Source organism: Helianthus annuus, chromosome 9, assembly GCF_002127325.2.
Source record: "Helianthus annuus cultivar XRQ/B chromosome 9, HanXRQr2.0-SUNRISE, whole genome shotgun sequence".
NCBI classification, from domain to species: domain Eukaryota; kingdom Viridiplantae; phylum Streptophyta; class Magnoliopsida; order Asterales; family Asteraceae; genus Helianthus; species Helianthus annuus.
The window spans coordinates 181,489,292-181,557,827 of NC_035441.2; the positions used below are offsets into that span (position 1 = coordinate 181,489,292).

Consider the following 68,536-nt stretch of genomic DNA (forward strand, 5'->3'; position numbering starts at 1 on the left):
GGGTTGGTTCTCGGGACGCTTTGCAGCGCGGAGGTATGTGTTACGGGGGTGAGTGGGAGGAACATAGTGGCGTCCTCCCGGTCTGCTGCTGGTAGCATGAGATTCCCCGCAATATGTATGGTCGTCCGGGTCGGTACGACCATAACCTTCGTGATGGGACTGCGGTCCCAGCCGGCTTTGAATGCCGGAGCCGCGGTGGGCTGTGTATTGCCGCCTGTTATCGCCTTGAGGGCCCAGGCGGCTTTGTATTGGGCCTCTGGCACGAGACCCATATGAGGAATCGTCCTCATCGATTGTGCGGACCTCACAGTAAGAGGATTCGCGGTCTTCACGCCTGCTTCGGGAGGCTGGGCGTGAAGGAGCCCTGCCGTCGTATTGAAAAATACGACCCGCAGGGGTATGTGGTGCCGGGGTAGGGCCGGCCGGTACCTGCGCATCTGCGCAGGCTCTGTTGTATGCTGCGACCAGCAGAGCTGTTTGCTGATCGTACCAGGCATGAAGACTCATGTCTGGAGGAATCACAGGTGCGTACTGTGATAGGTCATGTCCAAACGTAAGGGATGCGCCCCCTTGCGTTGACGTGCCAATGTGGCCAGGATTTAGGGCTGGGGGAGCAGTCCCCGTGGGCCCTGGGTTTGTAGGATTTAGGTTATCCCCGGTGGTATTGTTTAGACAATCAGACATGATCTTTTGAGAGGGAGAGGGATGGTTAGGAAAGTGCTAAGAGTAGCGGTGGGCGCCAATGATGAAACAATGGTTAACCGGGTTGGGTTAACACACTGGTCTCGTCAAGAAAGGTTAATCCCTTCCTCTCGAGGATCGCTGGCTGGATCGTCCGCCGGTTGATCTCCTGCACAAGGAAACAAGCCGTGACTCGTAACAAGGAGGATGGGGTGGGGGGTGCTCCTTGTTATCACTCTCCGGCGTGAGAATCAGTAATTTGCTTGGGAAGCAAAGTGTGATAGTAGTAGTAGTGAGAGAGTTGTGAAGAGATACCTCAAACCTGGTTTGGGGTTGGTATTTATAGCCGAGGAGTGAAGGAGGAGCTCAAGGGACGGACTAACGACGTGCTGCCCCTCTGCAGATGTGTCAGGCTTGTCGGTTGTGGAGGTGAAGCCACGTCCTACTGCAGTGTCAGTCTGCTGCCTACGTATGGCCTGCCAGGCGGCTGCCAGTGGTGCCACTTGCTCTGTGTTTGTCAGTCCCACTTGCCTTGTGGGTAGGATGCGGTGCGGACCGCATCGCTGCCTGCGGTAACCTTTGATGTTCTCGCGCTCCATGCCTTGACAAAGACATATGCGGGATGCGGTGCCAAGCCGCATCGCCGTCTGTGGTGACTGTTGTTGTTGCCCAGATCCCTTGTCGTGACGAAAATGTCCATATGATGCGGTGCCAGCCGCATCGCTATGCACGTCCGCTTTCATACACAAGGTAAGGCTTCTTCTTATCCTTTGACCGATTGGATTCGAAGGACGCGTCCGCACAGACGCAGTTCTTTGCTGGTGGGGGTTTTTTGATAAAGGTAATGGTCACTCGCGGTCAGGTGGCGCGAGATTTAGAACCATACCCGTTCAGATATATGTAAACATCAAAATATCATTTGTGTCAATTGCATATGTAATATTGCTTTATCTATTTGTCATTAAATTATTTGATTTAGTTAAATATAAGACGACTATATGGTGGTTGTCATGATCATGCTTAACTACTATTTATATAATGTTGTAGAAGATTGACGATGATTCACATACTTTTACAAACTAGTCAAATAATATTAAAATTATGCTTATTGTCAATAAACACACAACTTAATCAATATATTCATAATTGTGACACAATTATTAATTATGAAAGCAAGAGAAATCAAGTTTTCATTAAATATGTTTTTACCCCAAACCTGTACTTGATCCCCTAGTTTAGTTTACTTTCACACAATCAAACTCCTTGATTTAGTTCAATCTTTTTTAAATATACCAACAACCAAAACATGTATTTAACCCTTAGTTACTTGAAAACTTCTTTTGACATGTTACCCGCCGGCACTATTTCTCATTCTGTAGGATGCACATGATTCTTCTCCTAAATGGCTTGCAAGATCTCTTCAAGGACAGAAATAGAAATCTTTCTCTAACATTCCGACATAATTTTTTTTGTATTCAAAGTTAAGTATTTTTTTAGTATCGTAAACGACTTTGGCATGTGCATTGATACCTGTACTTGTTTTTTTTTTTTTTTTTTTTTTTTTTTTTTTTTGAACGGCAAATTTGGATCACTGACGGACCACTGGAGTATCATCGTGCCACCAGAGGAACCACCCGATCATATCCATCTCCACTAGGCATAATGCCACACCAATTCAGGAGGAAACCCAATAAACATGGGAAAACCCCCCTTGTGGGAATCAAACCCAGGACCTATTGGTCCCAAAGCCTTATCCCACCACCAAGATGCCACTAAGCTATAAAGCCATGGGCTGTACTTGTATTATTTTAAGGCTTTCGATTTAGATACGAGTGTGGTTTCAGTATTTCGGTATTTTTGCACTACATGTACCAACGCCGAATGTCACCGATACATATCAACATAAACATGTACCAACACCAATACATATCAACACTGATGCATTTGTTGTAAATACACTTTTTTTTTTTATTTTGTAATGTACCATGTTTTTCATCACATTGGGGGTTTTTGGTTTAGATGACAACCCACAAAACAACTATCTACAGTTCAACAATTTCTTTTGCAAAAATCACTTTTTAGTTTATTAGAATCTAAAAGAAATCCAACCATACTCTGTACAAAAAAAGAATTACACGTTGCATTCAAGAAACACGTATCAAATATCTAATGCAAAAATATCAACTTAATCTCCATTTATTTCCTTCTTTTTTTTATCATTTATCTACCTTCGATTGCGCAAAACCGCTTCTTTACTTTTGAATCTCAAATCCATATTTAGACTAATGGAAGTCGGAAAAAAGGCCCGTATGAACTTACGAGTTGACGCCGTTTGTGATCGTTCCCTTTTATGATTCCTCTTAGACGGGCCACCAATGCTCCCAACTTCACCGACTGATTTTGAAGCTTTTGCATCAACCACAGATGAGCTAAACGATATGTCATCACCCGCACCGAAAGAAACCTGCCCGCCATTATGTGACGGATCAAGCGGATGCCCCACAGCTGCATCCCGATGAGGAGGAGGGAATTTCTCGCTCTTGCTTTTCGCGTTCGATTGATTTATAACTCTCCATCTCTGAAGGATAAAAAATATTAATCATTCTTTTAAGAAATAATTAGAAATTAAGTAGAAGTTAACATACGTCTAAGTTGGATTGGATCTCTGCATTCGCCTCTGGGGCTGGAACTGCCTGACCCACACGATCACGGGTTCTTGGTTTTTTATTTCCGTCAACGGCATGAGATTTTCCGGTCAAACCTCTTCGTCTATGGGAAATTAGAATTAACAATGCAATTTGTATAAATATATAGGTAAAAAGATTAAAAAAGAAGAAGATAAAAACCTTCTGGCTTCTTCATCCCTCAATTTGACATCTAGTTCTTTGCTGGGAGGGTATTTTGGTAATTCTGAGGGCTCACAAGCATAAGGTTCAGTGGTGAAGAACTGTAAAGGCAGGGAATCCAATATTTAGAAGCTTGTCCTTTTGCCCCACTAAAATTAGAGTAGATTCGTTCTACGCAAATTGGTCGGGTTGAATAACCGGTCAACTAGTTCAAAAGGTACTTTTTATGTAAAAGGGCCATATCGTCCAGGTCGGGCTTTTTGCGGTTTTCTAAAACTTTAAATTTGATAAATACACTAGCTAATTTTCTATAATTGATCCGCAAATTAGAGTAAATTCGTTCAGCTAATTTTGAACTAGCGTCTTTTCTATAATTGACCTGCTTAATGATTTAATAATCAAACAGTTAACAAGTAATTCTGTATTAAAAGCAATCGAAACTCACATCACTGTTAAGGGATGCAACAGCAGAGCTGCGCTCATCAGGATCAATTGCAAGAAGACTCTCTAATAAAGGAAGAGAAGAAGATGGAAACTCTTTAAACACTTCTGCTGTACAACGCTTGTATGGCTGACGTGGCTTAAATAAAGTCGCATTTGGCAAACGATGCCTCTTCCAATATTCCTCTGATGGTGAGCCACATAATTTAAATATCTTGTGTAACTGTTCAACCTAAAGTCAAAAAAACAACCAAATATTAATATATAATATATCATACTAGACCAATTATAATCGATAGCATCTAAAACTGGTTTCTACTTTCTACGGTTCTACCTCTGTGCGACCCGGCATTATTGGTTTGCCAGCAAGGAGTTCAGCCAAAATGCAACCAGCACTCCACATATCAACTCCAACACCATAATTTGTGGCCCCGAGAAGCAGCTCGGGGGGTCGGTACCAGAGAGTAACAACACGGCTAGTCATGGGCTGCTTGTTTTGCGGATCATAAAAAGACGCTAATCCAAAATCCGCTATTTTAAGAACACCATCATCGTCAATCAGCAAATTAGATCCCTTGATATCTCGGTGTAACACACCGTTCTTATGGCAATGTTCAAGCCCAGAAAGTAACTGTTTGATGAAACACTTGATCTACAAAAGATTCATTTAAGCACTAAACTTAGACCTCATTAAAGTAAAGATAAAAATGTCATTGGATACCCATGGTATGGAGTCAATAGCATTAAAACACTAACAAACAATATGAATGATAGTATGATACAACTCATTAATGACATATGTACTGACAAAACTGAATTTTATATACCCACCAACTATGAACAGAACAGTACAACAAACAATCTGGATCTTAAAACAAACATACCTGAGGCTCTGTGAATTTGAGACCTTGAACAGCAGCAAGACCAGAAAGATCATGCTCCATGTATTCAAACACAAGGTAAAGACTGGAAGACATTCTAGATGTAACCAATCCTTCAAGCTTTATAATATTCGGATGATTAAGCTTCTTCAGTATCAAAATCTCTCTCGCCATAAACTTAACATTCTCAGGCTCTAATGTATCAACCCTAACTTTCTTCAAAGCAACTATTTTACCAGTTATCAAATCCCTAGCCTTATACACATTGCTATACGTCCCTTGCCCTATCTGATCACCAATCCACAACAAATTCAATCAAATTGTTCATATAAACTTACACACACACACACATATATATATATATATATATATGTATATGTATATACAGTTATTTTAATTAAATTGACCTTATCGAGTTTCTCGAAGGTATTAGCACGACGAGGAGTCCAATCCTGAATGGCGTCACCGGCGACGGCGGAGAGCCACTCCGGCCACGACGGAGCGGTGTGGAGGCTATACTCGAGCTTCAGTTTCCCGCGGTTAGACGGACGAACATCGCCGGAGATTTGTCTGATCCTCTTCTCAACGTTATCCGACGGAGCATCCGGTTGCGTATGAGAAGCGGTGGTGGATTCTTCGGCACTCCGGTGGCGGACGTTTGAGTTTGACCGGCGATCTGAAGCTCCGAGCACACAGCCCATGGCTTAACCTAAGCTCATCATCAACGGTTAAACCAGTGAGCTAGGGTTAGAAAACCGCTAACGGCGTTCGTCCGTCGTGCATTAAGTTTTGAGAAATTGTAACGGTGTGATAACCGTGAAGATTCCGGTGAGTTGTACAGTACAAGTTGCAACGAAACTCTGTTGTAAATATGTTGCAGAGAGAGAGAGAGAGAGAGAGAGAGAGAGAGAGAGAGTTAAAAGGAAGTCAGTTTTTAGGAATCTTTTTATAGATTTAGATTTCGATTGGAGTTGTTTTTATCAGCAACTTTTAACCCATGGTAATTACTGTGGGGTGTAGATACAATATCATAAGTCAGTAAATTAACATTCCCTTTCTGTTTATTTTTCTAAGAGTTAAATCCCTTTTTAGTCCTGTGGTTTGGACCATTTTACCAGTTTAATTCAAAAGTTTCATTTTTAACCTGTGGGTCTAAAAAGGTTTCACAGTTGCCATTTTAGTTCACTGGGTTAACTTTATCAATTTTTTCTGTTAACGAGAAGGCCAATTCGGTCATTTTATTTGGCTGAATTGCCCTTTTAGTTGACAGAATTACATACAAAATGATCAAATTGGCCTTCTCGTTAACAGAAAAAATAGATGAAGTTAACTCAGTGAACTAAAATGGCATCTGTGAAATTTTTTTGGACCCACATGTTAAAAATAAAACTTTTGGACTAAACTAGCAAAATGGCCTAAACCACAGAGACTAAAATGTAATTTAACTCTTATTCTAACTAACTTCAACTTTATGCTTTATGATTTTTGATATTATTATATATGATGTTTGATTTAAAAGGTAAAAAGTAGCTCATGATTGTTAGTTTGTTACGTAGATTTTTTTGTAGTTTAATAATTGATGTATATAATAATGCGAATTAAAACCTATGAGTATGTTATACAAACAGATAATTGTCACCATTGAAGGTTGAATGAAGCAACGGTCATGTGGAATTCATCCACAAGGATTCAAGCATGTTTTAAGAAAAGAAAATTTTTGTTTTTTTTGGTAAAGTTATTATACAAAAGCTCATATAAATAAGATTTGTACAAAGATAAAATAGATCATAAAATATAACACGAGCAAAATATAACACAATGTCAAAAAAAAAAAATTGAGTCACAAAAAAGACAATGACACAAATATAGAAAAGAAACAATTATAAATAAAAAGACAAAATGTTGTAAACAAAAAAAGTGTAAATTCTACAAGCTAAACATCTAAAATAAAAACCTAAAAATTCCAATATTATTTGAATGAGGTGAATCGGAGTTTGTTTGATACCTTTCTTATGACTTCCTATTTTTAGGAGACTTTATTTTTTATCTCAACCTCTCGTGTTGTTACTTAACCAAAGTTTATTAAATTGATTGAGTATGAATAGAAAATTTTATAAAGCATCTACTTATTTATTTATTTATTTTGGGTTGTTTTCATAGCTAATTTTTTGTTTTTGTTTTTTTTTTTTTTTTTGAATTAGTGATCATATTTTGTTAATAAGTTATTAATTATGAATAACAATTATAGATTAGATGACATCTAATATTATAGCTAATCACACTAAATAGTGTTATATTTTATACATGTGACATGTTTTGAATTGTTGGGTTTTGTTTTGTTTTAATTTTAACCATAAACACATACCCATTTCGAATCAAAGTATAATTCCATAATTTAACCTATGACATTAACACTAACATAAATTTACTTTACAATTTTCAACATTACTTGGTTTCCCTAATAGTTAGCTATTGGATTCATGCGACCCATGCACGTGATATACTAACAAGTGTGGAATGAACTAGTTTCTCTAATAGTTAGCTATTGGATTTACACAATCCATGCACGCGATATACTCACAAATGTGGAATGAATTGGTTTACCTAACAGTTAGCTATTGGATTCACACGACCCATGCACGCGATATACTAACAAGTGTGGAATGAAAATGTTCCATAGCAATAAGTTACTCATATAATCTCAATTATGCATACAAGAAAATTAATATATGCGCATTTCTTATTTGGTATATATATTAACTTAACATCGTACACCTTTCTACTTGGATTTAGATCCAACCACGCTATCAGATATCCTAATATTTATAGTATTACGCATGTATTTCAAATCTACATAGAATATATTTAGGCTCATGAAGTCAGCTATAAGTTTAATTACTGTCAACTAGCCTGTTTATCATAAAATATTTAGAAATCATAATTTGTCCTCATGAATGATATTATAGATGTGTCAAGTCAAAACACTATGTATTCACTTGGAATTTGCTAAATGAATTCCCTTTTGTCTTGGATCTCAGTAGGTTTCCGCGATCCAGTAGCCTAATATCTACCAAATATTACTATTTTGTTGTTTAGCGCATTATACGCTTGTTGATACTTTTTATTGTTATCATTAGAAATCCACAACCAATCTTCATAATAAAGTGGTAAGTAAACGAACAACAACTCATAACCCCTTTTAAAATTACTATTTCTAATAATTATAGTCTAAGATAGTGGGCATCTCCCTAAACATATATATATATATATATATATATATATATATATATACTAGGCTATCACCCGGGAACATCCCGGGTTAGGAAAATTTAGTTTTAAATAATAAAAGATACATAAACAACATTTTAAAACTCATTAATATCTTCTTTCCCTCCCAACAATAATTTATTTGTTCCGTTTCATCAGTATCCTAACTTTGTCTCCATGTATATTCATAGTTTTCGTGTAAAGCTAATAACCTTTTAATTCTTAATGAGATCTCAGTTAAAAAATGTTTCGTAAATCCATACAAAATGTTGTATTGTTTGTTTTTAAATTATATTATATTACTCTTTTAGTTTAATTTTCAACTAACAAAATTAAAAAACATATTATAAACAACGTTTTTAGAAAATTTTATATATTTTGTTTTTTTTTTTCTTTTATTAAGACTCATAGATTAATGTCAAAATTAGTACTTTGATCATTGTGATGAAATCATTACACGACAAATGACAAGTTAATTTAATTGGATTTAAATCATAACCCAATGCTTTTCCCATTTTTATGTAAAAGTAGGAGTGAATTTCAAGTTTTGTCCTTTATCTTTAGGCCACTTTGCAAGTTTTGTCCTTTATGTTTAAAAATCAAGCACTTTTTGTTCTTAAAAATCAAGCATAAAGGACAAAACGTGCTTGATTTTTAAATATAAAGGACAAAACTCGTCAAATTTAAACATAAAGGACAAAACTTGCAAAGTGGCCTAAAGATAAAGGACAAAACTTGAAATTCACTCTAAAAGTAGTTATCTCTTACCTAAAAAAAATGTTTATATTTACATATGAATGTTAAGGTTTGAGACAATTTCAAAACATAAATAGTTGGGAGAAACGAAAATTTAAGGAAAAAAACTAAAGTACATAAACAACACTTTGAACCTCTAAAGTATCATCTTTCCCTTCTCACCACAAATTTTTAGCTCAGTTTCATAAGTATCACAAAAACAACACTTTGAATATACTTGGTATTTTGTGTTCCCTTCTCCACGCAAGGGCCACCGGTGCTTCTAAACAAAAAAAACTTCATGGGCCCCATCAACACCCACCTGAGACCAGCTAAAGCATAAGGTTAAGACCAGTGGTTACCGCTCCTTGAAGATTAAACTAAATTCAACTTGCAAGTTATTGAGATGGTAATGAAAGAATACCTCTCCGTAACTTCTTGGGATCATTGTAGCCCGTTCTATTTTCTTCTCAGTTTGATCCAAGATCCCCGTTTTGTCCTCATAAGCACTTATGAACATGCCCGAACTGGTTTATTTAAAAAACCAAAAATAAGAAAGATGAACTTACATCACATATTCACATCTAAAATAAAAATACCATCTCTGATTACTTTTTAATTTAGCTTTTCTCATATACTGTAACGTTGTGGCAAATCCGGGAAAGTATAGCGCTCTAGGCGTCCAACTTAATACCTAATAACCATATTCATCACACAATAACACAACCACTTTCCAAAAAACCTATTGATCACAAAACATCATATAACTAATTTTTCACAACTATAGAAGTAATATTTTCAGGAAACAGTTTTGCATATGTGGCAACTCGTGTGGTATTAACTCATGCCGCATCAGCAATTTATAGGTAAAATCATCTCTATTATGTGCAGCTTCCCCTTAATAATAACCAACTTTGTAACTGTTTTGAACAGAAATATGTAAGTTGAGTAGAAGCATGACCACGAAGAGATGTAATAGTGCAAACATTTAAAGCTTTCTTATGAATATCACCATATTCAATTAAAAGCCCATCCAGAGATCTTGCAACAATTTGTTGGATTAAATGAATGTCATGAAGTGGGCAATCATTTATCACTATGGGTCAAATAAAAAATAGATTAAAAGATAAAGAGGTCAAATGGGTCGATATTCACCTAAGGGTAAATCTAATGCGTGAAACCGTATAAATCATTTTATTGAAACAATATTTAGATGACAAAAATTTGGTATCACCCCACGCCCCACGAGGTGAGGGGCAGTCAAAATGTGAAGCTTGGAGCAAAACTGCAGAAAATGATCAGGTTGAAGACCTTTGGTGAGAACATTGGATGTTTCGGGTCAATGCATCCTGGATCCGGTCAGAACCAATAACTACTCGTTTGACCCATTTCTCAAACTTAGCTTTCAATTTACCTCATATATATTTTGAGCTTTCGTCTTTACCCTCAATCTCATGATCAAGAACTTTAAATATAGGGCAAAGATCAATACGGCGATTTACGTGAGTCGAGTCTTAAAACTATTCACGTGACAATAAGTCAATTTACTACGAATATTATCATTTTCTACGAGTTTTATAACCATTTAAAAATTGTGAATTTCGTCAGATAGTCTTTCAAAAACTAAGGTAGTCTTTCAAAAATTAAGGATAAGCACGGTACTCGTTCGGTTCCGAACCAGAACCAGTACGGTAACAAAAAAGAAAAAAATGGGTATATACCGGTGTTTTACCTGTAAATACCGGTACATGTACCGAAAAAACAGGAAAAGTGGGTACCGGTATCGGTACCGAATATACATGGTACGGTACCGGTACCCGATACCAAATACTCATCTCTATTAAAAATTGTTGTACATAGTATAAAATTTAAACAAAAATATAAAAGTTAATAAGAAGTGATGGAAGCTTACTGATAAAACTCGCCGGGGTTATGATAGATATCACCGGACAAAACGTCACCGTTTTGCAAAAGCTAAGAAAGGTTACGAACAGTAGCCGCTCGCTGAATCGATCGTCTAGCTCTAGCAAGTTCCAACTCTGCAAACTTCGTCCCTTTGTTCAACAGATCGCAATGTTAATCTACAAATTAAACACACTAACATGCATAATAAAAATTTTAAATTAACACAAGTGATTATCATTTTAAACTTGAATTGGTCTAGTTATTCTATCAACAGTTCCGATTTCGAAACAAATTATTCCATAAACACACAGTTAATTTTCAAAAGTAAACACAATTACATGCATAATCAAAGCTTAATTTCATGATTAACACAAATCATTGTCATTCAAACTTGAATCGATATCAACAGTTTCAATTTCAAAAATTGATATTATAATTTTGATATTATTTTAATTTAATTTTTCTATAACGAATTATGTTATAAAGATTGAAAAGGCGAACATCATTATGCTAATTCTTGAAATACATAATATACCATCTTCGCTTATTGTGACATTTCCAAGATCCCCAGTATAGTGAATCTCATTATCATAATGTGAATTATATCTTTGCCCAATATCATACCTTAGAACATTGAATGCCAGAAAAATAACGACATTCTTACATAAACATGTAGTAGATGAGTCATACGAGTAATCTACATATCGGGATGTAAACAAAAACAGAAAGATAATCCTAACGTCCTGAACGGAAACCCCTTTTTTTGTAAATACAAAGATTAACCCTACCTTTTTTTGTTACCATGAGAACCCGCAAGGGCCATTGGTGCTTCTAAACAAAAAACTTCTTGGGCCCCACCAACACCCACATGATGGTACGAGGTAAAGCATAAGGTGGAAACCAGTGGTTACCGCTATGCCACCTCCTTGAATATTAAACTAAATTCAACTTGCAAGTTATTGAGATGGTAATGAAAGAATACCTCTCCGTGACTTCTTGGGATAACTGTAGCCCGTTCTATTTTCTTCTCAATTTGATCCAAGATCCCCGTTTTGTCCTCAGATGCACTTATGAACATGTCCAAACTGGTTTATTTAAAAAACAAAAAATAAGAAAGACGAACGTACATCACATCTAAAATAAAAATACCATCTCTGATTACCTTTTAATTTAGCTTTCCTCATACAGGTAACGCTATATCAATACCTTGTTCTAATCCCCTTGGTATTTTCAGCCGTTTCTCCCTTTCGTAAAGCCAAATTTGAAGGCGCAAGTTTTACTTTCGCCATCTTGATTATACTTTCACACTGTTCCGCTGTGGCAAATCCGGGAAAGTATAGCGCTCTAGGCGTCCAGCTTAATACCTAATAACCATATTCATCACACAATAACACCACTTTCCAAAAAAACTATTGATCACAAAACATCCTATAACTATTTTTTCACAACTATAGAGGTAATATTTTTAGGAAACCGTTTTGCATATGTGGCAGTGGCAACTCATGTGGTATTAACTCATGCCACATCAGCTATTTATAGGTGAAATCATCTCTATTATGTGCAGCTTGCCCTTAATAATAACCAAGTTTGTAACTGTTTTGAACATAAATATGTAAGTTGAGTAGAAGCATGACCATGAAGTTTGATTACATAGCATTTATAGTCTGTAATCAGAAATGAGTCATGAAATAAATCAATGACTCTTAGTCAGGATTTGGCATGAATATGTATTCACAGATGGATATGAAACTATAACAATGGGTCAAAATGGAAAACATCCTGTTACAAGGGTCTTGCTATATTCAAATAAAAATCACATTTGAGGAACAATTATCACAAACTCTTCTGTCATAAATGAGCTGATTTCTGGTCAATTTAACAAATTTGTTGTGACGGTACTTTGAAAATATGGAACAAAATACGTAACTAAAAGGACAAGTTAATGTCGTTAAGAAAGATGCAACATGAAAACAAAGGTGTGAGGTATGCGACTTCATTGGTGACTGTTTTTCCGTTGGTAAAAGCATAGCTTATGACATGTTTTAGAGCATAGAGGATGATAACACATATTAAGGATATCATGAAGGAGCTAAGATTAACTATTACGACAACAAAAAACTGCTGATTTTGGGTGTCCCGCACCTAGTTCGTTGCTAACTCTAAAATTCTCATACATACATCATTTTTGTTACTAAGACGTAAATTAATCATAGATTTTTTAAAAGGTCTATTTACATAAAGCTTAAATGGGTCTTTTTTTTTCATTTCTAAGTTAGTAGTTATATAAGATAAACACTACTATGTCTTGAAAGTTCCGAAAATAGAATACGATTTGGCATCTTGTTGAAGTCGCTACCTAAGACGACTTCAACTGCTACAAAGCAAGATTCTTGAATACTGGTTAGAAATCTAAGACACATAACTAAAAAAGTGACCTTTTTTGGTCAAGCCTTTTGAAAAAAGATAAGCATTTAAAAAAAACTTCAGTAATTATCAAACTCAAATGTATTTTGATAGAAACATACCTTGTGGCAGCATTAAACCCGATTGATATCATCAACACACCTCTAAGTATTGCCCAACAAACAGCCAATGAGTCTAACGCTATTTCAAGATTTTCGAACAAACCCACGATCAAGAAAAGTATTTGAAAGTACCTATACATATAATAAGTAACTAACCAACGTAAGATCTTATGTATTTGATAAATACGAATAAATATTAATAATGTAACATAAAGTTTGTAAGCAATATATGACTTAATTATCTATAGAACATTTCTCCTGCTGAAAATCTTCACTAATCTGGCGCTTGCAAGTCTCTGGATCCGTGCAACTTTATAACACAAAAAATTAAACACAATCAGTTCTCATGACATAAAAAGGTTTAACCATGCAAAGACGTGGTTACGGGTCAAACTGACTCATTTACCTTGAAAAGATGAAGGTCCGGGATACCAAGGTCGTTTCAAACGAAGAGGAAACAACAATGGATACATATGAATCTTGTTAGCAACTCAAAAATTCACAAAAACAGAAATTGTCGAAAATAAATAAATAACCTTCGCGACTTCCCCAATGATATCATATCAAGCAAACTGGCTTATCAGCAAATGAGCTGGCTTCTTGTCGAAAATAAATAAATAGCCTTTCGTAAACACAGGGAGTTAATATGGAGCATAGGCCTGCATTGATACCATGACAATCCTTATGTTAGCAACTAAAAAATTCACAGAACACAAACTCTAATAGCTACCTGTAACATCTTTAAAACCAAAGAATTCAGAATGATGAAATTATAATCCTAAATTTGAGCCTCTTAAAATCTAACCCTAATTAATTGACAAATAAAGAGTACCTCTTCGGAAACATTACATAGTTTTTCGTCAGTCATCCCATGTTCGACGAAATTCCTAGCCGCACTTCAACTTCCAACTATCAAAAACTTGAAATCGGCTCGAAAGAGTTTAGGTAAATCTCAAACAATCAAAATCAAAATTTGTCATAAAAAATAACTCTCTCGATTCTCATTAGCAAAAGAGGTTGAATCAGAATAACCAAATCACACCAATAAAAAGAATAATGATGCAGATTTTTCGTATGCTTTGTTTCAAGATCCTGACAAGCAAATGAGTCACTCAGATACTAAACAACTCTTCATCTCTTCTGCCATCTCATGGTTACTAAACTGATATGTGTTTCAAGCAATTTCATCAGATACATATTTCATGTATATGTGGATAGGTTGAGTAATGGGTTCAAACATGTAGGTTAACTTTTTTTTTCATCTTTTCCAAAAAAAATTAATGAATAATTGATGCAATAAATGTGATTACAGAAACACATTTACAATAACAATCAAAATCTCTCATTTAGCAATTTGAAAGCTTGTATGAAACAAAGATATATTTTAGTAGACTTTAACCCATTTGACCAGTTTTAGATTAAAAATAACCTAAGCGGCCCTAGCCTTGTAAAAATTGGGTCAAATTACAACCTCTACTAATTTAGTTTATAAAAATCGAGACTAATGACCGGTGTCACTATATTTTTAATGAAATGATGGAACACCATCCCGTGACCCACCGTAGAAACATATTGCGAACAATTGAAAAGAAAGAAAATATATTATTACAAGTCACGACCCCAATCGAATCGTATTAGAATGTGCATACAGATATATACTTGATCAAGGAAAGCAACAGTATTATAACGGAATGAATTGTTTCTGATATCTAAATCGACTACGATCAAAAAGAAAAATTGTGATGAGATCAAATGTGCAAAAGAAATAGAGAAAGAGACCTGCGCCGCCTCCAAGAGCTTCACGAACAGAAATCCGATCATAATCTCCCATGGCAAGTAGGCTTTCTGACTAACAGTTGAAAACGAATATATCAAAATCAAATGTCAAGAACTTCGAATCGGATACATAAACTTACCATGAATACAATCTTTAGAGGCAACTTTTGGGTGGCGACGATCGAAGAAGAGTAGATTACGATTGGGATTCAAGATCTGAAGAGTTTTCTAGGGTTTTGCAAAGTAGCGGTGGTGAAACGTATGAGGAATTAGAATGATTAGGGTTTTTTAGTTTCTTATATACCCGGGTCAATCCATGCGGGTTTGGATACAATAAACGGATCCCGTGTACAAATTAGACATTTCTCTTATTTTCCCGCCAAAAATCTAGTGTGGCTGCACCACAACCCGACACGTGTCCCAAACCTTATTCATTTATTATATATATATATATATATATATATATATATATATATATATATATATAATAAATCACGCACGTTGTCGTACGTAGAGTACGTTAAGTCGTAATATACGATATACTTTTTCTATATATATATATATATATATATATAAAAGAAACAGGTGGGTGACACGTGTCACTCCCTGGTTTCACCTTAATTGTGTTTTCCCTCCATTTTCATAAACCCTTTTACTCTCCTTCATTTATTTCCGGATTACCCTATGGAGCCATCAAATAACCCGACCCGATTAATTAAAACTTTCCTAATATGTGTTTTTGTGCAATAACATATTCAACCTTTTTCATTAAAGATTCAAAAATTGTTTACTTAAACTTGTCTTCATTTAACTTGCAGGCATTGATAATCCTACATCAAAAGGTTCGAACCCTAACCTTGAATTTCTTTTTTTTTTTTTTCATTCTAATGATTTGATACTACAAAGGATTCTTGCATTGCAATTCTTTTGTTAGTTATGGGTTGGACTCAGTTTCATAATCTTTTGTGTTTTTTTATTAGATTACCTGTTTATTTTTTCTATGTTTAGCTTATGAAATCACCACATTAAGTTTCATTGTTTTTGTTTAACATCAGTAATACGTTGTACAATCGATTTCATATCAAGTTATGAGGACAAATTATATACTGGTAGAGTAAATGTGTAACCATTTTATCTAACTACCTATATTTCCCAATACTCAAAACTAATACGTATTTTTTTTTGTTTGCAGATGGTGGTACATTGAAATGATCTAAGAATTTGTTTTTATATAAAACTAGTTTAAGTACCCGTGAATTTCACGGGATGCAAAAAGGAAATATCTTTAATATCACCGTTAACATAAATATTATAATTTGATACACGTTAAAACACGAACAAATATATAATGTTTGAACCACATATTGAAACACATGAATAACCAACAATCACAAATCGTTGAAAATCTGTCTATACACGATATTAGTTGTTTTATATCATATGTTGTGTATGGATTACGAATAAATGAATTGATTGATATAAAATTTAATAGGAAGAGTGTTTAAATATAAATACATGAATATGCAACAATCAGAAATCATCAAACGTTAGTCATTAATTAGAAGCAACGCAATACATTTATCAATTATAATTCGTTGAAAATCTCTTTATAAACAACATTACTTGTTTTATCTGTCGGTTTTCCATTGTTGTCAAGTATGAGTAGTTTGACCCCATCTCTTGTTTTCACCCTTGATAAAGCAACATACAATTGACCATGAGAGAAGACGGGTTGTTTCAGGTACAAACCAACTCTTGAAAGCGACTGGCCTTGACTTTTGTTTATTGTCATCGCAAAACATACGGAAAGTGGAAATTGCCTCCTTTGAAAAGCAAAAGGAATCTTTTTATCAGAAGGGATCAAATTAATTCGAGGTATATATGTAGAAGTACCAATATTTGCACCAGATATTATCTCGGCTTCTATTACACGGTTGTACAACTTTTTTACTTGTAGCCTTGTACCGTTGCACAAACCATTCCGTTGGTCAATATTTCGTAATAACATTACTGGAACACCAACTTTTAGCACCAACCTATGATTTGGTAAGCCAGATATTTTAAGTCCATTGAGCACATCCGGAGAGTATATTCTTTGTTGTGTAGCATTTACATCTTCAGTCGGTCAAAGACTGTCAGAGCTAAGATACTCTCTTTCTTCACCAGGAAACATTGAGAGTAACCTGTCATTAATCTCATGCACAACATCATTCTTCGGTGCAAGTATAGCGCGCTCACTAAAATAATTATGGTTGTTGATGTTTTGCAAGATTGATGGATAAACAAAATCAATTAAACTTGCAATTGGGTCAGATTCATCAGTAATCAGAAGATCTTGTGGTATTTGAATAGTTGCTTCCCCATCATTTGGACCACCAACATTACCCTCACCCAAATCCAAAAGCCATTTGGCAAAACTGTTTATTTCTTCAATATCTGTCGTCGACCGTCCAACGGTTAACCTCATGTTTCTTGTTAATCTTAGCAATTTACATTTACTCCACAAGTAAGACGAACATAATGAGGCATTAACAATCTCTTGTCTTCCACCGTTTGGAACAACAGGTAATATTTGTCTGAAATCGCCACCAAAAACAATTACCTTACCTCCAAACCAGATGTCTGAATTGAGAGATGGGTCGATGTTGAAAACGTCATTCATTGTTCTATCCAGCGCTTCGAATGCATGTTTGTGTACCATAGGTGCTTCATCCCAAATTATTAATTTCGTCTCATGCAATAATTTAGACACGTCACTTTCTGGTTTTATATTACATACAGAGTCTTCAGTAAGATTCAAAGGTATGTGAAACCTCGAATGTGCAGTCCTGCCACCATCTAACAACAACGATGCAATTCCACTTGAAGCCACATTTAAGACGATTTGACCTTTTGATCTAATTGCAGCGGACAATGTCTTCCATAGAAAAGTTTTACCTGTTCCACCATAGCCGTAAAGGAAAAAAATCCCACCGTTATCACCATTCACTGCTGCCATAATTTCTTCAAAGACAGAGCGTTGTTCATCAGTTAACATTGTCAACTGACTATCGTAGAGATTTCCAAGATGTGTTATATCATAGGCCCGCTCCTCGAATATCAAACGACTATCTGAACTGCCTGAAGACGACATATCTGGAAATGGCATTGTTTGAAATCTTCGCAAGGATGAATTATTTCGCAGTAAAAACTTCTCAATCTCGCACAAAGCATAGTTTTTCAGTTGGTGCTCCGGAATTGATAACGCTGTGCAATACGAAAAATATATCAAACTCCTCATAATAACAAAACCGAAATTAAATAATATCTAAAACATTAAATAATGTATTTGATAATATAAATACTAACATTTATTGTACACAAAACTTACCTGTAACTCGATGGTATTTCTGAAGTCTATATAAAAAATCGTCTGTCATGTATTTCCATGAACTTTCCCAAACAACCTCAGGTCTAGAAAGACTACTGGATAACAGCATGGTACAAAATAAATTACGAATATATGAAGCGCTTCCTGATAAACTTGCTTCCTTTATTGCCTCCACATACTCGGAGTCATCATCCAAAAGACCGAGCGCGTAGCAAGCATCTCTATATGTATCGTAAACATGACCATTAACTGTTTTAATGTCATCAAACGATGTTGGTCCTCTGACCTTGTTAAGCAGAATTCTCAAAAAATAAGCTTCACCAAGTGACGGAGGTACGGAATGAATCCTGCCAATAGCTGTTTTCCTTTGTCTAGGTTCCCATACTCGCTTATCAAGCTTCCAAACATAAAAACTGGGAAACTGAACATATGTAAGTGTACGGGCCAACGTGTCATTTGGGTCTTTATTACGTTCCATCCATGAGAGAAACATTGAAGATTTAACAGATGGTTTGTTTAGAACATAGTTAATATCCTCATCAGGTCCGAAAACAACAGGTTGTTGGCCAGGTAGATGGAACGGAAGTCTCATAACAGAAGGTCGTCTATAATGCACTTCATTGGCAAATATCCTCCAAGATGCTTCGCAAGCTGATATATATCGACAATCGTAATACTCTTTTATCTCGTCTTGTACTTGTTCGTCAGATTGATTATCGCTTTGAACAACAGCTATAGTCGCTCGGTCAGGTCCTTTATTAATGTATTTAAACAGATACTTTATCGAAGCGGCCTGATTGCACCATTCAACATTTATATGAGCTTGATACCTTTTCAATAATTTTTTGTTGTACGGTACCACACTTCTGTTATCAAGGTCAATTTTATTTTCACAACAAAAGCGCCATTGTTTCTCCTTCTGTATAAAGGAAACCCGTTTGAATATAGTGTAGTATGATCTTGAAAGTCTTTGGGAAAGCCTTTTGAACACTTCCTATCAACCATACATGGAGAACTCAACCTAGCATTACCACATGGACCGTGTATCATATATTCTTTCACAAGCATGAATAATTCTGGATCTTGATTTCTGTCAGGTATTTCTGCGCATATAAATCCATCAACATGGTCCACCGTAGGTAATTTCGATTCAGGCTCCATGAATAAGCATAAATGGGCATGAGGCAAACCACGTTTTTGAAACTCGATTGTGTAAACAACTACAAAAAGTACACAAATTTTTACACTTTACGGCATAAATATTAATTTGATTTGTATTTTAAAAAATGTACCTGCTGAAGCTTTGCCAAATAGATGATTCTTTTTTAAATCTTTGCAAATTGAATCAAGCTTAATTTTGAACAATCTGGAAAGGATATCAGGCCTATCTTCCGGACTGAGATTGGTGTCTTTGAGAAAGCGTTGAACCTCTGGCCATTTGGGATTGCATGTTATGGTTATAAAAAAAATCCGGATAACCAAAGCATTTACACAGAGCCATAGCGTCTAAATAGTTTTGCATCATATATCGTGCTCCACCAGTAAAGGAAGATGACAAGAAGATACGTTTTCCAGCCTTAGATATATCATCTTGACCATGTGTTTTTAATTTACGGAGGCTTTCATATGTGTCAGACCTAAGATCCTTTCTGTTGATATCGTATATAGCTAAGTCTCTCACTCTCTATCATAGTATAAGCATCAACCAAGAACTGCTGGAATAACCTCCTAGAATTCAAGATTAACGAAAACTGATTTATCCGATCCTGCATACGATAAGCAAAGAACTCTCTCATAGTACAATTTGGACGTTTCTTATTAACAACATCAATGACACCTCTGTGAGGGATATCAATTCTGTAGCCATCATCTCCGTACGGAAACAAAATCGGATACTGTAGTGCGAGATATGACGGGTGCAACTCACTAATTCTCTTCAGTGTACCAGTTTGAGTCTCAACAACAATATCTCTATTGTCAATTACATTTTCTATATCTCCAACAATGAGATCGGCAATCTCACCCGCCGTTGGTAAGTTATACCTCCGACCATCTTTTTCTCTTGTTCCGATTAGGCGAAGCTTCAAATTTACATGAGGGCTGTCTTGAAGAAAATCCCTAGCTCTTCTGTAAGTTTTGACCAACTCATTGTCGTTATCTAAAACATCTTTTATATGTTCTATTAACTTACGATCAAGAGTAGCAGAATAAGAAGACGATGAATCCTCTGAACGACTGTTAACAAAAGTTATCAAATATTATTAAGATTGACATATAATACAAAATGAATAATGTAAATAAGTATGCGAATGTTAATAATAACCAACGGAAGTTACCTAAATATCGCTTGCCTGTTTGTAAGTTCGTTCTCGGTATCATATATGTATAGTTGGCAAAATTTTGGTTGCGCTCCGTTGTTGGGCATAAGACTTCCAATTGAATGGTAATTTTCTCTACTAATTCTAAAGCAAAAAGGAGCATTGCCTCTATTAACCGTTGAATCAACCTTACCACCCATTGAAGTAAATGCGAACATGGAATTGTAACGGCGAATATTCTTCAAAAAATGCTTGCTTTCATTATTTTTTTTACTAAATAGGATACGATAACTTCCTCTGGCATCTTTGTAATCTGGAAGCTCTACTATGCCGTAAGAACAACATAAGAAATAACACATTTTCCCATCCTTTCTTCTTCCTCTTCCTTTTTCTGCATCCCATAACTTTGCATTACATACTTCACAGGTAACGCATTGGTCACCATGATCCAAATAATTTGTATTGAAATTTAATAAAAACCAAATAAAATAGTGATTTAATAAGAAAAATACTATCTAATTGTAACATTTAATACCTTAAAGAGGTTATACTACAAATAATTAGACATGTACCTTTTGAGAGACCCTTGAACGGATCTTGATCTACGATTTCCTCTGTATTGAAATCCATAATTGGTATTGGAGATGTAATTCGTGGTGTGCTAATTAACTTTCGTTTTCCGGATGACAACCTTTCCAAAGATGAATTTTGAAGCATAGTGGAGGTGCCGGTGAATGATGTCAGGTTAAAAGAAATATGACGCGAAGTACAGTTTGTTGGTTGAGTGACATTGTTAGTAATAAAACTAACATTACCTAGTAAGATATACAAAAAAAGTTTATAAAAAAACCTAAATATATTAATTTAGATAAAGCACATTAAAATATACGAAGGTTAATAAGTCCTTACTTGTTGGCATCAATGGTGTGGTTTCTGTAACATTAGAGATGACATTTGGAATTGACTCGGTTGGAGAAGAAGGCAGTAAATTTATATTGGTGTATGATATGATGTGTCTCGTATCAGATCTTTTGCTATCCAAAATATCTTCCCTTAATCGGCTGTTTTCTATGTATTAAAATAAAATCGAATGTGGGAAATAAAGAAAGCATGAAAAAAAAAAAAACAATTCAGTAATCAAATAAATATAGATACCGATAAGTATTTTGTATCAACGCGCGTACCATGAGTTGTTATCGAATCATTTGTTGTGGCATTATTAGTGACATCTTCTGATAATTGTCCATGTAATTTACACCTCTTGTTATCCAATAATAATTTCCTTATTTTACGACTTTGTTTTGCCTCATCTTGACTAACAATGGGAATAACAGCTACAACACAACAAATATAGATCACAATTAATAATTTAACAAACAATGCATAACAGTTAAATGTATCAAGGTTAATAAGTGCTTACTTCGTGGCGTGAATGGTCGGGTTGTCGTAACATTAGCAATGACCTTTGAAGTTGAATTGGATGGATAAGAAGTCGGTAAATTTATATTGGTGTCTGATATGATGGGTCTCGTATGAGATCTTTTATTATCCAAAATTAATTCCCTTAATCGGCTGTTATCTATGTATTCAAATACAACAGAAGGTGGGAGATAAAGAAAGCATGAAAATAAAACATAACATTCAGTTAAAATAAATATATTTATAAATATTGAAAAAATGCAAGAGTATTATTATATGTTATTATATAACAGCTATTAAAAAGATGCATTATTATTGATAGAACCTGATGAACATCCAGCTAAATTAGATTTCTTCTTATCCAACAATAATTTCCTTATTTTCCGACTCTGTTTTGCCTGATCTTGAGTAACAACGGGGATAACAGCTTCAACACCATCAACAGAGATCACAATTAATAATTCAACACACATAAGATTAACAATAATGTTTTTAAAAAAAATTGTACCTAAATTGCAACATATTATTTTAACAGAAATATGAAATTAAAGTTAAAAACACAACAAAGTAAAAAATATTGTTAAGTGGTACCGTTTGTAATGTTCGATAGTGGTCTTCTTCCTCGACGAACTGCACGGCAATAAAAGGATGTTAACTTTAGAAAAAACGCACTAACTCTTAAGACATTGCTAATATTCATATTAGCAATCGTAGTATAATATATTAAATTTACTTTATTTCCTTTGGCCAATGGCAAACCTAATTTATGTATTAAGTTATAATACCTATAATTAAAAGATAACTTATATTATTGCGAAGTTAGAATCGTACCGGATGTAGTATTGGAGGATGGATTAGTAGGTACAAAAGATGTATCATCTGTAATAAAAATGATTATATAAAAGTTAAACATGTTCATAAACATATATTATAAAAAGCTGAATGAAGTGCTAAATTCATGACATTACCGTTTGAAATGTTTTCCTTTCCGGTGTTATTAGATAAAGATGAAGAGTTGAAATATTTTCTTTTAGACATTCCTGAAATTCTGCTAAGATGTAAGCATACAACATTCCAAATGTAAGTCCATTTAAATTGAAACTAAGGATCAGAATGTCGAAATTAAAGTTAAGATACTAATTCATACGTACGTTGTGTTATCTTAAATCCTAAAATACCATTATACAATGATAGAATAGTAGCATGACAAAAGTTTGAGATAATATCATTCGATAAGAACAAACTGAATTATAAGCTAGAAATACATTTATTATGCATACGGAAAAAACCCCAAAAAATAAAAAGTTATTTTATCATTAGACATAAAAAATAAAATAAAATCAGATACTTGAAACAAATAATAAAGTTCTAGAGCCAAAAGACAAAAAAAGTATAAAATCCAATCATAATTTATGTCTCGAATGGAGAAACAATGGTCTCAATAAATAACGCCCCTTTCGGACCGTTGTAGTTGTCAACATGTTGGAGGTAGTTGAAAGCTTCATTGCACAAGTCAACTTCAACAAAATCACCCCAAATACTTGTTATCAACCACTTTTTGTCTTGAATTATATTTGTCCTTTGCATCCTTGCATGATAATCAAGTATGTGAGGGTTATCGAAAGAAAAAACCTTGACCCAATCATCATGTTCTAACTTGTACAAATCAGCCTTTAGTTCATCAGCACGTCCAACGACAATCACATGAAGCTTGTTCGAAATGCTTAGAAAATGTCCTTGACAGGGATTGACTTCCATACGCTCGGGAAAAGAAAGTACGCTGAAAGATTCAGAAATAACATCAAAAGTAACTATGTTCCTCTCCCCAGGAGGAAACCAATAATTTGAAACCATGAAATATATGGTTTTGCCGGAATAAGTTGCAGGAGACCATGAATAAGACGATGAAGCCAGTTTAGAACCGTTGAGGAAATCTATTTTTCTCCAAGAGTCAAGACGTCGTGAGTAAACACGGGCAGTACCAACGTTACGGCAACACTTTATGTGAAGCACTTTGAGATCGTCAAACTGGTCAAAGTACATTCCACCGGTATCAGAGTTACGATCAAAACGATGATTAAAGTAGTCGTCGGATATCAACTTAAAGCGGCCCGTTGTTGGGTTCCAAAGCATGAGCTCACATAAAATCCTTTCATTGCAAACTAACAACAGACCGTTAAAAGACGATATAATACGTAAGTAAGAAGGGTGGATATTGTATGGGAAAGTTATTGTTTTGCTCGTATCGAGTTCCAAATTCCCACCTACTACATCGTCGACGACTATCGACTCATATTTCAAGGACAGTAGTTTCTTTTTTAGTGAATTTCCAGCCCGGCGAGAATACTTCAACTCAAAATTATGAGTCGATAGTTCCTTACGAAAATATTTGGAAAGAATTTTGAATCGATCTACAGCTTTTGCAGGGAGCCTTGAGAAAATTTCGTCGACAACCATTTCCATGCCAATCTTTTCCATTTTACGATCTACTGTGTTAGAATATAAAACATAACAAATGAAATACAGTTGATGTATATAGTTGTCTAGAAAAAAAAATAAGTATTACTATAACTATATAAGAATATATTGGAAAACAAAAATACAGTTGGAATATTTAAAAAAATAAGATCACATAAGCATGATAGCATACACATTCAGAGAAATTAACAATTGTAGTCAGATTAAAATCATTTAATATTACACAATTACTTAACATTTAAAGGATACATATATTTAAATCTTAAGTTCATATTGAAATTAACAACTTATTGATTTAAATAGCAAAAACAATTATATTATTGTATAACAATGTAATAACTAACATGTAAAAGCTAACAACGTATAACGTATTTGAGTATAATGGATGAAAATAAAGCTACAAAATACATATATATTTTTTTATATATAAAAGATGTTAGTGTTCGTATAGTAAATTTAGAATAGGTGACTAAGAGAATTCATCATATCTACATCAACATATTGAAACAAAAGTAAGTGATGTTGAAATATATTTATTTCATACAAACCGATTACAACACTATCAGTTAATTTAAAATCATATTAACATTAAATAAGATTAACATATACACAGATGAAAATGCAAGTATGAAACAGAAAAGAATACAACTATGAACATTCAAAGTATAATATCAGTATAAAGACTTTTGTTATTACTACAACATAATGCGATAACAATGATGAAGAATTTTTTTTTTATTAATTAGAAACCACTTCTAATGCTTCGTTATAATAACATACGTAGAAAAACCATACATCTGTGTGTGTGTCGATGAAAGAAGGTAAGAAGGTTGGATGTGTATGAATTAAAATAGTAGCAGGTTATTTAGTTTAGGATTTTATATAAAAAGTCTAAAACTCCTTTATTACCACCTATACAAAAATCATCTCATGGTGCACTGCTCAAAGTGAAGATTTTTTTTTATTTTATTATTATTAGTTAAGGGTGTACGGGGCGCAATCGGGGAGGGGCTCGGTGAATGATTTCCCCGACCGGGAACACCGCCACCATCCCCGCAGGGTCCCGAATCGGGGTTCATTTTGGGTGTGGGCTTGCCGAATGAATTTGCACGCTGAACGAGATATGACCGTTTACCAACGGTCGACTTTAATAAAAAAAAAAATCAATTTTTTTTAAAACAATATATATACTAACCAATCTTATTCTTTTTTTTACCACATTCACAACAAACCAACACCAAAATTCTCAAATTTATATCTTTCAAACACAAAATGGATTCCAAGTTCCCGTTTCTTTCTACCATACCCGACTTTCCCGACGATGGAGATGCGTCGTCAAGCGATAGTAGCTTAGTTTTCTTCCAAAATCTCATCCAGCAAGCGGAGCTACTAGACACGGCATCGTCTAGTAAAAAAAAATATGTCCGTCGGGATCGTGTGGGGGGCCACGAGACACTCATGGCCGATTATTTTGATGAAAATCCAAAATTTAGTGAAGATACTTTTCGTCACAGGTTTCGTATGTCCAAGTCTTTGTTCCTAAAAATTGTTAGTGACGTGGAAGCGTATGACGAGTGGTTTCAAGAAGGCTTAGACGGGAGAATGAAGAAAAGCTTTACACCGTTGCAAAAGGTTACTTCGGCAATTAAACAACTTGCAACCGGTAACCCACCAGACGAGGGGGACGAGTATTTAAATATGTCTGAAAGGACCTCTCGTGAGTGCCTTGAATATTTCTGCGAGACGGTATGTAAAAGGTATGGCGGTGAATGTATTTTTTTTTCTAGTTCGAATGTTTTTTTTTAATTTAATGAAATGTCTTTTATTTAATTTTTATTTTTAAAAGGTATGGCGGTGAATTCCTACGTAGACCAACGAGCCACGACATCGCGCTATTGTATCAGGCTCATGAGGATAGGCATCACCTACCTGGTATGTTAGGGAGTCTGGATTGTACACACTTCGTCTGGAGAATGTGCCCCACAGAATTGCGTGGACAATACATGAGAGGCGATCATCAATACCCGACGGTTATGTTAGAAGCGGTAGCGTCTCAAGATTTGTGGATTTGGCATGCTTTTTGTGGGCCAGCGGGTTCACAAAACGATATCAACGTGCTGCAACAATCTCCGTTATTTCTTGCTCAACGAAATGGAACGGCGCCAAATTGTCCATTTCAAGTGAACAACCATTTATACAAACGCGGGTATTATCTTACTGATGGGATCTACCCTACCTGGTCCGTGTTCGTGAAGTCTTTTCCATATCCACACGACCCGAACGAAAAAAAATTCAAGAGGCAACACGAGGCCGCAAGAAAAGATGTGGAACGGGCGTTTGGTGTGTTAAAGTCGAAGTGGGGAATACTAAATCGTCCAATGCGTTCGAAAACGGTGAAAAAAATAAGGTCCATCGTGTATACGTGCCTTATTTTACACAACATGATTATAAAAGACGACGGAAGGGCGATAGCACCGGTTCATATTCAAGATCCTCCAGCCGAACCCGTCTTCGATGATACAGCCTATACGGAGCTCATTGACGAAGACACGCATTGGAGGCTAAAACACGATCTCGTTGAGCATCTCGGAAGTTTAGATTTGCCTCACCTTGAAGTTGATTCGGACGAGGAGTAGTTTGTTTTTATATTTTTTTAGGTTGAATGTATCTTTTTTTCTAGTTCGAATGTTTTTTTTTTAATTTAATGAAATGTCTTTTATTTAATTTTTATTTTTACTAATCTTTTTTTAATTTATAAAACATGCATTATTTTAGAATAAAAAAAAAAACAACAACTCCCCTATTAGGTGAGTGCCGCCATCAAAACAAAGTATTAGGGGAGTGTATTAGGGGAGTTGACGTGGCTTGATCTGATTGGCTGTGTGTAAGATGGGGGACTCACCTATTAGGTGAGCACCCCTTACACCCTTATAAGATGATGGATTTCAACTGACAAGAATGCTTTAGTCATCTCACCATTAATGAATCGGGCAAAGCATGTTCATCCTATGCCGTTTTTTGATACTTCTTCATCGATTTCTTCTAAGTATTTGGTCAAAATAGAAATCCAATAATATCAAATGGTTTGATCTGTCGATAATAGGGTAACATAAACATCTTACTATTTAAGTTTGTGTTTGCTTTACATGTGGTCTTCTTTATTTTAACTTTTTTTTTTTTCTTTTAATACTGGTTTGGAAAAAAAATACAACTCAATATATTTTTCTCTAAACTTACTAATATATATTTTCTTAAACAATGATTGAAGGTAATTATACATTGAAAACTTAACATTCAGAAAAAAAAAAATGATAATCGACAAATTTAAAATTAGATGTGTGAAATTTCAGTTTTAGGCCTTTGTCTTCTTACTGAAGCGGCTTTATAAAGTCAATAATAGCTAATGAATAAAACTGTCCGCAATACGGCCTGTATTTACTACATGCATCCTAGTCATCACTGTCACATCAGTTTTTAACCCATTCTTCCTACATGCATTCTCTCTCCTCTTTTTAACTACAACTCATCCTTCCCAAATGTATCATCTCTCTTCCACGTCACAATTTCTTTTTTTATCTTAAAAACATTTAAAGGGCTCATCTTCACCTTCTCTCTCCTGCATGTAGGTGCACTTCCCTACATGCAACTCCCTTAAATGCCACCTACCCCAATGCTTCCTTTACAAATGCATCCTCCACATCATCAAGTGCAACCCCCCAACAAGAAGCGTTGGGGGCAGTCTAAGAGCATTCACATCCAAGTAATCAAATTGTGTGTGTGGTGTTTTTAAAATATAAAGAGTAAATGTTATTGTTCATCTGTATATTTGGGGGGACACTGTTCACCCCCTATAAAAAGTGGTTGTGAGTGGAGGAGAGAGAAAATGTTATTGTTCATCTGTATATTTGGGGGGACACTGTTCACCCCCTATAATTTTTTAATATATTTTGAAAGTGGTTGTGAGTGAATGAGAGAGAAAAGGTAATGATAAAGGTATAAAAAATATTATTTAATTGAAAATGAGAGAGAAAATGTAGTGTTTTTTAGTGTAATTTAGGGTAAAAATATGATGGGCTGGATGTGAATGCTCTAAGGCATGTTTATTAGATGATTAGTTTTAAGTATATAAACATAAACATTTCTAACATCTGTTTGTCTATGTACAAGAGACTTATATAATTGGGGTTAGGTTAACGTACAACAGCTCTTATCGTACAATATGTACGCGCTCATCTCAGCCGTCTGAGCAGATGCGAATTCAATTTTGAACATGCGATTTATGCTGAAAAACCGACATGCGAAATTGGTTTATATGCAAACATGCGATTTCATCATATTTACCAACATGCGAAATTGCTACAAAAAAAAACAATATGCGATTTCATCAAAAAAAACCAACATGCAATTTCCAACATGTTTTTTTATAACATACGATTTCACTATATCATACGTATTATACGTTAAGGAATATTGTATTTTACACTTTCACTATATAATTAAATAAACCCTACACATTTTGCAAATCTTATGGTACACATAGTGATTCTATAATAATCCTTAGTTTGTCACCATTAACTCTAAGAGTTGGGGTGGTTATCACGAGGGGGATAATATATTGTCACATGGTAGTTTTTTTAAATAAGTTACTTTATATAAAGGCAAACATTTTTAGGTAATATTTCTTGTTTGAACATATAATAATAGTTTTATATTGAAGAATTTGTTATGATATTCAGAAACAACGTAAAAACTATTACATGTTTTAAACATACGAATTACTATTATTAAAAAATAGGGAATATGTCACAGAATAGTAACCAAGTTTCAAAAGTGTTCTAATTAGGTCTCTCGCATTGTTTTTTTCACAATTAAATAACTTAACATTCAAATCGAGTCATGTCCTTTTTTTCTATGTGTCAAGAAAAAAATAAAGAATAAGATGTTGGGATCGGATTATTCTAATATAGTAAATTATATTTATTAAAAATAAAAACACTTTAATTACATTAAAAATTAAAAAAACAAGTTACAATTCACGTCATCACTCAAAGTTAGCATCAAATAAAAGGGAAAAAAGAAACAAAAATCCACATCACCATGGTTACTTATGAAATGGATGAAAAGACCCTTAATTTTAATGAAAAATGAATGTTGAGTGACCTGATTGGAACACTTTTGAAAACTTGAGTGACTTAATTGAAACACTTTTAAAACTTGATTACTATTCTACAAAGTTACCCCTAAAAAATAATGTTTAAAAGTACAAAATAACAATTATAATTAACATGAATTTCCATTTTATCTAAATTATATCATAGCATACTTTGCTTTTCGTATATTTATAATAAATCTTTGTCTATTTTTATTAATAAAACACAATAGCATAGATTAACACATTATATGTAACATTTGACCTTTCATAACAAGTAATATTGTTTACTTTACACACTACGAGCTAACAACTAGGCAAAATATGTTAAGAGGTCATCAATTTTCGGGATTATTCTCACCCGAGCATGTTTAACTGTTAAGTTTTTTTCTCATCCACATTCAGTGTGTCTATCACATGTTGATGATATTTGAGGACGGGTATTACTTATGAGCAATAAGTCCTCTCATATCTATAACCGATGTTAGAATTATCTAAGGTATTAAATTGTAGATAAATAGAAATTGGCATATATAACTACTTAAAAATGAATGTGATTTTTCAAAGATGAAAAACAATATGTGCTACGTTATTATCATGTATGCTTAACCAAAAAGAACAAGAGTCAAAGTAAATATTCAACTTTGAAAAAAAGTAATAGAGTAACGAGTCCACCCACGAGCCATGAATGAACGTTTGGTCACAATAAAATGAAGACAATTGTCAATCTAATCAATGACATATGCACCTCTTATTTTTCCATACACGTTTTTGAAAAAACAATGCCACGTTAGTAATTTATATTATATTTTTTTGCTTCCAACTTTGTTCTATTGATTATTAAAAGGTTTTATTATGTATTTACGTTATTCGCCATACACAAGTAAATTTAAAAGAGTAACGATGTATTTATCTTTATTGGTTCGGTATGAATGTATGATAATGGTTTCTTGTCCAAATTGTAATCAAACAACGTAAGTAAGATCATCTTTTCTTGTACCATATTGCATTGGATACTTTTCCCCTTTATGTGTTACTTATGCACCATGTCACATATTTTCTAAATCAAAATCATACTATTCATCACCATGCATATTATTTAGTCGCTAAACATTGCTTCTATCACTGACAGTGAATTGTAAAAATATGATTATAATCTAACAATGAAGTATCAATATATGATTATACCCTGAAAATGAACTATCAAAATATGATTATACTCGAGTAATTTTCTATTTAAATATTACTGTATAAATTAGCAATTTATCTTTGCAGATAGGTGTTGTATTTAATGTTTGGAGAGTTTTTTCAAAAAAAAAAAAAAAAAATTACTTTTCACCTAAAAGTATTTTATAAATTATATTTTATCGAAAACTATTTGAATTTTTTACTTTTAACCCAAAACTTTTCATCTTTTGCAATTTAACTCACAACTTTTTTACTTTCGACTTTGGTACCCTATACTTTTCATATTTTGCAAATTTTTCGTTTTACGCTTCGTTCTGAATTTTGCGAGTTAACACGACGTAACGTGCGTGTGTGGTTCAACGTTTTTACGTTTCATTTTACGCTTCGTTCTAAATTTTGTGAGTTAACACAACGCAACGTGCGTGTGTGGTCCAACGTTTTTACGTCATCTATTTTTTCCCATTTGATAGGTTTGTCATAACGTGTGGGTCCTAGATCGACTTACTTATTATTTTCTATGTTTTACCTTTCGGTCTAATTTATTTGCATTAACACGCATTGTTTTACGCCCCTACCGCAACACAAGGGTGCTGAATACTAGTTTAAGTATAAAATACCACCACTGAATTATTTAAGTCATTGATCAAATAATCTAATGACCAGATTGGTTTTCATGGTTCTTTAAAAAAAAATTGTATCTAGCTAGCTAGTGTATATATGGCCATATGCATGTCGAGTTAGGTCCGAGGCTAGCAAAATTACATTCCGTAATTTACGAATAAAAGAAGTATGAAAAGTGAAAACCACTTTTTTAACAAACTTATACTTAACTAACTAAGAAACAAATTAGTAAACCAAATAAAAGTAAACTTTTCTTTTGAGTACGATGGCTGTTTGAACAATTCAATGGTTTTATTTTGATAGGAAACGTCAAGTTAATCTAATGTCCATCATTGACCAGACTTGTAAACAGAAACAGAAACATGAATATAAATATTGTTTTAAGGAATAAAAGCTTGAGATAGTCATCTTTGACCGTTGTACGTTCACTCTATGTATCTAATTAGCTATACATGTTTATGTCAATGATGTACATACTCGTCGAAAATGCGTTTTAAATGATTAAATCGTCAAATTTGATCTAAGAAAAAAGAAAGCAAACATCATAATCAAGTAAAATAGATTACATGACTTGCACACGTATCGTCAAATTTGATATAAAAGAAAGCAAACATCATAATCAATGACTTGCATACCAATCTCAGGGGTATTTGACCCGTTTTAGGATTTACAAGTTTTGGTCTAACCATTAATTATGTTGCATTTAGAAAACATTTTAGCACTACAAGTGATAATACATAATAATAATAATTTTTAATTATTATAATTATTGAACTTATAATTTAGGTTTTAGTTAGAGCAACCACACCCGGGATTGCTACAAACTTCCACTTCATCATGCCACATCATTTTCCCAACCCTTCACAAACATCCACCTCACAATTAGGGGTGTGTCAACCCGACCCGAAACCGAAGTCATCTGAACCAGAACTAGAGGAAACCCGAACAACCCATAACCGAATAACCTTATACCCGAATCCGAATTTAAATTGATTGGTTTTCGGGTTGGAATTGTTTATTTTGGTAACTTGAATAACCCAAAAACTTATTAATGGTCTCCACGAGGCACACTAGCAGCGATGATTACAACTCCACAGGTTCAATTCGTTTAATCTTTTATTCCAAATCCAATCGACTTTTATAATCAGATTAGTATTGACTTTTATACGTTGGGTCCGCTCATTATACCATGCCACAACTCACGTCTCCACGAAGCACACTATTAGCGATGATTACAACTCCACGAGTTCAATTCGTTTAATTTGTTCTTCCAATTCCAATTGACTTTTATAATCAGAATAGTATTGTGAATGGTTAGTTAAACAAACTAAACAAATTGAATGAATGAAATGAATAATCTGATACAACAAACTAAAACTTTTCTAATAAAGAATATGTGTTGCTATGGCAAAGGAGAAAACTGTGAATAGACTAAGGGGGGAGTTTGGTTCACATGAATTCAATGGAATTTAGGGGAATTGGAATCTGAATTCCATCTCCTAAGGTAGCGTTCGTTTCATGGAATGGAATGGAATGGAATTAGGAAGTTTTTCTTTGTAAAATTGATCTTGGTTGGGGGAGAGAGGAATTTGAAATCCCATGAATTTCTTTAATCAATGAAATTTGTGACTATTTCAACATTCCTTAGAAATCCTTCACTCAAATGAAGGAATGGAATGGAATGTTGAAATAGTCACAAATTTCATTGATTAAAGAAATTCATGGGATTTCAAATTCATCCCTCCCCCAACCAAGATCAATTTTACAAAGAAAAACTTCCTAATTCCATTCCATTCCATTCCATGAAACGAACGCTACCTAAGATGCTTGGTTTACATAATTTATGGAATTGGAATCTCAATTCCAATCTTCATGTATTTGGTTGACAATGTAATTGGAATTGGAATTAGGCATGAATTCCTTCAAATTCCTTTAACTAAAGGAATTCAAAATCCTTCCTACATGTGAAGGAATTAAAGTAAATTCATTGGAATCTTTGACCGTTTCGACCTATACTGGTTTCGATCCGAACAGTTTCGACCCGTACCATTTCGACGCGAACCGTTTAGACCCATACCGTTTCGACGCGAACGGTTTTGACCCGTAACGTTTCGACGTGAACCGTTTCGACTTGAGATTCCGATTCCAACAATTTCCAATTCCAATTGGAATGTTTAAATTCCAAATCCAATTCCTTTAAATTCTAATTCCTATACAAATTCCAATTCCAATTCCAAAACATTCCACGAACCAAACGCCCCCTAAGCTTTTTTAATGCAACATCAGCCTATACATGTTCTCATAATTAGAACAGACTATGGCAATGAAGGTTTGTATATCATACAACAGACTAAGTTTGAGCTATAGCAACGAAGGTTGGATAATATGACAAATTAAGTTTGACTTCAAAATTCAAACAAGAGAAACCTCCATTGTTCTCTTATACATCCTCATAATTACGGGTTCAATTAGATTGTGCTTAAATTCAAATTTTACTAATAGTTGCTATGGTAATGGAGAAATTGAACACTTAAGCCCAACCCGATAACCGATTAAAGCCGACCCGATTAACCTAAACCCAATTAAGTCAAAATCGATTAACCCAAGCTTTGTTTAGATCGGGTTTCGGATAAATACTTCCCGTCCAAAGACCCAAAAAACCTGACCCAATAAACCCGCGACCCAAAAAATAACCCAAAGAACACCCCCTACTCACAACCCACTTTTTATATAAACAATATACAATTAATATTGTCTCTGTGTGGAGCCCACCCATGAAGTTCGCAGGGGCTTGAAGTTTCAGGCGTTCCATCGGACTATAGGGATCGGACAAGGGCCACATCGCTTGAACTTGGGTTGAGGCCCGGTCCTTAAATTCAAACGCTTCCACGCGGGAAGTGTTGGCGAATGCTCTTAGGGTCGAGGTAAATACCCAGAACTGATCATTTATTGGGTTTCATGCGAAACATATCAGAATCACTAATCAAGTGGCCCATTTTTATTATATGATCGAGTTTAGGCCCGTATTTACGTATTACACTTGTAATCTGTTACGAGCCCAAGTCCACATTGAAGCCCAACTGACAGGCTGCAGAATGATGGAAGGCCCATGCACGTGGGTTTATTTTGATTGTTTACTGAGTCTTGTTTTGTTATTATGTTTAGTATTTCAATTCCAAGTGGGTGAGAGAATAAGGGAAATCGTGGTCCATGACTGGGTTTCCATGTGCATGCTTTTCCAGTTTATTAGGAGTAGTAGGAAAGTGTTTTGAGTCCACTCTACCCTTTATAAGAGAGTTCTTTGTTTTTTATGAAAATCATCCAGAAAATTGTCCCAGTTACTCCCTCTTATTTTCTTCTCGATTCCCTCTTTTTTCTTGAACTGAAGGTACCACAATAGTGGTATCAGAGCAGTGGTGATCTCCATGGACACTCGGAAGAAAACTACCGAGCAATTCCAGCAAGAAACTCAAGAAACCCTCGCTAAATTCAATGCTATGTTCGAAAAACTCATGGGGTGATATCCAAACCCTTCAAGCAACGGTCGACACCAAGCAAGATAAGGCCGCCCCTGGTCCGTCCGGTTTTGGTGGTGGTGTCGTTGTGCATTCGGGTGCCGAAAACAAACCGTACCTCAAACTTCACTTTCCCCGTTTCAGTGGCGATGACCCGACAGCTTGGCTCTATCAAGCCGAGCAGTATTTTGATTTTCAGAAAGTTCCGGAAGCCGATCAAGCCCACCTCGCAGCGCTCCATCTTGACGGCATCGCTCTCCAATGGCACAAGTGGTATACGAAGCCTCGCGGACCACTTACTTGGGCTGAATTTACTACGGCCCTCCTTCACCGTTTTAGCCCTACTAATTTTGAAGATCCGTCTGAAGCACTTTCTCGTCTTAAACAGACGACCACCGTCGCCGCTTATCAAGAGGCCTTCGAGAGGATCTCACACCGGGTAGATGGGTTGCCTGATGTGTTTCTTCTGGGCAGTTTTATCGGAGGTTTAAAAGATGATGTTCGGTTGGAGGTGAAGATCAAAAAGCCTCGCAACTTATCGGAAGCCATTAGTATTGCTCGTCTAGTTGAAGATAAAATAGCCTTGCAACGTAAGCCTTTTCCATACCCAAAAACCCTAGCGCCTACCCCTTCCGCTAAACCTTCTTCCTCTGCTGGGCTTTTGGGCCCCGGACCCACCACAAAATTATCCTTTCCAGCCCCCACCCCTATTCGTAGAATCTCTAATAACGAGGCCCGTGAACGTCGAGAAAAAGGGCTTTGCTACTACTGTGATGAGAAATATTCACCCGGGCATAAGTGTAGCAAACCTCAGTTTTTTATGATTGAAGATGTCACTGATGTAGAGGAGGAGCATTCCGAAATACCGACAAAAGATTCTCCTGCAGAAATCTCTTTCCATGCAATCACTGGTGCCCTCACTCCACAAACGTTGCGCCTGCCAGGTCAGATTCAAAACAAAAGTGTGGTTGTGTTAGTCGACGGGGGAAGTACCCATAACTTTATCGATCAGGCTTTGGTGGATCGTTTCGGTCTCCTGGTGGAACAGGATACACCCTTCAAAGTTGTCGTGGCAAATCGCGAGCATGTATCGTGTGCGGGTCGTGTACGAGGCTTATCTATCAACGTACAAGGGTATATTATATTTACCGATTTTTTTGTCTTACCAGTGGCGGCATGTCCAGTGGTTCTAGGGGTTCAATGGCTTAAAACCTTAGGGCCGGTAGAGATTGATTATGACAAGCTCACTATTGGGTTCCATCTAGCGGGTTCAACACACAAGTTACAGGGGCTTAAGGGCTCCGAATTGGCTGCTTTAAAATCTCATGAAGCAATGGGTATTCTTGGTCCAGCAGTCCTCCTTCAAATCAGCCTGCTAACGGCTGAATCCAAGCCTACTTCGTACCCTTGCTCAGCGATTCAGCAGGTTATGAACCGTTTTTGCAGGGTGTTTCATGAGCCAACCTCGTTACCTCCAAGACGTTTCCAGGATCATAGCATTCCACTCATACCGGGTGCTCGACCCGTTATTGCCCGTCCTTACCAACAACCGTATTTACAAAAGACAGAGATTGAGCGACAAGTCCGTGAGCTGCTGCAACAAGGGTTGATTCGACCTAGTCACAGCCCCTTTTCATCGCCGGTATTACTTGTTAAAAAATCTGATGGCTCGTGGCGTTTCTGCATTGATTATCGGTCCCTTAATGACATTACCGTCAAAGATAAGTATCCTATTCCAATGATCGATGAACTGTTGGACGAGTTACATGCTTCACGGATTTATTCGAAGCTCGATTTACGTTCCGGGTACCACCAGATTCGTGTCCGGGATGAAGATATTCACAAGACAGCTTTTCGCACTCATGAGGGCCACTACGAGTTCGTTGTCATGCCGTTTGGGCTTACCAACGCCCCGGCTACCTTCCAATGTTTAATGAACGATTTATTCCGGCCATTTTTACGTAAGTTTATCTTGGTTTTCTTTGATGATATACTAGTATACTCTAAAAACCTCGATGAGCATTTGGAACATTTAACTATTGTGCTGGGAATTTTAGAAACCAATCATCTTTATGCAAAGCGGTCGAAGTGTTGTTTTGGGGTGTCACAAGTTCATTATTTGGGTCACCTTATTTCCGCTGATGGTGTCGAGGTCGAACCGGACAAGGTTCAATCTGTTTTAGCGTGGCCCACTCCTACGAATGCTAAAGGTGTTCGGGGATTCTTAGGGTTGGCCGGCTATTACCGCAAGTTCATACAGGGGTTTGGAAGTATCGTGGCTCCTTTACACAAGCTGGTGGGTAAAGGGCCTTTTGTTTGGGATGAAGTCGCTAATAAAGCATTCAAAGCCTTAAAGAAGGCATTAACCACTACTCCTACTTTAGGTCTTCCGGATTGGTCGAAACCTTTTACCGTCGAGTGTGACGCAAGCGGGGTGGGTATTGGGGCCGTTCTTACACAACATGGCAGGCCTCTTACATTTTTTAGTGCCCCGTTGAAGGGATCGATGCTTGCGTGGTCCACTTATGAAAAAGAAATGCTGGCAGTAGTTAAGGCGGTCCGGAAGTGGCGACATTACTTACTTGGGCGACCCTTTGTGGTTAAGACCGATCACATGAGCCTTAAATATTTACTAGAGCAACGCCTCACGACACCGGCACAAGCTCGTTGGTTACCTAAGTTGTTGGGCTTTGACTATACAATTGAATATAAAAAAAGGCATTTGCAACAAAGGGGCGGATGCACTCTCACGTCTCCCAGAATATATGGCTATTTCACATCCGTGCTCCACTATTTGGCACGACATTCAACGTGAGGTACAACTTGATCCTTATTATTTTGAATTTCCCTCTAACTTAAACCCAAGGTTTCAACATAAAGTGGTATTTCGTGATGGTATTTGGTTCCGTGATGGGGCTGTCCTTTTAAGCCCAACTTCTCCTTTATTGGGTACTGTATTGCATCTTTGCCATGCATCCCCTGAGGGTGGGCACTTTGGATATCATAAAACACTAAGTAAAGTCAAGCAAACTTTTTGGTGGGCCGGGCTAAAGGAACGAGTCAAGCGTTTTATTCGGGAATGTCAAGTGTGTCAACGGTTTAAAACCGACAGTATGCTACCAGGTGGGTTATTGCAGCCTTTGCCGATTCCAGAAAAAATCTGGGAAGATATAAGTATGGATTTTGTGGAAGGTTTACCAAACTCAAAAGGGTTCTCGGTTATTATGGTGGTGGTCGACAGGCTTTCTAAATACGCCCATTTTGTTCCATTAAAGCACCCGTTCACCGCCGTTACGGTGGCGCGTGAGTTTGTTAATCATATCGTTAAGCTTCATGGGGTTCCTAATACAGTGGTGAGTGACCGAGATAAAGTTTTCATCAGCTCGTTTTGGCAGGCTCTTTTCAAGTTGCAAGGTACCACTTTGTGTATGAGCTCTAGCTACCATCCGCAAACGGATGGTCAAACAGAGGTTGTCAATCGTACAATGGAGCAATATTTACGATGTTTTGCGGGGGATCAACCGAAAGGGTGGATTGAGTGGCTTCCGTGGGCCGAGTACAATTATAATACTTCCATTCATGCCTCCACAAAGATGATTCCCTTCCAGGTAGTGTATGGTCGTCCGCCTCCGAAGCTCATCCCCTATGTTCCGGGTACCACAAATGTTCAGGCGGTCGATGACTATCTTCGTGATCGGGACGGACTCCTCCGTCAGCTCCGTGCTAACTTAGTTATGACTCAGAACCGCATGAAGATCCAGGCTGATCAGAAACGCAGGGAGGTCGAATTTAAGGAAGGTGATTTTGTCTATGTTAAACTGCAACCGTATCGGCAAACTAGTGTTGCAACCCGGATGTCTCACAAGCTCAGCCCTCGGTTTTTTGGGTCGTATAAAATTCTTAAACGGGTCGGACAAGTGGCGTATCAAGTTCAGTTACCTTCGAGCTCCTTAATACATGATGTGTTCCATGTTAGCTTGTTACGTAAGTGTGTCGGGGAAGTACAAAACTCAACTCCAGCAGCCGTAGAAGATACTAGTCTCTCTTCTGTTTTACCACAACCAGAGAGCATTCTAGATGAACGGGTAATTAAAAAGGGAAAGTATCGGCCACGTACCGAGATACTCGTCAAATGGGTGGGTCGAGCTCGAGAAGACGCGACGTGGGAGACCAAGTGGAGATTTGCAAAGGCATATCCGGATTTTCACCTTGAGGACAAGGTGAGTTCAAGCGGGGTGGATTGTTACGAGCCCAAGTCCACATTGAAGCCCAACTGACAGGCTGCAGAATGATGGAAGGCCCATGCACGTGGGTTTATTTTGATTGTTTACTGAGTCTTGTTTTGTTATTATGTTTAGTATTTCAATTCCAAGTGGGTGAGAGAATAAGGGAAATCGTGGTCCATGACTGGGTTTCCATGTGCATGCTTTTCCAGTTTATTAGGAGTAGTAGGAAAGTGTTTTGAGTCCACTCTACCCTTTATAAGGGAGTTCTTTGTTTTTTATGAAAATCATCCAGAAAATTGTCCTAGTTACTCCCTCTTATTTTCTTCTCGATTCCCTCTTTTTTCTTTAACTGAAGGTACCACAATATAATCTTAAATAAACATGACAGAAAGATGCAAGCCCAATCAACCCCAATACAAAACAAGAATTTCATCATGACAAAACTTGTTGATCATCCTCAAAATTCAGTTTTGATACAATAAATGATTCTTGTTTTTAACATGATGTGTGTTGGTATTATCTAGGGGCGGATCCAGCCCATATTTGTGGGTTCCCAGGAACCCAGCGTGTTTGGAAAAAATGAAAAAAAAAATAGTCAAAACCTATAGAATTTAGAAAAAAATAGTGAGAATTAAAAAGAATTTATCAAAAGGAACCCATTGGAATAAAATCTTGAATCCGCTACTAGTATTATTTGAAATGGTTAGTAAATTAGATAGCTCAAATGTGCAAGTGAACCATATGAATAGTCAAGTAATGTGGTGATACCAACATACTCGACTATCATGTATGTTGGTATCAACCATTTGTACTACTCGACTACATTGATCACGTCTCCACTTGACGTTAGCCGACTCAACTAATACCGACTAACACTAGTAATGCGCACACACATGGTAACAATCATGGTAAACAAATTCACAAACACACAATTCCATTTCATATTTATCATTTGATTTCAAGGTTCTCCTTCCTTTGTTGATTAAAAAAAACATAAACAATTATAATTAGCCGGAACAAAGCTTCTCCAACGCCAAATTTTCGTCGCCACCAACCACTTCCAAGGTACTCCTAACCATGCCTTCAGGAAATCCCATCTCAACGAGCTTTTGCACCTATTTCACCATCAAAACACTTTCACACTATAACTAACGGCGATTTAATTATACAAATATAAAACAAGCCCATAGTTTTCACTAGCGTATAGCGGTAAATAGCGACAGGCTACCTATATGCTACGTATCGATAGCGACGAAATAGCCCCCACTATTTCATGTTTAGCGATAAAGTAGTAGAAAATTTAAGAAATATTTTACATGTACGTTTTATCAAAAATAGCTAAAATACGCTATTACTATTCATCTAAGTATGCTTCTTTTTTCAATCGTGAAACAAAAAAAACCTAATGGGCATATTGCTATTTATATATTTATCAAAATGAACAAAAAGAAAAAAAATTTACAAAAACATCGGTATTAGTCGCTAAACACCCTGTGGCGCCATATGGGCGCATAGCTAAGTAGCGTGCTATAGCGAGCGACGAGCGCTATAGCCGCTATTGACAACTATGAACAAGCTCATTATTGTTTATGTTTCTATATCCAACGGGTCAAATGGGTGAATAAAGTTTATAGATAAATTGGAAACTAATTGGTCGAACACGTTAGTGACGCCATATGACTATTGATGCATTAAGTGTTTATAAACAAGTTCTAAATTTTTGGGAAAAAAGGGTGTTTTCGGTGAACCCGATCCAAACTGTTACGACATGTACTAAAAACATTACCCGTTTTGACATGCTACTCAAACCGACCAATATGACACTTCCTATCTAATTACGGAAAGTCTTAAAAAAGTTCCATGCTCGGTCATAAGACAAATGTTATTTATACTGACCTTATCTTCAACCCCTAGAGATGATGTCTTTGCAAACGATTCTGTCCAGTAACGAGCAGTGCTTGCAAAAGTTTGATAATCTTTAAGATACTGAAATAACAGAAGGTGAAAACACAACAAATTGAGTCATTTTACATTTTTATATCAAAGGTGAAAACACGAGTACTCGGTTACAGTATTATACAGAAAATGCTACACGGAAGACGCTTTTATCTACAGATATAACATATATAAACTTTGGATTTAAAATAAACAGATGATCATCTAATATTATACCTGCTGTGCCACAACCGCATCTTGTGGGTCATCAGGTTCAGGGGCGGAGAGTAAAGCCTGTATGGAAAGAAGTGCCGTTTTCAGAGTAAGGGCTGGGCTCCACTGGTCCTTCAAAATGTCTAAGCAAATGGCCCCGCTTTGGCTGCTAATATTCGGGTGCCTTCAACAAAAAATGAACATTCATAAGGAATACATATCATACGACTGGCAACATAAACCTAAAAGTATCATATCGCGGGACAAAATCCGCAAAACGGGTAAGCTACCATTCATAGAAACGTCATATAATTTTTATAAACCAATCTCCCTGTACATCTATTAGGGTAATTACATTAATCCATTATTAGTATGCAACCGTGATATAGCCGTCACTTAAACAGATAAAAGGTTTTATATATCTTTTTCACACTTATAGTATCACGGTTGGAACTCGGAACCAACAAAGTAAATGATTGATCCATATATTGCTTAAAAGAAATTATAAGGGTGTCCGGTGTGGGTGCGGCAAAGGCGGTTGCCGCGCGGCAAACACCGCCGCCGACCCTTTGCCGATGCGGTTTGGTTGATCAGTCGGTGAGGGATTGCCGTGCGGTGAAGGGAGGGTATGAGAGAGAGAGGGTAGTGTGGGGTGGGTCCATTCCAATCTCAACCAATCACACCTTTTTCCTTTTTTTTTTAAAGTTTACCACTTCAACAAGTGTCTAAACCATTGCCAACACTTTTCAGCAAAGTTTAAACACTTTTCAGCAAAGTTTAAACACTTTTCACTAAATTATGTGGCGCACTCTGATTGGTTGATTTTTTAGTTTGCCACTCTCAAGTGTTTAACCACTCCTTACACCCTAACTAACAAAATTTGAACTTGTGACCATAATAATGATCCACTTAGTATTAACAACAACAACAACCATACCCAGTAAATCCCACAAATAGCAAAGCTACTTATAGGGTCTGGGGAGGGTGGGATGTAGACAGACCTTGCCTCTATCCCTAGGGATAGAGAGGCTGCTTCCAGAGAGACACTCGGCTCCAAAACGAACATCATACAAACACACCAAGTCAAAGAATATAGAAATAAGAAGTCAGCAATACCAAGAAAGTTATCAGAGTGACACAATATAATGTAAATCATGTGTAATATCATACAACATTTGGGCATGAACACAGGGATGCAATCACCACTTAGTATTAAATATAGTAAATATTAATAAGGTTCCACGTGAAATAGAGATGATCATAAAAATTGTGAAACATAAGTATCAGAATATAAGAAAATCTCAATGAATCCCGTCAAAAAACAGCAAAAGAGGATGCAAATACATTAAACAAAAAACACAAACTCAATGTGTCAAGATTTTAACATTTTATAGAACAAGCATCGACATTCTAAATGACTACACAACTACAAGTTAGACGTAAAAAAGGTCATCAATTCATCATTATTCAATCCCGGACACTAAATAATGAACAAAGTGAGCTGAAGTCAAGAAATACTCACTCATACATGCTAGTTAAAACCATACCTTATTTACACAAATCAAACCGCGTATACAACCATTAATGATATTCAATTAATCGCAATTTCTTGCCATGTGTGGAAACCGAAAAAAATAACGTATTGGTTGTAAAACAAGGTTTCCTAGGCCGAGTACTCCCTGAGTAGTCGCTACAAGGTAGGCTGCCGAGGCGACTTTCTCTAACTCCGCCTAATTACTCGGAATCGATCAAATGCGATCAAACTCGGCCAAAATCGGATCTAGTAGGTCAATTCGGGCAGAGTTTGACTTAAAAAATAATAAAATATAATTTATATGACTATCATATTAAATAATGAATATCATTTTCACGTATTTTGTTATAAATATTAGTAAATTTATGTTATTAGACATATATTTAATTTCCGAAAACTAATTTCTTTATAATTTAACATGTCCGAGTACTCCCTGAGTACTCCCCGAGTACTCTCCGCCTATGCCGAGTACTCTCAACTCCCCAGTTGACCGACTAGGGAGCGCCTAGCGACTTTTGCAACCATGACGTAACACGATCAGTTATAACTTATAACAACAACTATGTCAATCAAAGTACAAGCCTTTAGTTGCAAACATCTTTCTACACCATTCAAATAGCAATTACAGTACCTAAAGTGACAAATTTAAACATAAAATTAACATCCATACCAGACTTTAGTAGCAAATTTCATCCTTGGTGGCTCAAAAGGGTATGCATCTGCAATTCACAAACAAACCACACAACATTCATCAAATTCATTCACCTTAATTTCACCAACCCTAACTCAATTACCCTACAATCATCCACTAAACACAACAAAACTTTCAGAATAAACAACACAACTGATCATACATTGCATATATTATATATATAACTAATACCGGGCAAATCGATATCGATTTTGAAGGTTCCGCCTTCGTAAGGAGTGCCAACAGGGCCGGGAATGGTGCCGATCAAATTGATGAGATTGTCGAGCTTAGGGTTAACGCGGATACCAGAGACATTGATGTCTTTGTTGCAGTCTTGAAGCTCCTTTTGCACTCTACCGAAATCCACCATGTTTTGTTTGAGCAACTGGAATTGAAGTGAGGGAATGTTTTGTTTGGGGGATAAAATCACAATCACCTGAGGATTGTTTGTTTCTGTGTTTAGGGTTTAGGAATATGAATTGATTTGGTGATGGGGAAAGAATGTTAAAACTTGTTTGAAGGAAGTTCACCACACAAAGCAAGAAAAGTGGGTCCTTCTTTTTGGGTATCCGGATCTTCCGGGATTTTCACAACTTATTTGTTTTTTTATTGGGGAGTGCGGGTGGTTACCGCTCATCGTACGGTAACACCGCCGCAAACCCCTTAATCTATGCGGTAAACGAAGAAGCACGAGATGATTCGCCATTTGTGCCTTGTTCAATTTTTTCGACCGTTATGATATTTAACGGTTATAATATCGATGTTGTTTAAAAAAAGAGTAATCGGATTTGAGTAACTATCACACGGGTACACCTGAAATTGAATTCAATAGTTCTATGCAAGACATAAACGAAGACCCCTCACCAGAAAGACCACAAAGGAAATATAAGAGAGCAGCCACAACGTCTGAAAATTCAATTGAGTTGGCCGAGCGCACAATTATAAAAGAAACAAAATAAGCAAAAGTGTTGGAGTTAGTAGACAAAAGAAAGAAACGAGGAGGAAGACACTATAGCGTTAGTTACGGAACAACGCAAGGCGGTGAAACAACTTATGTATGATTGGGATATTAAGACGTATACTAATCCACATGATAATGTTCCACCATAGATGTTGCCCTTCACTTTTGCCCGAAAGCGAGATCATAAAGAAACTAGTGATTGTATGGAAACATTAAAATAAAGTAACTAGTGATTATTATAAATATAACTTGTATCTAGCTCAATAAACAATCATCGATCCTGTTCGTAAATTTTAAACTATCTTAATACAACTAAATAATAAAATCCAATTGTAACTTCTTTTTTTATGTGGAAGACAAACAATTGATTGTATTCTCCTTCGTTCATTATAATCAATTCAGATGGTCGTACTAGCATTCTTTAAGTTTTACCAAACATAAATGTTACATTTAGTTATTTTATTATAATTTTACAAAGCATAAATGTTATATTTAGTTATTTTTTTATAGCTTTTTTATTTTATTTTTCAAACCAAATAAATTTGGGGCCTTATAAGTGGAAACAAAGTGGGCCTTGATGACCTTTGAGCCCAACTTTATAATCCATGACCTTTGAGCCCAACTTTATAATACTGCATTTACAAGAACAAATCAAAACTTGTACTAACATATAACAATATAACATAAAGCATAAAATTACACTGTTTTAGGTTTACCAGAGTTACATGTCTAGATGTCTCTGAAGGCAATTTGTTTGATAATTAACATCCAAGTGGGATATTATTTAAGCGACCAATCGAGTGATCGACCATATATCAATCTGTTTGTTATATTTAAATGTTAGGTTTTCTGATAATTCTTATCAAGTATTAAAATGTTATGTTTTTTTATCAACCATCAGATAGAAGATTGTTTGAGCGACCACATATCAGCATACATGTTAGAATTAAACGCCATGTTTTCAAACAAGTTTTATAAAGTACTAAATGTAAGATTAAATATATTTATTTGATATTTAATCTATAGCCATCATAATCATTTACATTATAGAGATCAAAATATATAATAACCTATTAAATAATTAGTTGGTAATTGTTGATGGACCATATTACCCTTATTAACTAATTAGGGTTTCCTCCTGGGTGCTTATATAAGGAGACTTATGTGGAGGTTAAGGGGTTACTCAGTTATACAATCAGACACCCTATTAGCCTTAACATCATAATGTTCGACCTCCCTCTCTTACAGCCGATACCCTTTTCGGTTTTCTTAGCCACCATCATTAGATTGCACCCTAAGGAGGAACCAGACCAAACTGACAACTATGTCAAACACTATTGCTGCATCTACATCTGGATTCTCTGCTGGCCTGTGCTGATGCAATCAAAGGTATGTTTTCATGTTTTCCATTATGCCTAAAACAGAACTGACCAGCATGTGGTATCAGAGCATATGTTGATTAGTCAGTTCTGTTTTTCGTATCCATTAATTCTGGGATTGAAATCTGGAAAACAGAAATTTTAAAAGCCTAATATAATCAATCAGCATGGTTTCGAGTCCCTCATGAAGTCATCGATATCACTGTTTCGGAAATTTAATTGGTTTATTACATTACTTGAGACCAATATGGTTAAAGTTCATGTCCGAAATCTGTTTAGAAGCCTTAATTTTCAGATTTCGGGTTCCAGAATTATTATTTTATTTTTTAGGGTCCATCATGTGTTCTTAGAAAATTCGAAAATTCCTTTATGTTTTGGAATGTTTTAGGATTAATGAGTGTTTTTTTCCATGTTTGATCCAATTTTATTTTTTAAGTTTATTCGAAAACTGTTATTAGATAAACAGTTATAATTTTCGAAATATGCTGATAAAATTAGATCATCTTAAAACAGGAAATAATATCTCATAATCCCTTAGAATTCGAATTTTCAGTTATGCTTTCACATTCACAGCTGTTAACAGGAAGCTTCGAGATCATCAGATTACGACTCGAGACCATCAGTCTCGACTCGAGACCATAAGGTCTCGACTCGAAATCATCAGGTCCTTAAACCTTCACAACTCGAGACCAACAGATCTCGACTCGTGACCATAAGGTCTCGACTCGAAATCATAAGGGCTCAAAGGTCTACAACTCGAGCTAAAGGTCTCGACTCGAGACCATAACGTCATAACTCGAGACCATAAGGTTGCGACTCGAGACCATAACGTCATAACTCGAGACCATAAGGTTGCGACTCGAGACCGTGGTTGCGACTCGAGACCTCATCATGACTCGAGATCTCATAAGATATAGTAGTCGAGACCATGGTTTCGACTCGAGACAACAAGGTTACAACTCGAGACCTCATAACTGACTCGAGATCTCATAACTCAGTCGAGACTTGACTCGAAACCTCATTATTTTAGGCTGTTTAATGTGAACTAAGATTTAGCTCGGGGCTCCGCCCCGAACCCCGTGCGGGGGCACGCTGTCCCCCTGCACCCCCCAGGGGTTTGCTATTAAATGATTGGTTTTTGTAATTAATTAGTTAATTAATGAGGATCAAATAATGTTTTACAAAACCAAAATGGCTTAACTTGAATGAGTTTTTGATATATCATTTCTGGCCAAAGCTGACTTGATACATCTACTTATCGTTCAAGTATTACGAAAGCTATGTTAAGTGTGCATCATAAGCATGAATGTTTTAATATCTGGCCAAAGCTGATTTAATTCCTTCATAGATGGCATACTTAACAAGTGCATAACTAAAGTGATTGTCTCAATTTCTGGCCAAAGCTGATTTGTTACAACCACTTTGCACATATGCTTAAATGATTACACTTCTGGCCAAAGCTGTTTTGTCTTCGTTTAAGTAGAACTTTAAGTAGTCTATTATTTTGATGTTAGTAATAGACATATCACAACCTCTTCACATAATGATCCTTATATTAATGATCCTCAATTAATTTTTTGTGATCATTTTGTCTGCCTTATTCTTAGTACCCATAATTTTACTCACTATAATTTTCTTCTATAAATCTATATCTCATCCACTCTAATTCCTAAGCCTAAAATGTTTTGCTTTATTTAAAGTTTTTATAAGAATTAGCTCTTAAATTAAATCCTTGATTATCTCTTAAGACACGATAACCTTATTGCTCTCTTCTGATAAGGCACTACAGAAGAAAAGTAGAGCATGATGATTAGGATAAATCGAACATGATGTGTCTTATGATAATCAAGAACTCTGTAACATAAGTGCTGTCACTAAAAGGTTATTCCAGATTAGGTCTTTCCTAAGACTAATCTATAATTGTGACATAATCACTAGAACTCCTAAGATGCATGCATTCATTTAAAATTATAAATTATAAGGTTAAGTGGTATATGTGAATATATTATAATGTACAATACCATGACCCATAAAGTTAAGGGTTTACGCATGGAAATAAGTACATTTTCCAGTACATTACATACTAAGTTTTCATTTGTACAATTTGATGCATTATAAATCAGCTATAACACTCAAAAGTACCAAAGTATAACGAGTGTGTTGATAAGCAACATATGTACATAGAAATAAATGTTTGAAACTGGAAAATAAGATGTTATTCACCTTACAATCACTAAAACTTTAAGAGAGGATTGTTCTAAGGTCCATAGACAAATTACAAGTGCTAATCCCAATGTTAAGGTTCTTCAAGGGAAAATCTCATTGCATAATTATGTCATTAGACTAGGCATAAGCAACGAGACTATCCATTATTCTAAAGAACAGTTGGGCAAATTAATTAGATAGTCACTTACTAATGATATTTAAGTCTGTTAATTTTAATATTCCAATTAACACATGATTAGTTGACTCTAGTTCCATACGTTTCCTTACCAGAATTCGACAAATAACTAACATGAGAGTTAGTGACAAAATTAATTGTTAAGGCTATAAGAACCATAATAAGCAGTCTTCTAACAACGCATTTCGATACATTATATATTCTGAAGATTAATCAGAATATAGTATCATAATTAAGCAATGTTATGAAGGTTGTGAGGTTTGCATAGTCAACATAAAGTCACACTTATCTTAAACTCTCCTCTTATTTGTTCTAAATATCTGGATAGAAACATTACTAAGATGAAACTAGATGATACCTTACTTTTCACAACTTTTGTCCTCATGCTAATGAGAATTTGACAAAAGGTAAATGAGACTTATAAATTTCATTCATTAGAACCAAAATTCATGAGAAATCATAACATGGTTAATGAGGATGATTTTTTCATCTAATCTCATTTTAAGTGATTTTAAATCATGACGTAAAGCCCTAAGACATGACTTGGCTTAAGGAATAAGCGTGGGTTTTACAAAACCATATATCAATCTGTTTGTTATATTTAAATGTTAGGTTTTCTGATAATTCTTATCAAGTATTAAAATGTTATGTTTTTTTATCAACCGTCAGATAGAAGATTGTTTGAGCGACCACATATCAGCATACATGTTAGAATTAAACGCCATGTTTTCAAACAAGTTTTATAAAGTACTAAATGTAAGATTAAATATATTTATTTGATATTTAATCTATAGCCATCATAATCATTTACATTATAGAGATCAAAATATATAATAACCTATTAAATAATTAGTTGGTAATTGTTGATGGACCATATTACCCTTATTAACTAATTAGGGTTTCCTCCTGGGTGCTTATATAAGGAGACTTATGTGGAGGTTAAGGGGTTACTCAGTTACACAATCAGACACCCTATTAGCCTTAACATCATAATGTTCGACCTCCCTCTCTTACAGCCGATACCCTTTTCGGTTTTCTTAGCCACCATCATTAGATTGCACCCTAAGGAGGAACCAGACCAAACTGACAACTATGTCAAACACTATTGCTGCATCTACATCTGGATTCTCTGCTGGCCTGTGCTGATGCAATCAAAGGTATGTTTTCATGTTTTCCATTATGCCTAAAACAGAACTGACCAGCACTAAAATGTCATGTTCTTTCCTAACCTAACACGAGAAATCGACTATTGAGAGATCGAGAATTTTAAGACAATACATTTTTTTAAAAATGTCATTTTTCGTAAACCTTACAATTTCACATCCTTTGATGGAGAATTATGCACTTATGCTTGGAAGTATCATGAAACAAGTTTCCAATTTCCAAATAAAGTTTTGAGTGAATTTCAAGTTTTGTCCTTTATCTTTAGGGCACTTTGCAAGTTTTGTCCTTTATGTTTAAATTTGACGAGTTTTGTCCTTTATGTTTAAAAATCAAGCACATTTTGTCCTTTATGCTTGATTTTTAAGGACAAAACGTGCTTGATTTTTTAAACATAAAGGACAAAACGTGTTTGATTTTTAAACATAAAGGGTAAAACGTGCTTGATTTTTAAACATATAGGACAAAACTCGTCAAATTTAAATATAAAGGACAAAACTTGAAAAGTGGCCTAAAGATAAAGGACAAAACTTGAAATTCACTCGGTGATTCTCTTATGCCTTCTATTTTCCATTTGTTATTTCACTTGCTAACAGATTAGTGGTATTGATGAATTAGATAGAATTTAGGGTACTAAAAAGTCAGAGGGTTCTATCCCTATAGTCTGCAAGTTTCGTCTTTAAAAAAAAAATATTTGTTTCCGTTTTTTAAGAATTTTTTAGTGGTACTTGAAACTTTACGTTTCTAGTAGTTATCATGCATGCATTAACCCATTTTAGGTAACCAATAAGCATCTGCCACATGAAATTATTCTTGTGACAAAAGAGACCACTCAGTACGGCTCGAGGGTGTTGTAGAGGCTTTATCACCATCATCTCATCGCCACCTCACACAAGGGTTTTAAAGCCACCTCCTTTAACTTGAAGGGTGTGGGATAAAGCCCCCTAATGCCTATAGCGCCCCTTACCTTGACCAATCCCTCCTTGTTCTTCGCCACAAAAGCTCGTTAACATGATGGAGCCCCCTCGTATGGCGCCCCCTCGTATGCTTGCTCGATATGGGTGTATAGCGCCTAGGGGCGCTATAGATGCTGATCTGGCCTGTGTGGTACCCCACACCCTCCGTCCTAATGATTTTGAACAATTCGTGGTTGTTTTTATTCTATGTCAAGCATATGCGACCTTAACCACTATGTATTATTTCCTAGCGAAGGACCCACCAATAAGTAGGTGATTAGATGGTTGTTGACACTTTTTGTTGATGAGGCGATGTGGCTTGTATATTTCAAAATATATTTACGGTACAAGTGTATTGTTAGGTAAATATCTAGAGCGGCATAAAACTTAGGGTGTAAGGAGTGGTTAAACACCTTAGAGTGGCAAACCAAAAAAACAACCAATCGAAACAGTGGCGGAACTAGTCCATTAATTTAGGGGTATCCCGTAAAAAAAATTACCGGGCAATTATAAAAAAACAATAATAAATAAAGTAAAACAAATAAATATCTAATAGATGTGTCATCTTTCTTTTTCATAGCTTGAAATTGTTCTATCACATCATCGTCTTTTACTTTATCAAAAGTTTATTTTCGACCGCAAAAACCAGAGCATTGTTCAAATATTTCAGGCACATTCGATTGCGTAAATCCGTCTTGACATGCTTCAATTTAGGAAAAAAATATATTTCAACGGTTGCGGTTGCGACCGGTAAAACCAAAGTTAGTTTCACTACCTGATAAACCAAAGGACATGAACTATGTGTTTCGGTGTCCACCACAAGACGAGCAAGATCACTTATTCAACTATAATATCGTTCTGCGTCTTGGGTTAACTTTATTAATTATATTTAGGGACTCCTTTCAATTTTATTATTGTTAATTTGGGCTTATTTTATCATTCGGGCATAATTATTCTACAAGATTTCGGGTTAAAAATGTTTGAGCTTATAAAAAAGGGATTTTAGTAATATCAAGTATCCTATTTTTTGGTTAGAGGTATCCCCGTATTTTTTTAAGGGTGTCCTTTATATAAAATCGGAAAATAAGCACTACGAATACGGGGTTGAGTCGTAGCCCGTGCTACGGCTCATTTCACTATGGTTCCGCCCTTGAATCGAAATACGTCATGTCAATCAGTCAAAAGTGTTTTAACTTTGCTGAAATGTGTTGGCAATGGTTTAAACACTTGCTGAAGTGACAAACTTTTTTTTTATTTTCTGTTTTTTTTTTAATTTAAGATAAAATGGAAAAAAATCAAACTTTTATAAATAAAAATAAAGCATTATATTTTAAATAAAATAAAATGGAGGTTGGGTTTGATTCGCAAACCCAAGTTGGGGATGAAACGGCATACTAGAACCACCCAAACTACCGCGTGAATCGTGAGCCCTCGCCTTCGATTTTTTCTTGCCTTCACCTTTGTTTGAGCCTTCCATTTTTTAAAAGTATTTGAAAGAATGATAGTGAAATGTAGTGAAAATGGATGGATTTTTTAGTTTGTTTGGTGAAAATGGATGGATGTTTGAGTTTATAAAAGGTAAAAAAGGAATTTTTTTTAATTAACTCCCAACGGCATTATAGCCGTTTGACACGTTTCCCCGAATCAGCATCTATACACCGCGTGACCAAAGAAACCGCTGTGGCAAAGGGTTGGCGGCGGTGTTTGCCGCGCGGCAATGCGGTTTGCCGCACCCTTTGCCGAGCCCACACCGTACACCCTTATTATAAAAGAAGCTTGTGGTGAAGAAGGTAGGAAGATAACTCCAGATGATGTTACATCTAAATCCCGATCAAACTATGTTGTCATGTTGAATTGCACGCGGCGTTAACGAGCTTATATCCGAGCTACAACTCATAAGAACTCATTAAAATGTGACTTAAGGCTATAGCCCTCCGAATATCCTCCAACACTCAAGTATATAAAATATCATGTATGGACATGAAGATAATTACAAGTGTGTTATGTGGGTAAGCTATGCCACAACCACATTTTTTCAAGCTCGAACAGGATACAGACCAGCCTTAAGAATTAGTGTACCTTATTCGAGCTTGAAAAAATGTGCCCTTATGCCTTAACGAAATTGGGTATCGTGCTCACTAAAGATCTAAATCTAATGCCAAAAGGGTTAATAACTAATCTAAACTATAAAAATAGTTTTGTAAGGGGGCCTATGTTGGTGTTTGAATGGATGTACCCTATTAAAAAATATTTTACATATACATATCGGGCCCTGGCCGGTGGTCCTCTCCGTCCACCCCCAAGGCCGGCCATGACAGAGTACATTAATTTTCAGAGACCTTTGATAACAAATATAATAATCCACAAATTTTTGGACGTGGCTACATACATCATTTAGAAGAACTGTTTTAAAAACCTGGTATGGAGTGGCGGAACTAGAAGAAAAATCTATGGGTATCCTAAATTTTCTTTTACCGTCCCTGAGAATTCGAGGGCCACTGGGGGCTCTGTGCGGCTAGTAAAAATAAGCCCTTAAAATACCAAACGTCGGAATACTATAAAAATGAATATTGTTACCGATTTTGTTCGGACGTTTGGTTCAACACGGTAAAGAAAAAAATCAATTATGTTTGACCCAATCGATTTTGAAGGATAATACAGACACCGATACTGGCATATCGGTCGTTATGGTATGGTAGCGCCACTTGATATAGTCTACGTTACTAAAAAGAATTACTCTATTTCGAACAAGTTTATAACAAAGTTTATACCGGATTATTAAAAAAAATAAACATAATGAATAAACACTGACCTAAACGGTAGTATCTGGCTAGGACTTCAATGATCAGTGACCCGAACGGTTGGCTGCAAAACAGAAACACCGTTAGGACTCGTTACAGGAATGGGGTTATTCCTGTAACCACCCTCCGGCGTGAGAATAAATCTTGGTTTGGGGGAGTAAAGGAAAGTATATACGTATAAAGAGTGAGAGGGTGAGAGATTAGATGATTCATACCTTAGGTGTTTACCTTTATTTATAGTTTCCTATTAGGGTTTCCCCTAACTTAGGATGGGCTCCGATAAGTTAGGGATTTGCATGATCTTCCCGAAAGGTTGGAGATTTAGTTGTGCCACCTTCCACGCAAAGGTGGAATATTCTAGAATAACCATTTATGATTATCCGTTTATAATAAAATAGTGGGTATTGACTGGGTCGGATTAACCGATTCGGGTCATACCTCGTCTGTCCCCCCAGTCCGAAGTTATGAAATGAAGTTCATGAGATCGGACTAAGAGAAAAGAAAAGAGAAAAGTTACAGGTGATGAGAAAGTAGCGACGATAAGACAGGAGGTGACAGCTGTGTATACCCTGCTCTAACACGTATACCCGTCCGTTCGTCTTTTTGAATTTTAAAAACTGCCTTTATAAATAGTGCCTCTAATTGTGAGATCCAAAGTTCATCTTCCTGTATCTTGATTTAGCACCTTCGTACTCCTTCGAAAATGTCCTCTAAAACCAGTGAACCTTCATCCTCCGTCCCTGCCAATACTGATGCCTTGTTCTATAAATGGGGCACCGTGTCCTATCACAATCTTGTGCAAGATTATGGCATAAGGGATGAGTGGAATCCCGTGTTACCGTCAAAAACGGATACCGCATTTCCACTGAAAGAGGGTAAAATCACATTGTTTAGTGATTTCTTCAGATTTTGCAACTTTCGACTACCTATTACCAAGTTTTTGAAAACGGTACTCGATTACTACCGTATTCACATTTCTCAATTACATCCACTAGGGTTAGTGAAACTTCGTCAGTTCGAGTTTGCTTGTGTAGCCCTAGGCCATATTCCGGAACTTGTTGTGTTTAGGGCTTTCTTTGTACTTGTGTGGAAGTCTCCTTTTTTCACCTTTGACCGGAGGGATACCGACGTCTCTTGTCTGAGGGATATTCCTACAAGTTCTAAAGACAAGGATTGGAAAAAGAAGTTTTTCTACATCGATGCCTCGGTGATTCCCGGTGAGATGTACTCGAGAGAAATGGGGCCAAAAGACAAAGTGAAAGACGATGGTCCCTCTGAGGATGCATATATTTCGAACGCTCTATATACCAAATTGTGCGGCCGCCCTTTCGAGTGTATGGTAATCCCAGAAGGGGCCTTGGTGATGGCAGGTATGAGTTTGTTGTGGCGTGACATTAGGCAGTATCCTTCTTTTCAGAGGGATGATGCAGGTATGTTTATTTATCTTCGGTCATATATGTCGCGGATTTAGAAATGATGTATGTATAATTCACAGGGGAATGGAGCATGTTTGATTTTGTTGACCCTCCGCGGCACCTTGCGTTGAGGCCCGCAGACCGCGTTCTGGATGAAGGGGAATTGAGCGTGTTGGGGATTCATCTGGAGCAATTTGTTTTACCCGTTGTACCAGCGGACCCTGCTGCATATATTTCCCCCCTGCCATCTGTCCCAAATACCGGTGTTCCGGCTTTGGAAAAGAGGCTCACCCGGATAAAGCTTACTGGGAGGAAGTACATGGCGGCCGGTGTAGCTGCTTCTTCCATTGGTGAGACCGCGTTATCTGGAGGAGATGCTCCTGCTACCACCGTTATAACGAGTCCTGTTCATGCCTCGAAAAAACGGAAAACATTTATTGCTCCTACCCTGAGTGCGTTCCAGGCTGTGCAGGCTGCCTATGCCTTGCCGCTATGTATGTATTGCTCGTCTTCAAACGTTATTATGAGTTATGAGCCTCATGTTGCTGAACCTTGCCGTTTTATATGCAGATATCTCTAGCGGGACTCAAACTGAGATTGTTACACCAACCCCTGTATCATCTGTGGGAGTGTCGCTTCCCAGTTCCGGTACTGGCAGCGCTACGGAGCCCAAAACCCAGGCCAGCGTTACCGCTGTCATTAGTTGTACCATGCCGCTTCCAACACCTACCGCCTCTGTGGTTGTTAAAGTCGATCCCGTTTCCAAACCACGGACTTCTAGCATTGATCCGTCCCTGTTTGACTCACCCCTGAGCATTTTTTCTGCTGCTGATAACGAGGCACCCGCCGTATCCGCGGCGCAGGAGGCCACCAGCGTCGGGGGTGCTTCCGCTAGTGAAGCTGGGGGGTCAAGTAGTGGCATTGCTGATGACGGCGCCCGTCTGATTGATGACTTGTTTCTGCCCACTGTCAGCTGGGATCCCAATGCCCGGGATAAACACTATCAACCCCAATGGAAAATCGCCGAGTCCTCTAGGCTAATTTTTTCCCCAGTGATTCAACACTGGGTGGAGCGGGCGTACCCTCCAGCTGAGGCGGCATATGTTGAAGGTTTGAACAACGAAAATCTGATGAATTCCACTATAGCGGATTCCGTGAGCCAACCCCGGAGGTTAGCAGAGATCCGGCGCAGGTGGATGCATGATTACACCCAGCTCCACCAGGCGCGGTCTACTATCCAAGAGTTGAAGGATGACAAGTACCGCTTGGAGAGTCAACTTCAGGCCGCCGGGTTAAGGGAGGCTAGGTTTTTGTCAGAGAAGAACAAAGCCGAGGATGACTTGAAGAGAGTGACCGCCCACCTCGCTGAGGAACGAATAATATGGGCCCGCGATATAGCGGAGAAAGACCGGTTTCTGGCTCAGGCGAAGAGTGTGCAGGAAGAATTGGAGCGTAAGGCTATAGCTGAAGCTCAAAAGGTGAGATTCGAACTATCTACTCAGTTGGAAAGGTTCCGAGTTGACACTGATTTTGTGTCTTAGGTGCAAGAGCGGTACCAGGGATTGACTGCTGAAGTAGAAGCCTCCCATGCCAAATCACGATTACTACAAGCGGAGCTGGAGGAGTGAGAGGAGAAAGTTAAAGAACTTCAACGCCATTGTGATTCTCTTGTTTCCCAGAACAACATGTTTGCTACATCGTCTGTTGCTCGACTGAAAGAGGTGGAAAATGCCTTGGCACAATCTAATGCCGAAGTGGATGATCTGACTAGCCAGCTGGCGGCTCTACGGGGTGATAGGAATTGGTTAATATGTAATGGCTTGGTGGGGGCGTTTGGGTATCTCCGTGAATCGCCCCCTTTACGGCCCTGATAGATCACCTATCCGCCACTGCGTACCAATCTGGTCATCATGATGGCGTTTATAAAGGCTACATGGAGTGCCAGCAGCTAGACAAAATAACTCCTGACTTTCACGTGGCCAAGGGTAAGCTTCAAAGTGACACGTCTAACGCTCTCGAAGCAGCATACACAGAGCCATTGTCTTCTTATGGGTATTTAATGGATAAAGTGAACGAAGATGGTATAGAGTCGATGCGCTTGCTACTGGACCCCGCGGAGGAGTCTGAGGAGGAATAAAAAATTTGTTTATTTTTCTTGGCATGTATTGTACTTCCTTTCGACTTTTGCTAATAACACTGTTTTACTTGGGTTTGGTGAAAATATCTGTTTTGATTTGACAGACATTTTAATGCTAATGTCATGATTTCTGACACCGCCGTGTTTCTGAAATGTGGCTATGTGACATGTAATGATTATTTTCCATTAATGCTTCTAACGTCATTACTGCCAAAACTATTTGACCTTTTACCCTTCTATAAATTAGCCCTCCTTTTCCTTATTTGGTAGTTGGACAGGATGGAACGAAAAAGGTATAGACAAAGACTTTCCGAAATCTTCCGGGTTTTAGATGATGCTGACGGCTTACTTCAGTTGCAGAATCCTGTAACGAAATCGATGCTGCGGAAAAGAAGGCCACTTCCCAATGTCACTGCAACCCGGGCGAATCGAGCCTGTAAAAGTGTTGTTCATGAAGATCCTCAACCAGTGGATTCTGGTGTAATGTCTCTGTCAGCTGATGTTTTGACAGAGCTTATCCCAGTTAATCACGCCCGACGTTATCGTTTGACGTACGAGCGTCGTCGCGGTGGTTGTTCCAAGAAGAATCCGGTGGACGATTTAGGAATGGTGGCTCCATCAGTGGTTGGGGAATCATCCGGTGACTTGGCCGTTGATCCTCCTATGTTGGTTGATGGTGGTGTGGTGCTGCATACCCCTGCAGAGGTGATGGCGACCGATTTCCACCAGTAGTTGGTAAAAGATGTCTTTTTGGTTCCCATATGTTGGTTTTTAAACAACAGGGACAAGTACTTGGTTTGTTTATGATAGGTCATGTGCATGTTTTAAGAATGCCTATCTTTTTTTGTAGCGGTTAGCATATCTATCACCAAGATACCCGCTGTCAGCGCTGTATATTTTGACCCCATGACTTTTGTGTATGAAAAATATTTCGTGTTTAAGGGTGCTTTTTGTGGTTTACCGTTATGTGTAGTTATAATGCGATGGTATTTTATACTGTTAAATAATGATTAAAATCAAAAAAGTAAAAAAGAACTTTATTAATTTCAAATGAAACGAAAATGACACCGTCGTGGGTGGATTACATTTGTTTCCAACAAAGACATGCTCTTGCTGTTATGAGCAAGGCATTACAAATAACATTTCCTTAGTTGAGCTACGTTCCAACTGCGCGGTATGATGGTGCCGTCTAGTCTGGATAGGCGATAGGCCCCTTTGCCCAAATTTTCTTGAACGACGTAAGGGCCTTCCCAGTTGGGTCCTAGCTTGCCTAGGGGTTCCACCCTACTTGCTTCATTATCGCGCATAACATAATCGCCCTTTTTGAAAGTGCGCTCTGCCACGCGTTTGTTGTAGTACCTTTCCAATGTTTTCTTGTATTTTGCTTCGCTGATCGCGGCTGCTTCGCGCCTTTCCTCGAGTAGGTCTAGGCCTTCCCTTAGAAGCCTGTCATTATCATCTCTTGTGGCTAAACGGCGTAGTGAAGGCAATCCCGCTTCCACGGGTATCATTGCTTCCGCCCCATAGGTTAGGCTAAACGGGGTTTCATTATTGCTTGTCTTAGGCATTGTTCGATGTGCCCAAAGGACGTTTGGCAATTCCTCTACCCAGGAGCTTTCTTCGTACCCTAATCTTCGCTTTATACCATCTAGCAAGCTCCTGTTCGCCCGCTCGACCTGGCCGTTTCCTTGGGGGTGCGCTACTGATGTGAAAATCTGCTGTATTTGAAGGTCGGCGCACCATTCCTGAAAAATCCTGTCAATAAACTGTGTTCCATTGTCACTCACCAGGTACAACGGTAGTCCAAACCGGCATACTATGTGTTCCCAAAGGAACTTCTTAGCGTTGTCAGCGGTGATTTTAGCTAAAGGTTTGGCCTCCACCCATTTGGTAAAGTAGTCAATCGCCACAATCAAGTATTTTAGCTTTACGGGGGGCGGCGGAAAAGGTCCTACGATATCCACCGCCCATTTTTGAAAAGGTCATGCCGCTGTAACCGGTATTAAATTGTTCTTGGGCCTGAGTGTCTGGGGGGCGAATTTCTGGCAACTGCGGCATTTCCTCAGTTCCGTTACGGCGTCTTCATGCATTCTGGGCCAATAGTATTCGACGTTATGGATTTTGGCCACTACTGCTCGAGGTCCGGCGTGAATACCGCATAAGCCTGAATGGATCTCGCTGATCAAGTACTTTGCTTCTGTTGGGGATACGCACCGCAGAAGCGGTCCCAAATATGACTTTCTGTACAGGACGCCGTTATTGACCTCGTATTGCAATGCCCTTGTTTGTACCTTATGTGCTTCGCTCCTGGCGGATGGTAACTCCCCACTGATAAGGAACTTTAGTATCGGGGTGTACCAGCACGGTTCCTCCGTTGTGACGGCGGAAACACTCCGCGGTTCGATTGATGGTGCCTGCAGCGTTTCTACTTTAACTTCTTTTTCCATGCCCGAGGTAGCGAGTTTGCTAAGAGCATCTGCTATCTGGTTTTTGCCTCTATGAACGTGGTTGAGTGTGACGTTATCAAAGGAAGCCATGAGCTCCTTCGTTTTTGCCAGGTACCTTGCCATCGATTCATCCTTGGCCTCGTATGTTTCGTTTACTTGGTTATTGACCAGTAGGGAATCCACATATGCATCAACCCTTGTGGCTCCCATGGACTGGGCCATCCTTAAGCCAGCAAGCAGTGCTTCGTATTCTGCTTCGTTGTTTAAACATTCGAAATCGAAGCGTAACGCATACATCAACCTTATCTCATCTGGGCTTATTAGCATTAAACCCGCCCCTTATCCTTTTCCACTTGATGACCCGTCCGTGTACAATTTCCACGGCCGCCGAGCGGTACTGGATTCCGGGATGTCCCGGATGGTTGGGTCCACTATGGTTTCTCCTTCGAGAATTTCGGCCAGAAAGTCGGCGATTACTTGCCCCTTAACTGCTGTTCGTTTTTGGTATTCAATATCCAAAGCTCCTAGTTCGATTGCCCATTTGGCCAGTCTACCAGAGATCTCTGGCTTATGCAGAATTTGTTGTAGCGGGTAGTTGGTCAGGACCTGTACGCGATGTGCTTGGAAATATCTTCTTAATCACCGCGTGGCGTGTACAAGCGCTAGGACCAGCTTTTCCAGTGTGGGATATCGCGTTTCGGGCCCAGACAGTACCCGACTGATGTAATATATGGGCGTCTGTCTCCCGTCTCGTTCTACCATAAGCACAGCGCTCACCGCGTTATGGGCTGCTGCCAAATACATCTTTAGCACCTCATTAGGCCTTGGTGCAGTCAGCATGGGTAATCTTTCTATGAAACGCTTCATTTCTTGCAAGGCTTCTTCCGCTTCGTTGGTCCATTTGAAATTCTTCTTGTTGAGGCAATCCTTCAATGTTTTGACGAATGGCAAAGATTTCTCAGCATGCCTTGCTAAGAATCTGTTGATCGCCACTAGCCGTCCATTTGAAGCCTGGGCTTCCTTCAACGTTCTTGGGGAAGGCATCCGTGCTATATCGGCCACCTTTTCTGGATTAGCTTTAAAACCATCCCGGGTGACAACTACCCCTAGAAACTTCCATTCTTCCACCCCGAAAGAGCATTTCTTGGGGTTGAGTTTGATGTTGTACTCTTTAAGCTTTTGGAAAGTTTCCTCGATGTCTTTTAGCATTTGCTTTTCTTCCCTGCTCTTGATTACAAGGTCATCGACGTAGACCTCCAAATTTCGGCCGATTTGTGTTTCGAAAACTTTATCCATGAGTCTCTGATAGGTAGCTCCGGCATTTCGTAAACCGAAAGGCATCTTTGTGTAACAAAAGATGCCCACATCGGTGTGAAACGCTGTTTTTTCTTCATCTTCTTTGGACATCTTGATCTGATGATACCCTTTGTAAGCGTCTAGGAAACACTTATACCTGTAAGGCACCAGGGAGTCGACCTTGAAATCGATTTCAGGCAGTGGGTATGCGTCTTTGGGACATGCTTTGTTTAAATCTTTGAAATCAATGCACATTCGCCACGTTCCGTCTGGCTTTTTTACCATCACTGGGTTGGATACCCATGTATGGTATTGTGTTTCTCTGAGGATTCCAGCTTCCACCAATTTTCGTACTTCTTTGACAACCGCTGCCTTTCGATCTGGGGCCATACTGCGCTTACCTTGTGCGACCGGCTTAATGCCTGGGAGCGTTGCTAGCTTATGCTCTGCCTTATCGCGGGGGATTCCTGTCATGTCAGAATGTTCAAAGGCGAAGATATCAACATTTCTTCTTAGTAGTTGCTTCAGGTCATTTTTAATTTCTGGAGAGAGGCTGTCTCCGATTGTGATCGTTTGGTCCGGATGGCGTGTGCTTAGTACCCACCTTTCTAGACCAGTAGCTCCGGTGGGCCCTTGGCAGTATCTTTTGGTGCTTAACACCTCTCCAATCTTGTCACGGAACACTGTTGCAATACCCCGCAGGGTAGGGAACTTCATGAATCCTCGTGCTGTAGAAACTATAGCGTCCAGCTTCCCCAGAGTGAACCTTCTAATAATCACATTGTGGTATGACTCAGCACGGACCACACGGAAAGTTAGGAGTATGGTTCTTTCTCTGGGTTCTTGTCCAAATGTGACCGGGAAGGTGATCTGACCAATAGGGTCAACTTTTTCACCTGTGAATCCTTTAATGTGAGCATGCATGATTCAAGCAGTTTTCTATCTTCCGGTGGCATTCTATTGAAGCAATGCTCATAGATAATGTCTTCTGAGCTCCCGGTGTCGACCAGGATTCGCCTCATGCGGTAATCTCCTACTGCGGCGGATATAATTAGGGCATCAGTTGTGAGGTGTAAGTCCTCCATACGAGGTTTGATAGTCATTATTGCGAGCATCCATGGTTCAAGCGTGGAGAAACTCCGTTTTGCCCCTTTTCCCATATCTGCGTGTACCATATTCAACTCCCGCGGCCTCTTACCCGCCGCCTTATCGTTTTCTTCCTTGACGACGGGTGGGCCCTGCTTGATATCTCTTACTAGGTGTGCCAATTTGCCCGCCTTTACAAAATATTCGATCTGCTTCTTTAGCTGAAAACAGTCGTTGGTATCATGACCGCTCCCCTTGTAGTATTCACAGTACTTACTCGTATCTTTGTTGGGATTATCTTTCAGCGGCTTTGGAGGATTGAACTTGAGGTTCTCCGAGGCTAAAATCTCTGCCGGTGTCTTGCTCAGGTTGGGGTAGTCGGATCGAGGTTTCGAGGGCTCGTTCCTCGAATAGGAGTTTCGGTGTCTGTCGTACCGCGTGTCCGCTTTATCATTCCTTTGGTATCGGTCTCATCTGCCTTTACCTCTAGACCCCCGGTGCTCCCTCTCTTCCTGATTTTTTAGAGCTTCCTTTTTCCTGTTAGCCGCGTGACTGGCTGCCACTGCCTTCTCTTGTATCACATAGACTTTGGCTATTCGAAGTATTTCGTCTATTGTGGGAGGCACGCCATCCCTTCCATGAAGTGTTCTTAACAACTCATCATCATTTACTCCCTGTAGGAAAGCTCCACATGCCAGGTCATTTGTCACCCCCGGGATTGCCAGACTTTCCTTATTGAACCTGACAATAAAATTTTCCACCGTTTCATTGTCTCGCCGGCGGATGTGAAGGAGCTCATTTCTATCCTTCGTGTGTCTGCGCTGCTGGCTGAACTGTAGGATAAACTTGGATTCTAAATCTTCAAAGCTGTCTATTTCTCCGGTGGGTAGACTATCCCACCAGACTCGGGTCGCGCCTATCAGGGTTTGCACAAACATTTTGCACCATAGGGGCATGGACCAACAGGCTACCTCGCCGGCACTTTTGAATAGGTTAAGATGGTCGTCAGGGTCGCCTATACCGTCATATTTGCCTACCGTTTGAGGCATCTTGGGTTTTTCCTTGATAGGAGCTTCGGCTATTCTTCTGGTGAACTTAGACCTGAAAGTCGCGTCCACCGGCTTGTATGGTCTGGTAAGTTCGTCTTCTTCTACATTTATAGGTTGTACCGGAGGGGTGTTTACCCCCTGAGCAACGTCTGGCATGGGATTGTAACTTCCTACCGAAGAGAATCGGGGTCTGACCACGTTTCCTCTATCATAAACGGGTTCCGCCATTGGCGGAGTCTGAGTGTAAACTGGTTGTGACGCTGGGAAAACCCACCAAGGCGGCATATAAGCCGCGTATGGCGATTGAGTGTTGCCCTGCGTGGTTCCCTGAGCTGGGTACGTCGAGCTTCCGTATGGGGGTAGATATCCATATGGGGGTGCGTAACAGTACCCGGGGAAATATACTTGATTTCCTGGTGTGACGGGAGCGTTCATAATTCCGGCCGGCATGACGACCGGTTGGTGAGGTGGTGTTGACAATGCCGCTGTTAGCGCCGCAGAATACAACGGCGACATCGAACTGGTAACCAAAGGTTGATAATATTGGGGCATGCTGGTCTGTGGTATGATGGTGCTGGGGTTTGCCGATGTAATGACAGGCATGGAGCCAAGGCGTGAAAACTGTGAACCAGTGGTTGCCACCGGGGTGAACATGTTACCGCTAGTTATCCCTGATCCCCCCGATTGCAACTGTGAGGGCGCGTAAAGAAACGGATCTGCCACCACGGTCCCGGAAGAGACAACGGTGGTGCTGCCAAAACCTGGCGGTGGTCCTCCGCCTCAAACTCCAGGTCCAGTGACCTGGTAACGGCCGGGGAAAACGGTGCGGTAGTAACAGGGCTTGTTCCCGACACCAGGTTGTTGTTTGTCATTGCTTGATTTGGAGTAACTGCTACGTTCTGATCACTTGCCATGGGGTTCTATCTGACTGTTACCGAATAGGTCCCACGGATGGCGCCAATGAAGAAACACTGACCTAAACGGTAGTATCTGGCTAGGACTTCAATGATCAGTGACCCGAACGGTTGGCTGCAAAACAGAAACACCGTTAGGACTCGTTACAGGAATGGGGTTATTCCTGTAACCACCCTCCGGCGTGAGAATAAGTCTCGGTTTTTGGGAGTAAAGGAAAGTATATACATATAAAGAGTGAGAGGGTGAGAGATTAGATGATTCATACCTTAGGTGTTTACCTTTATTTATAGTTTTCAATTAGGGTTTCCCCTAACTTAGGATGGGCTCCGATAAGTTAAGGATTTGCATGATCTTCCCGAAATGTTGGAGATTTAGTTGTGCCACCTTCCACGTAAATGTGGAATATTCTAGAATAACCATTTATGATTATCCGTTTATAATAAAATAGTGGGTATTGACCGGGTCGGATTAACCGATTCGAGTCATACCTCGTCACATAACAGTGTGTTTTTTTTATTTAAAAACCAATGCATACAGGTTATTAAAGAAAAGTAAATTACTTAAAAATTAAAAACGTTAAAAACTAAAATACATAAATTTGTTAAGGTGTCGGTTTAAAAAAATAAATTATACTGGAAAGAATGTTAAGCAATTATTATATTATATTATATTATATTATATTGCATATAATTAATGAACGACATATTATGTTAGTTAATAAAATGTAATGTGCTGCAAGATTTAATCGACAACGTCATTTTAATGAAATTTGACCATATTCGCTGCTGTGATTTTTTTGCTTTTTCACTCACCATCCCAATAAACTTCATCTTCTAAATAAACTTATCTTCTTCATGCCGCTGCAAGTTTTTGTCGACCAAAGTTTTCATTTCCGGCGAAGGAAAATTCTATCTAATCTCATTTTCACCTATATTTAGGGGTATTCTTATATTTGTTCAGGGATATCCTCAATGAATAAAACGAAGATGAAAAAGAAAATTACACTTCACCAAAAAGTTGAGTCGTAGCCCGTGCTGTCGTGCTACGGCTAGTTCTTCATTAGCACGTGCTACGGCTAGTTCTTCATTAGCTCCGAGAATACTCAAGATTAATTATTTTAGCCGTTTAAAAAGGGTCGTATTATTGGCACACCTTGGGGGATTAAATCGACGCCCTCAATACGCATCGTATAGGCCTATACGATGCGTATTGAGGTTGGTTCAAACTTCTATGTCTGCCAAAGGCTGCCATTGTCCCCTACCAAAAAAGTAATACGTATCGTATAGGCCTATACGATGCGTATTGAGGGTGTCGATTTATTTTTTTAATTTTTGCAAGGTAGCTTCCTGTCACGCGATAGCTTTTCGTCACGCGAACGAAAAAGCAGCACTTTGGACATTTGTTGGTCTTCAAACATCTAGGAAACATTATTTTGAGAATACCCCTGAATTTATTGAAGCTGTAGAATGAGATCATCCACTGTTGGGTTATCATCTTTCAACCCCATTTTCCCTAAATTTATCGATTATGTTTTTCAACAGGGATGTAATGCAATGATTCCTCTCAATTGAATAGACCGACACTTGCTTCATATGACTCACTTGAATCGTCACGGATGTAATAATAGTACGTTTAGCATCCGTGCCTGCTTGAATTGCAGAAAGCAAAGGATAACGAAGATGAACATTGTATTTAGCACGAAAGTACTGAACAACCAAGATAACAGCTCCAGTTTCATTTGCTTCGTCCACTAGAACTATTTGTGTATGCATTCTGTTGGTACTGAACAATAGAATCAGGTTCTCAAAACAAGGATCGTTCTAATAGATTAAAGAGAACTATTTCAGTTATTTCTATTGATCCACAAATTACAACAAATTGTGTCTAATGCAAGGATCTTCGAATGCGGTGTGTACGTTAATTTCTCCAGTCACCGTGAAATCGAACAGTTTCTTCGTAGATTCCGTCCGGTTTCAAAGCCAGTTGAGGATTACGAGTGTTCTAGACTCGTTCAAGGCATGCAATGTTTCCTCTCAATTGAATAGACCGACACTTGCTTCATAGGACTCAATTGAATCGTCTCGGAAGTGGATTTAGGTTGGTTCAGATCTCTTTGGGTATATTCGAAACCAACTAAAATACGTTGAAGTACTGAATCAACAGAAATAACTGAAATAACTTGAATCGTCTGGGAAGTACTGAACAACAGAAGGATGAGATATCGACGGTTAGCTCGAAGAAGTTTCTCTCAATCAGGTGTTCCATTAGATTTCCCCTTTTATCATGTGTCATACGTTACGAGATTCTTCGAGAATTAGAAAAGGAGAAAATACGGAACGACAAGGGTAGTATGAGTCTGAGTCCATTGTAGTTCGTGTCAGGTTTGTATTTCCCATAGCCACCGTTTCCGTAGTAAAAAACGGTTGCGGTTTTGCACATTCAATCTTCATTACTTCATTATAATTAATAATGCGGTCTCGATTGAGGATGTAATTGCAAGACTGTTTGTCGGATTATTGTACCAAGAAAGTCATTGGACTGCCGCAGATGAAGTCAAATGTGATCAAACTTGGACATCAGACGTAAATCTTGAAGAAACGGAACATAATCCCATATTGTCTAAAGAAACGCTTTTATCATGTGTGATCCAGAGGTCGGTCTCGGGTGGGCATAAGATCCGTGGGCCCTATTGTCGAATATGTGACTCAAGAAAGTCATTGGACTGCCGCCGATGAAGCAAATGTGATCAAACTTGGACATCAGACGTAAATCTTGAAGAAACAGAACATAATCCCAGATTGTCTAAAGAAGCGCTTTTATCATATGTGATCCAGAGGTTGGCCTCGGGTGGGCATAAGATCCGTGGGCCATATTGTCGGATATGTGACTCAAGAAAGTCATTGGACTGCCGCCGATGAAGTCAAATGTGATCAAACTTGGACATCAGACGTAAATCTTGAAGAAACAGAACATAATCCCAGATTGTCTAAAGAAGCGCTTTTATCATGTGTGATCCAGAGGTCGGTCTCGGGTGGGCATAAGATCCGTGGGCCCTATTGTCGGATATGTGACTCAAGAAAGTAATTGGACTGCCGCATATGAAGTCAAATGTGATCAAACTTGGACATCAGACGAAAAATCTTGAAGAAACGAAACATAATCCCAGATTGTCTAAAGAAGCGCTTTTATCATGTGTGATCCAGAGGTCGGTCTCTGGTGGGCATAAGATCTGTGGGCCCTATTGTCGGATTATTGAGCCAAGAAAGTCATTGGACTGCCGCATATGAAGTCAAATGTGATCAAACTTGGACATCAGACGTAAATCTTGAAGAAACGGAACATAATCTCAGATTGTCCAAAGAAGCGCTTTTATCATGTGTGATCCAGATAATACATATCGGGTGAGTTGTGGTTGATTTATAGGAGGAGGTTATGAAACGAATATATGTTTATGCGAATTTAAAGGATAATACTGTATACACCCTTGGTATTTGTTTACCACATGACACATAATAAAAGCGTTTCTTTAGATAATCTGGGATTATGTTCTGCAAATTGGGAACCACATTGTAGACTGATTGGCTTGAATGGTTTTAATAATACTTGAAAATGGAAATAATCGTGTCAAGATCTTTATCAATCATATCATCGACCAACTGCACGAAATCCCTTTCGTTTCTCGGGTTCGCATTCGACACAACACAACAAAAAATAAATTCAAAAAAACAGCGGCCTGATACGCATCGTATAGGCCTATACGATGCGTATCAGGCCTTTCGCCAGATATAACCTGCACCTGTCAGTCTGTCCTGTTTTTTACTTTAATTTAATACGCATCATATATGCCTATACGATACGTATTGAATTGCAAAAATGTATAAATAGACAAAGGTGTGCCATTAAAAAAGTCTTTACAAAAATATCACATTAAAATATAGAGCGTACGAACGAACCACAAAAAGAGATAATGTTGAATGAGCGACTGAGGAATGATAGCACGCGTCCCATCCGTAAGAATTGCACACGTCTCCTGTTGCTTGTTTTAGAGACAATGCTTTTCAATTTATATTTATATCATATTATTCATTATCATCAACTTATAAATAACAAATCAACTTCTAAGAGCATTCACATCCAATCCATCAAATTATACATACATTTCACTAAAAAACAACTCCTATATCAATATATTTTCACTAAAAACAAATACTTTTTCTCTCTCCTTTCAATTAAATAATATTATCATTACATTTTTCTCTAACTTTCACTCACAACCACTTTCAAAATATATTAAAAAATTATAACAGGTGAACAGGGTCCCCCCAAATATACAGATGAACAGTAACATTTTCTCTCTCCTCTACTCACAACCACTTTTTATACCCTTTATAATATAAAAACCCCTCCTCACATAATTTGATGGTTAGGATGTGAATGCTCTAACTTCTCCTTTTTCAATGCAATCTCTGAACTTGATTTTGTTGCTTCGTCCCATTTCTTCTTTTCTTTTTAAATGCAAAATTATTTCTTCTTTACCATCAAATTCATAGGATGTGGATCAAATATAAAGTTTATTTTGGCTAGGAAGGATAGAAAGTAATAAGATTAGGACATGCGTCAATCTTATCCTTTCTTATTCCTTTTTAAAACCCAGAAACTTCAAAACCAACCATCTTCAACTATTTCTTCACTTTCTATATCAATAATCATTACATTATAGTGCGATTTTCGTCACCAATCAATGATTCAAACACCCGATCAACGTGTTCTTCAGCTTTTTTTGAAGAAAACTTAGTTTAATTTCATACAAAATCTCGT

At 37.6% G+C, this 68,536-nt stretch overlaps 4 protein-coding genes and 1 non-coding gene across 16 annotated transcripts; all 5 read right to left on the minus strand.

The window, feature by feature from the left end:
- Positions 1 to 2,792: 2,792 nt before the first annotated feature.
- Positions 2,793 to 5,796, minus strand: LOC110879958 (probable serine/threonine-protein kinase At1g54610). The gene is made up of 7 exons (XM_022128508.2): positions 5,257 to 5,796; positions 4,853 to 5,137; positions 4,303 to 4,620; positions 3,973 to 4,200; positions 3,528 to 3,628; positions 3,327 to 3,450; positions 2,793 to 3,259 (listed from the first exon to the last, which is right to left on the minus strand). Exons 1-7 carry the CDS (start codon positions 5,548 to 5,550, stop codon positions 2,906 to 2,908), a joined length of 1,704 nt encoding a protein of 567 aa, XP_021984200.1. The 5' UTR covers positions 5,551 to 5,796; the 3' UTR covers positions 2,793 to 2,905.
- A 3,084-nt stretch (positions 5,797 to 8,880) lies between these two features.
- Positions 8,881 to 15,322, minus strand: LOC110879957. 12 transcript variants are annotated; one of them, XR_004868121.1, is made up of 10 exons: positions 15,198 to 15,322; positions 15,061 to 15,126; positions 14,114 to 14,190; positions 13,688 to 13,940; positions 13,282 to 13,591; positions 11,919 to 12,120; positions 11,739 to 11,841; positions 10,764 to 10,905; positions 9,276 to 9,378; positions 8,881 to 9,183 (listed from the first exon to the last, which is right to left on the minus strand). It is a non-coding gene; the product is annotated as an uncharacterized LOC110879957 (transcript). The 12 variants fall into 12 exon arrangements; XR_004868112.1 differs by having other exon boundaries at positions 15,061 to 15,130; XR_004868115.1 differs by having other exon boundaries at positions 14,114 to 14,200; positions 15,061 to 15,130.
- Positions 15,323 to 16,642: 1,320 nt separating this feature from the next.
- Positions 16,643 to 22,637, minus strand: LOC110876906. Its single transcript, XM_022125063.1, has 10 exons — positions 22,490 to 22,637; positions 21,930 to 22,079; positions 21,655 to 21,813; positions 21,318 to 21,560; positions 20,764 to 21,136; positions 20,109 to 20,662; positions 19,322 to 19,647; positions 18,428 to 19,220; positions 17,208 to 18,303; positions 16,643 to 17,093 (listed from the first exon to the last, which is right to left on the minus strand). The coding sequence occupies exons 1-10, from the start codon at positions 22,635 to 22,637 to the stop codon at positions 16,643 to 16,645; spliced, it is 4,293 nt and encodes a 1,430-aa protein (XP_021980755.1).
- A 937-nt stretch (positions 22,638 to 23,574) lies between these two features.
- On the minus strand, positions 23,575 to 24,642 carry LOC110876905 (putative F-box/kelch-repeat protein At1g12870). Its single transcript, XM_022125062.1, has one exon. The coding sequence runs from the start codon at positions 24,640 to 24,642 to the stop codon at positions 23,575 to 23,577; it is 1,068 nt and encodes a 355-aa protein (XP_021980754.1).
- Positions 24,643 to 40,247: 15,605 nt separating this feature from the next.
- LOC110879955 (ubiquitin-conjugating enzyme E2 27) lies at positions 40,248 to 44,295 on the minus strand. The gene is made up of 5 exons (XM_022128505.2): positions 43,907 to 44,295; positions 43,694 to 43,742; positions 41,514 to 41,673; positions 41,238 to 41,327; positions 40,248 to 40,456 (listed from the first exon to the last, which is right to left on the minus strand). The coding sequence occupies exons 1-5, from the start codon at positions 44,082 to 44,084 to the stop codon at positions 40,349 to 40,351; spliced, it is 585 nt and encodes a 194-aa protein (XP_021984197.1). The 5' UTR covers positions 44,085 to 44,295; the 3' UTR covers positions 40,248 to 40,348.
- Positions 44,296 to 68,536: the final 24,241 nt, after the last annotated feature.

Coding starts and splice junctions, on each gene's coding strand:
- LOC110879958 (XM_022128508.2), bottom strand. CDS start 5,550: ATGGGCTGTGTGCTCGGAGCTTCAGATCGCCGGTCAAACTCAAACGTC. Junction 5,138..5,256: donor CCTTCGAGAAACTCGATAAG/GTCAATTTAATT, acceptor ATTGGTGATCAG/ATAGGGCAAGGGACGTATAG. Junction 3,260..3,326: donor AGATCCAATCCAACTTAGAC/GTATGTTAACTT, acceptor TTTATCCTTCAG/AGATGGAGAGTTATAAATCA.
- LOC110876906 (XM_022125063.1), bottom strand. CDS start 22,637: ATGTGTGTTGAATTATTAATTGTGATCTCTGTTGATGGTGTTGAAGCT. Junction 18,304..18,427: donor GAAATACCATCGAGTTACAG/GTAAGTTTTGTG, acceptor CGTATTGCACAG/CGTTATCAATTCCGGAGCAC. Junction 17,094..17,207: donor TTTCCTGGTGAAGAAAGAGA/GTATCTTAGCTC, acceptor ACCAAATCATAG/GTTGGTGCTAAAAGTTGGTG.
- LOC110876905 (XM_022125062.1), bottom strand. CDS start 24,642: ATGGAAAAGATTGGCATGGAAATGGTTGTCGACGAAATTTTCTCAAGG.
- LOC110879955 (XM_022128505.2), bottom strand. CDS start 44,084: ATGGTGGATTTCGGTAGAGTGCAAAAGGAGCTTCAAGACTGCAACAAA. Junction 41,674..43,693: donor AAATTTGCTACTAAAGTCTG/GTATGGATGTTA, acceptor TTTTTGTTGAAG/GCACCCGAATATTAGCAGCC. Junction 40,457..41,237: donor CTCTAGGGGTTGAAGATAAG/GTCAGTATAAAT, acceptor ATGGTGAAATAG/GTGCAAAAGCTCGTTGAGAT.